This window comes from Notechis scutatus, chromosome 4 (genome assembly GCF_049901735.1).
Source record: "Notechis scutatus isolate UNSWTSFEM ecotype Mainland chromosome 4, rNotScu1.2, whole genome shotgun sequence".
NCBI classification, from domain to species: Eukaryota; Metazoa; Chordata; class Lepidosauria; order Squamata; family Elapidae; genus Notechis; species Notechis scutatus.
Genome location: NC_142012.1, coordinates 169,094,419 through 169,161,683, shown reverse-complemented (window position 1 = coordinate 169,161,683; position 67,265 = coordinate 169,094,419). Strand labels below are relative to the sequence as shown.

At 59.1% G+C, this 67,265-nt stretch overlaps 5 protein-coding genes across 5 annotated transcripts in view; all 5 read left to right on the top strand.

Annotated features, from left to right (window-relative positions):
• LSG1 (large 60S subunit nuclear export GTPase 1) overlaps positions 1–21 on the top strand; it is a 14,726-nt gene extending 14,705 nt beyond the window's left edge. The window contains 1 exon segment of the mRNA XM_087965633.1: positions 1–21. This exon segment is cut by the window's left edge and continues 383 nt beyond it. The gene's annotated coding sequence lies outside the window, so the exon portion shown is untranslated.
• A 10,560-nt stretch (positions 22–10,581) lies between these two features.
• ATP13A3 (ATPase 13A3) lies at positions 10,582–41,827 on the top strand. Its single transcript, XM_087965634.1, is given in 35 exon segments — positions 10,582–10,600; positions 17,051–17,130; positions 19,105–19,278; positions 20,208–20,417; positions 20,653–20,723; positions 20,843–20,923; positions 21,178–21,247; positions 23,551–23,685; positions 25,219–25,291; positions 25,623–25,754; positions 25,847–26,026; positions 27,263–27,420; positions 27,592–27,780; positions 29,097–29,158; positions 29,322–29,472; positions 29,592–29,708; positions 29,884–29,901; positions 29,992–30,103; positions 30,106–30,144; positions 30,257–30,377; positions 31,007–31,131; positions 31,727–31,905; positions 32,862–32,984; positions 33,408–33,487; positions 34,008–34,050; positions 34,133–34,242; positions 34,685–34,781; positions 35,548–35,620; positions 35,975–36,152; positions 37,725–37,906; positions 38,082–38,170; positions 38,269–38,349; positions 38,793–38,847; positions 38,850–38,920; positions 39,413–41,827. Coding segments are annotated over 34 exon segments (3,825 nt in total). The 5' UTR covers positions 10,582–10,600; positions 17,051–17,082; the 3' UTR covers positions 39,611–41,827.
• A 3,879-nt stretch (positions 41,828–45,706) lies between these two features.
• LOC148131033 (uncharacterized) lies at positions 45,707–52,289 on the top strand. The gene is given in 3 exon segments (XM_087965631.1): positions 45,707–45,884; positions 49,982–51,328; positions 51,331–52,289. Coding segments are annotated over 2 exon segments (1,740 nt in total). The 5' UTR covers positions 45,707–45,884; positions 49,982–49,986; the 3' UTR covers positions 51,729–52,289.
• A 1,794-nt stretch (positions 52,290–54,083) lies between these two features.
• CPN2 (carboxypeptidase N subunit 2) lies at positions 54,084–58,558 on the top strand. The gene is given in 8 exon segments (XM_087965632.1): positions 54,084–54,208; positions 56,428–56,590; positions 56,593–56,742; positions 56,745–56,795; positions 56,798–57,161; positions 57,163–57,236; positions 57,239–57,316; positions 57,319–58,558. Coding segments are annotated over 7 exon segments (1,431 nt in total). The 5' UTR covers positions 54,084–54,208; positions 56,428–56,436; the 3' UTR covers positions 57,879–58,558.
• Positions 58,559–59,449: 891 nt separating this feature from the next.
• On the top strand, positions 59,450–66,728 carry LOC113432226 (uncharacterized). The gene is given in 6 exon segments (XM_087962590.1): positions 59,450–61,211; positions 61,214–61,376; positions 61,379–62,286; positions 64,772–64,854; positions 65,120–65,466; positions 65,469–66,728. Coding segments are annotated over 6 exon segments (4,029 nt in total). The 5' UTR covers positions 59,450–59,801; the 3' UTR covers positions 66,587–66,728.
• The last annotated feature ends 537 nt before the right edge of the window (positions 66,729–67,265 follow it).

Genomic DNA, 67,265 nt, shown 5'->3' with positions numbered 1-67,265 from the left:
TATAAATGTCATCAGCTGCCAGGAGTCGCCTCCGATCTGTGATGTAACTTGGCTAAATAAAACAAAGGCAACGCTGAGAGCTGCCTGTCAGCAGAGCCCCCTGCCCAAGCGGCGCCCTCTCCTTTCTCGGTCCTGGGCCGGCCGGTCTCCCCCAGGCCTGGTTCAAGCCCTGCCTTGGTTCTCTCCCCACCCTGGCCTGGCGGGAATTGTGCCGTGGTGGTAGCCGAGCTGGTTGCAGGAGCCGCGAGGAAGAGCTTAGCAGCCCACGAAGCCACCACCCTCACCTAGCCTGCCGTGAGGATCTTGCTGTAAGATGGGGGGCGCTCAAGGGAGGGGAGGGGGCCCGCTGAAGATATTGCCCCAAAGGCACCTGGAAGACCAAATGCTGGACAGGTGGGCCTTGGCCTGATCTAACCAGGCTGCCCTTCGGTTCCCCAAAGGGGGCTGGCTCTGTGGGCCACCCTGCTGGCCCTTGGCCTGGGCTACCCTGGAGCCTGACCGGCACCAAGGCTGCCCATCTTCTGTGCCCAGTTTGGGTGGGTGGGTGGGGGAGCTCTGTCCCCCTCTTGGCCTCCCCTGCAGCTCTTTCCCCCCCTCTCCCACACGGGGGCGCTCTCGCCCTCTGGGAATTTCACTGAGCAACAAGCCTGTTTTCCCCTTAAGGGGAGGGGGGAGGGGAGCAGCCTTGGGACGTCATTGAGAGAACACCCCTCCCCCATGTAAGGTTTTGTTTCTTTTTTCTTTTATGCAGGGAGACATTAATATTTATCTTTATTCCAGCAATGTATAAGGGGGAATGTAACTGAACAAAAAAAAGGTGAAAAATTAGCTGGCAATCAACATTTGTATTCCACCAAAAATTAATGGATGCACGATTCCCTTCTGTGGAAAAACTCCCCTCCCCCCTTTATCTCCCCCTTCGGGCGGAAGCAACCTCAGAGGGTCGGTTTTTTTGTAACTCTGCCTCCTACCCTCTGACATCCAAGTGGGGAGGGGGAGGATTTTCCCCTCGCCCCCATGCAGTGTGTTTTTCGCTGTGCAAAGCTTGAGGTGTTGCACACACAGCCTGTTCCCACTTGGCCCCTGGCCCCTGGGTGGGACTTAGAGGTGGGCTTGACTGGGCCTTCCCCCACTCCCTGCGATTCTTTTTCTCAGCTCTGCCTCGGTGGATCTACTGATACATTGCCAGGCCCCCTTCGTGCTGAGCTCCACTCCCCCAAGAGATGGTCTCCTGCTACCCCTCAGGCATCCCCTGGTGGGACAACGAAGGCTTCATGGCGCCTTCTGGGACGGTGAGCTGCCCAGGTCCTGAGGCCACGAAGCAGTTCCAGACCACAAGGTTCTCTCTCCCCATGTCCGGTTCTTCCGGTGAAGTGGTGACTTTGGCCAAACCTGTCCTCTGGTGCTGTGGCCAGATCACTTTGCCTCGCCTGCCAGCGCATGTGGCCTCGGTGTCCATGAGCAAACATTGGCCTTGCCCGATGCCCTCTCCGGGCAGTAGAGCCTCCTGCCCCCCCTTTGCAGATCTGTGCTGTGTCTTTCTTAAGTAGTGGGGATGAAGTTCTGGGGTCCTTGGAGCCTTCCATTATCCCGCCTTCTGCTCTCGGGCTGAACCGGGCAAAGATGCCGTGCTTTGAAATGCTCACTTGTTGATTCCTTCTGGACAATGGAAGGATAGATGTCCGATTGGCCACCTCTTAAGATCCCTTCCCAAACTCCTAGGCACCCGAGAGCTCTTTTGAAAAGTGTCTTGCTGGCTGTGAGAGGCAGAGCCTGTCTACGGACCAGCCTCACTTCTCTTGCAGCTCAGGAGAATCCCGCTGGACTTGGGCGAGCCCACCCGGTGCCAGGACCCATCCTCTGTGGTGCTGGCAAGGGCCTGCGTGTGCTCCTGCTCAGCCTGGTTGGCCCTGCTTGTCACTCGAAACTGGCAGCAATGGGCCAATTTGATTGCTGTCACTTTCAGCCCAAGAAAAACCAGTGACTGACAGCAAAATTGAGCCTGGAGTCGAAGCTGCTTCGTAAGGTTGGGACGGTTCCCCTGCACGTCACTGAACTGAAACATCCACCGTCTGCAAATGGCCTGGCCTTCCTGATTGGCCGTTTTTGCTGCTTAAAACAGTTCCCACTTGCAGCCATCTTGCCAAGCCTCCCCTCCCCTCTTCTTACCTTTCACTCGCCAACCTCATTAATCGAGTGATAGAATCTTGCAAGTCTGAAAGAACCATTTTCTCCCCCACCCCTTTATAGCCTGATAATGCAGAGAGGGTCCTTCCTAAGTTTCTTCCTCTGACCTTAAGACAACTGGGGGCTCCTGCCCTTCTTTTTCCCAACAGCATTTCTTCCCCCCTTTCCCCAGGCCACCCACACATTCCATTGCAGGGCTGCAACCAGAAACAATAAACTAGGTTACTTAAACTTTGATTTCATTCTGCTGTGGCTTAGCAGGCTGCGCAGGGCTCCCTAGGAGTCGGTTCTAGACCCCGTTTTGCACAAATCCAGCTAGGAAGCTGCTGGAAGAAAAACCGATGCAGGTACCCACACCGCACCTACCACTTGCCTATGGAACTGACCACCTTCTGGCCTCACAGCAATTCCCGAACCAGTAAGGATGATCCGGGACGGCAGTAAAAGCAAAAGCACAAAGGCTTCAACGAACCAAGCTCAGCTAGCCTGCTCTCTTTCTGACCCGCAGAAGCAGCAGCCTTTGAGCATCTCCTCCTCCCCCCCCTCCCCACGCCCCCAAGGCCTATGGCTGAGGAGGGGGCTTTGGATGTTTTTTCCTTGTTTCTTAAACATGCACCCTCTTTTATGTTTTTCTGTCAGCTGCTCTGAGCTACTGATGGCAGATAGCAAGTATCTTTAATTTTATTTTGGAAGCAGCAGACTGCATGGAAGGAATGTACCAGTGGCATCACTGGCTTTTGTGGGGTGGGGAGATCGGAGGTGACCTCGCTGTGCTTATACAGAAAGAGGACAAGGGTGGGGGTGTCTGGCTTCGTTGTGTAATTCAGGCAAATGCTTTTGACTCTGGTCCAGTAAAAGTGTTTTCTGGCAATTCCTCTGGATTCCTTTTGCAGCCCCTCCAGGCCCCCAGAACCACTGGCAAGGGGAGGGGCAGAGCACACTCGGATGCAGCTTCACTGGGCCTGCTCCATTCCTCCCCTTTTCTCCAGGACCCCTGGGGCAGCCCCAGGCCTCCCCCAGCACTGGCTTTGGAGGGGATGCTTCCCTGGCCAAGAAAGAAACCTCCCAGCCAGTGGGCAGCTCTGTCTAGCCTGCTACGGTTCATGGCGGGGGGAGGGTTTCTGGGTGGGACCTTGGAGACTGCAGCTCTCCCGGGTGCCAGAGAAGGGAAAACGGCTCCTGTAGCAGCTGGGCCCACCTCATCAGCCCCACAACTAAAGCCCTATTCCCAGGACCCACCGGCTGCTGCCCCTCCATACTCCCCTCCCCTTGTGTCCCAACTTCTGCCTGGTCCAAGACAGGGGGGGGGCAGCTGAGGACCCAGGACAATGGGAGTCTCTGCATTGGCCTCGGCTCCCCTCCCGATAAGGCCCAGACAACCGGCCCCAGGGAACACCCCTCCCGCTTTCTGCCCTCTGGGGCGGCTGCTCCAGGGCCCGGGGTCACGTCCAGGAGGAAAGCCCTTCGTTTGCCCTGCAGCTTCAGCCCCCGGCAGGTGGGCAGGGGGCGTCCTCGGCCTGGTCGATCAGGGGGCTGCCCGGACGCTCCCCCCCCGCCGAGCCCTGCCGGACCTGCTGGCCGAGGGGCTGAAGAGGCGCCGGCCGGAGGATAAAATCCCCCCAACACACACGGGGGGCACCTTTAATTGGGGCTGCGGGGGTGGAAGGACAGAGCCGAAGGTCCCCTGGACGGGTCGAGGGGGGTCGCTCCCTGGCGGTCTGGAGGGGGCGGGGGAGGCGCTGCGCCGGCTCCGCAATTCCTTCGACGACGCGCGGGGTCGCCCGTGGCCCCCGGGGGCGGGGGCCCCAGCTTTGGGGGCTCGCGGGGGCGGGGCTCCCCGGGGGTGCGGGGCGGCCCCGAGCGCCTCTCCCGCAGAGGCACGTGGTCCCGTCGGGAGGCCCGGCCGGCGCGGCGCATGACGTCACTTCCCGTCGCCGGCGCGGAGGGGCCCGCGGAGGAGCCGGTTGGACGCGTGCAGCCTGGCCGGGAGGGCGGGCGGGCGGCCTCGGCAGGTGAGTCCGGGCGGGGAGCCACGTGGCCGGGCGCGTGGGGCGCCGTCGGGGGAAATCTCTGGCTCGAGACCCTCTGCCCCGCCCGCCCCTCCGGTGGGCCAGGCCGGGTCCCGGGTGGGAAGCGGCGGCGCCGGGGTGAAGTGCGGGCTCCCCTTCGGGCGAGGGAGGCTCCCCTGGGAGTGCGCCTGCTGCCCCGGAGGCCGCTCCAGAGAAGGGGGAGCCGCCCGGGGACCGAGTCCCTCTCTGCCCCCGACAGGCCAGGCGGGAGCCCGGCCGGCAGTTCCGCGGGCGGGAAAGCGGGAGCCTCCCCATCCCCGCGGGGGAAGCCGCCTTTGCTGCCTTCGGGGCTGCCCCCCTTGCCCTACGCCCGTGGCCGGAGCCCCTCCGTAGGACGGGACCGGCCAGCCGAGCCTCTCCCGCTTGGCCCGGCTCCTTGGCCCGGCTGATTCCTCTCCTGGCGAGGCTTGGGGGCGGGCGTGGGTCCTGCCCTCCCCGGCCGGAGGAGGGAAGAACCCCGCAGCCCTAGAGGGCTCCCGCTCCCCCTCGGGCCAAGTTAAGGCCCCGGGTGGTTCAAGGGACGCGCCACCGCCGCTCGGCCTCGCTTCCTGTCCCTGGAGCTCTCACCTGGCCGTGACTTTGAGCACCCATTTATAAAACGGCCGTAATTTAGATGTAACACGCGGGTGTGATTTCATGAGGAAACCAACAGAAGATGCGCTTTATGTTCCTAAAAAGGAGAGGGCGGCTTCGGGATTGGGGGAGTTTTGAAAGCTCCCCCAAGGTGAAAGGGAGGTGGGCCCGATGCAAACCTTCTGCCCCTTTGTGGCTGGGAGAGGCTCTTGGGCAGTGGAAGCACCTTGAGTTTTAGAGGGTCTTCAGGCGTTTGGGCAAAATGGGCCTTTGGAGCAACAGGGGAAGACGAGCCCTTGGTGGTGGTGATGAAATGGGAGGCAGAAACACCTTTGCCAACCATTTCCCTACCATGGATTCCTCAAGGCTTTGGACTTCTAACGTCCTGCCTTCACTGGAAAAGTTGGGATACATTCAGCGATGCCTGAAAAGTCACCCTTGTTGAACTGTATAACATAGTCCAAATATCAGCACAGGAAATGTATAATGACATTTTGCATTATGTCATAAATCCCTTTATGATAAATGTCCTAAAATGTTCTTTTAAAATGGCCAAATTTCAATTCCAAGTGCCGGAAGCATGCATCTTGGGTTTTGGGTGCATTCTCTAAATTAGCCCGTTTGAGGTACCTTGGTTCCAAATGTTTTGCCAAGTTAAAGATTTGAACTTATCAGGCGCAACATGGGCTTTTAAACATTTTTATTAGTGTATAGATATAAAGCAGCTTAATTCCAACCACTGCATTTAGTTTTGTATTTGATGGATACCCAACCAAGAGAAACCTGTACCATCTGTTGATTTCATGTCATTGTTCATCCAAGAACAAGGAGGATTAACACATCTTTTTAAATTACTCTGAATTTCTTTACACAAAAATGCCTGTGTTATATCCTTCCAAAAATCTTTATTGTGGACACCTTACTTTTTATAATACTCTATACAGCCCATTCAGAGTAAAAAAAAAAAAAGCACAAAATAATGAAAATTTCCCCTGTTCTTGTGATATAAGGCAGCATTTTCTTACAAAGCAAAATGTTGAGTCTGCTGAGTTCAGTCCATTCAGAAAATAAAAATTTAACAGCTATGGGGGGCGGGCTTGGCTCTGAAAAGGGCAATGAAATTTTAGATTGGTTGTTTTCATCAGTTTTTATTCCTTTATTTAATATGGCACCAAAAATTTCAGAACTTTTAAAAAAGAAAATAGAGAACTAAAACCCAGCCAAAAAAATCAGAAAGGCTTGCATGTGTTACTTACATTACATAAGACAGTCTTAAGGAGAGAGGCCCCACGGTTGAAGTTACATTTTCAATATTCCCAGAATTTGATTAGAAGAGACAGCAGTAATCTTGGTCAATACAGGCACTAATAAAGGGCCAGATTTGAAAAAACAACAACAACCCTGTCCTTTAACAGCAGGATTAATTCAAGTTCTTTGACTGTTGCTTTAGTCAGAACTCTGATCCTTGGGGATTTCATTTCTGACTCAGGCCTAGAGTTGAGTCTGGCAGCCAGTTAAAATTGCTAACACTGAATTTCTAGGTTGGACCTGAATTATACCTTGTGCTGATGCAAATCCCTATCTTAACTGGGATGCAGGTCAGAATGTCTTGACCCAGCAGATCTGCTCTCCACACCTGCCATGTTACGAAAGAACGTACCACACCGCCAGGTCCTATCATCCAGAGGGAGCCCAATAGCCCTCCTCTCGGGCGTACATTGTACCTTAGCTGTGATGTAAGGCTTTGCTTGTCTGATTTGTTAGCATAAAGGTACCTTTGGCCTTAAGTCTCACTGTCCAAATGAAATACATTTTTTTACAGAAGGCAAAACCCATAATTCTGTAAAGAATGTATTTTTTAGCAATGTAAATATTGCTTTAGTTTGACGGGTGCTAGATACAATGGTCTTCCTTAGGCTTAAACTTTGAAACAAAAGCTTACATTATGCTGCAAATCCCAAGATGGGAAACGATAAAAGAGAGAGCTTTGTTAAAAAGTTGCTGGTATACTTGTAAAATTTCCAGGTATTCATCCAGCGATGATGTCATGCAGATTTCCAAATGGTGTCAAGGGGGCAGCTTGACTTGCCGTTCAGCTGCAGAGTCCTTCTGGCCGCACAGAAGCTCCTCGGAGGGCTGTCCCGTAGTGGGTGCTGATTGGCAGGAGGAAAATCAGGGCCAGGGACGTTTTTTTTAAGGAAGGCGGCCATTGCCTAGCCTCTGCCTTCTTGTCACTTCACGGAGAACACCTCCGAAGAGCGGGCAGGAGGTGACTCTCCTGTCGGCCACTGAGGGAGGAGAAGCTTTAGGCCTGCTGTGCAGTTGCGCAGCCTTTTAGACGCAGGGCACCAGGCCTGCCAGGAGCTGGGACGGCAGCGACACGGCCCGGAGTCCTCATCCATCCATCCCTTCACGGCATTAGCTGCCTTGACTCGGGACTTTTCTGGCGTGGTTTTTGTGCGTTTGTTTTGTGGGGGAATGAAAGCTGCGTTTTCAGTTTTTCTTTGAGCTGAGCGCAAAACAGGCAGCTGGCGAGACGGGTGTGGAGGAGGCCCTTGAACCGAGGGGAGGGCGATGTCAGATTTTGGGAGTCACTCAGTGGGGGGACAGGAGCGGGGTGGCAGGGGGTTGGGCGATGGTTCTCTCGGTCTGGAGGGCTTCATCGCAGGGATGGCTGGGGCTCCTCTAACAAAGCCTCCAGGAACGGGTCGCCTCAGAAATGTTATCGCTCAGAGGATAGCAACAAGGACAGGCAGGGCGGCGGCGGCGGCTGCATGACACAGTTCAGGTATTGTTTAAGCAAAAATACACACTATTTTTAGGTGCCTCCAAGTAGCCCTTGCCAACTTCCTCTGTGATTTCATCTGGCCTCCCAACTCTCTGGTGAGCTGTGGGTCATACGGGCCACTCTGGGAGGCGCCTTTCTGGGAATGCGCCTGGGCGCTCCGGCAGCCACTGCCCCGAGGCCAGCATGCCTGGGGAACAAAGCCCAGAGCGGGGCCTTCCTGGAGCCCTTTCTGCTTTTCTCTGGGGGAGGGGAGGGAGACTCCGCGGGTTCTGAGGGGAGCGGTTTCCCTGGTCCAGTGAGATCCTGGGCCTCTGGGCTAGTGAAGCATGGTGGCCTCGGGGGGTGCAGCTTCACCCTCTGTTCCGAAGAGGTGGAGCCCCAAAGAAAAAATGCACTGTGAGCAAACCATTCTGTGCTTCAGAAACAGGTTGAACGAGCATCAAGTCATTCTGAAACCTGAGGGTTGGTGTGATGCCCCCAGGATGACGCCCCAACACCTGTGCGCTCTAGAAAGGCCCATGCAGCCCTGTGCAGTAGCCCCCCTTCAGAATCCCTTGGTGAGGGCGGCTCTTGTTCCTGCCCAGTGGGGTTCCCCCCCCTCCCCAGCCCCCTCAGAGGTCTGGATTGCCCTAAAGCCCTGGCTCTTCCCTCGGGCACTGAGGCAGCTGCCAGGATAGGCATGGCAGGAATTTTCATCCTGAAGCTGTTGGTGCTTGTTTGTGGTTTGTCTTATTTTGGTTGGAGAGCGATGATTGAGTGGTTGCTTTTCTTGTTGTCAGTGGCTTAAGATTCAGTGGCTCTCTCACTAATGAATGGTTGAATGAATGAATGAATGAATGAATGATGGCATCAGTGAGGGATGCAGTCTGGTGGAATTCTGTGCATGCTTTTCCTTCTGCAATGGCAGCACTTCCAGATTTGTGCATTTGTCACAACTTTTCTCACCAGAAGATGTGAAACGGAAGTTGCGGGGGGTGAGGGGGTGTCTCACCTCCTGTTTCTGGGGCAAGCGGCCCCCTTTGAAGTGCACCTGGTCTCTGTTTCTTCCGGGTAGCAAGTGGTTCCGTGAACCGGGAAATATATGGGTGGGAAGCCTTTCAGGTTTGACTCCTGAGCAGGGGTGTCTTCTGTGCCAGTGTTTCTCGACCTTGGTGACTTTAAGTCATGTGGACTTCAATTCCCAGAATTCCCCAGCCAGCAAAGCTTTGAGTTGAAGTCCATCTGACTTAAAGTCGCCAAGGTTGAAAAAGATACTCTTCGGTGCTCTTCAGCCTGCTAAGAGAGCAGATGAGAGACAACTTGGCTTTGCAGGGATGGCGGAGGGGCCGTCGCCAGGTCTGCAGGCAAACTGCCCTGCTGCTGCTGGGGAGCAGGCAAGACCCCTCCTTCCTGCCGGAGTTTGGCCAGTCTGCCACACGTCCAGTCGAAGCCCAGTTCCCACCAAATTCTCTTTTTGTGCTACGGAAGCTAAAGGTGACCTTACAAACCAGCCTACTTTCCCTGAGAGGCCTGGCTTCAGTTGCATCTGCCTATTTTCTTACCTGGAAATAAGAGTTGGGTAAGCAAGTTCAAAGCCTGCAGATGGAGGATGCCTGGTAAAATAAGAAATAACAGAGTCAGGAACGAGTGGCTGCAAAAGGGAGTGACCGGTGGACGTGGAAGCCAGTTGGAGACAATGAAACGGCCACGTGATTCATTTTGGCTAACAAAAGCGGAGGGGAAATCCACCAAAAACACACCACCTGCTGTGCCAAGGACAGTTCACACATCCCGGCAGTGGAAGCCGCTCGCCCACCAGCTCTGACCCGGGGCTTGGGCAAGGCCAGGTCTTCAAGGCCCTTTCAAAGGCAGCTGTCTGGGGCGCCAGAAAGGCCCGAGGGAGGTGGAGGCTCCCCTGGCAGCCAAGCTTTTCTGAGACCCTCCTCCCCAAAGCCAGAAGATTAAAGAAGAGGGGTGGGAGTGCATGTGGCTGGATGAAGGGATGGAGAGTTACAGCCCAGGTGAGAAACCCTGCACCTCCTCAGACAAGGGGTTGTCTGTCCTTCTTGAAAACTTCCAGGGTTGAAATTGAAGTGAATGCCTCCAACGTTGGGAGTTTTTAAGAAGAAATTGGACAACCAAGGTAAAGGGAGTTGGACTAGAAGACCTCCAAGATCCCTTCCCTTACTCCGTCATTCTGTGAGTGAGCAGGGCTGGCATTGAGCCCTCCCTCCCTCCTCCTTGCGCTCTCGCTCTCTGTGTGCGTGTGTGCAGGTATGTCCTCTGTGTTGGATGCGTTGCACCAGTCACGGGCCCAACCCTCCCTCCCCCTCCCTGTCCCCTGACAACAAGGCCTCCCTCCCGGGCAGCCTCCCAGTCCTGCAAGTGCCGGGTGCCCCCCCCCACCCCCACCCAGTTTTGGGGTCTCGTGCTCGCCCCAGCTCTGAGCACAAAGCCGCCCATTGTGGAAGCAAGGAAGGGTTTGGTCGAGGCCTAATATCCTCCGTGCTTTTAGCCCTGCCGATAACATCAGGGCTCCTGCCCAGACGGCCCTCGGCCCCAAGCGGCCATTTGTGTGCTTTGAATAGAGAGCGCTGCCCCCTCCGCCTGGGGTCTGCCGGCACATCCTCTGGCCCGGCCCCCATTCAAGCCAGCCATTGTTGGGTTTCTTGGTGGTTGCGCTCCAAGGCGAGCTGTGCCAAGAGCTCTCTTGATAAAGGAGTTTAAGCACTTCGGAGACTTTGTTTTCTAAAGGCTCTGACAAAACAGTTCATTGGCAGGACTTCCTCCGAGATAGCAGGGCGGCTATTAAGGTCCAGCTGCAGCGATAAAAGCCGGCCAGGCAGCGGAGGGGATGGAGGGGAGCTCTGGCTGCTGCTGCTGCTGCGGCTGCTGCTGCTGGCACTGAGGGAGCCCGCCCGTCCGCCCGCCTGAGTCTCGCGAACGGCTGGCTGGCCGGCCTTCCCTTCTGAGGCGGTGCCTTTCCAGGCTTTCATCCCTGGGGGTGAGTGAGGCGCCTGAGGCCCAGGAGACGATGGGTGCCTGGCAGCCTGGCTGAAGCAGGAGCCAGAAGGGAGCAGGACGGGCAGGGCCAGCTAAGGTGGCTTGGGGGGGACACGACACTTCACCCACCAGGGTCTCTGTGGATCCTCTCAGCTTTGGCCGCTTGCCCTGCAGGGGAGGGAGGGGTGCCAAAGCTGCAGAAGGCGGGACTTGCTCTGGGTGGGGGTGGGGTGGGGGCCTCGCTTTCGGCTGAAGTTGCTCCTGCAAGGGCAAAGCCATCTTGAGAACCAAGTATCAAACAAGCTCTGTGCCCAGTTATCATTTCTGACGTCTTCCTATCTGGCCATGAGCTTGGTGCCATTTGCCCTTTCGGGGGGCAGAGCCGCCTTTCAACGGAACAGCACGTTGAGAGCCGCAACATCACCACCATCATCTGTTATGATTGATCAACCAGATGTTTAGAGAGGATTTGGCTGCCTTATCCACTTCCTAGCTCTACGCCTGGGCTTTGCTACGAAACTATGTGGCCCGGCTTAGTTTTCGGGGAGGAAATAAGGGGGAAAAATTCTGCCTCTGCCTACCAGCATCCATCTGAATACCACCTGGTTAGCGTCCTGTCAGTGTGTGAGAGAATTGAGGGCTGTTTGGAAACTGAAACAGTATTTGCTGTGAGCAAGGAGACAGCGAGGAGCCTGGGTGTAGCTAAGCTCAACTGTTCTGTACTAAAGCTGCTGTGAAATTGAAACTGAACCTCCTCTCCTCTGCTTGTGTTTTGCATTTGGAAGAGATTTCTTTTCAAGTGAGGAGTAGCATCAGAGCGTGTTAATAATAATAATAATAATAATAGTATAGGAAATACTCTAAATGCTTTGATGGTCATTTAGAGAAATCCTTTCTTAGTGAGGTCCTAGAAGCCAAGAGGAACCTACATGCCAAATTTCAAGTTTGAAGGCTTTATGGTTCTGGAGATTTTGTGATGATGCGTGAGGGCTTTTTCGCTTTTATATGTATAGAAGAAGAAGAAGATAGGATGGTATGAAAGGTATTGTCCCAAAAGGTAAGCCCTTGGGAGCCAAGCTGCTTTTTGCAATTGACTGACAGTGATTTTGTCAATGCCGCCGGTGTTCAAGAGGTGTCTTTCGATTGCACCCAAAGCTTCTATCGTTACTATTGGCATGATCCTTGCTTTCTTGGACTACAGTCATTCCACTTCCATTTGCAGGTCTTTGTAAGTTGGATTTTCTCCAGTTTTTCTGTCCTGTGTCTCCAGGTATTGCAACATCCATTATTCAGATTTTTTTTTTTAATCTGTCTTATCAAAAGTTGTAAAGTGTGGAATGTTCTGTGCCTGGTCTGTGCCTGTAGGTTTGCATTCGAAAGTCCCAGAGCTCTTTAGAGCTGCTTTGTTTTCTATGACTTTCTCTACTTTATGACCCCGCCAGTTCTTGCTTCCAGGCAAATGATATTTCTTGAAGATCGTTGTTGCCATCTTGTCACGCCGTTGCTTGTAGTCGGTTCTTGTGATCTTCTTGTGGCAGCTAATCCAGCGGTCCGCTATTTCTTCACCTTCTTTGCAGAGGCAACATTTGCTGTTTGTGGTGGTCTTCTCTGCCTGGGTTCTCGAGGTCTTCTTGGTCTTGTGCAGCCAGAATTAGCCTCGTCCTCCCACTTTCCTGCTCTTAGCCATTGCCAGGTCTTGTTGGCACCTGCTTTGCCTGCCATTTTTTTTTTAATGTAGTGGCCACATGATACTTTGTCTCCCCGTGTCTCTTTTCTATTCTTTCATTTTGGTCTCTCTTTTCTATTCTTTCATTTTGGTCTCTCGAGTACTCAGGAAGCTTCAGTGCATAGCAATAGCAATAGCACGTAGACTTATACATCGCTTTATGATGCTTTACAGCCTTCTCTAAGCGGTTTACAGAGCCAGCCTCTTGCCCCCAACAATCTGGGTCCTCATTTTACCCACCTCAGAAGCATGGAAGGCCGAGTCAACCTGGAGCCTGGTGAGATTTGACCTGCCAAATTGCAGGCAGCTGGCTGTCAGCAGAAGTAGCCTGCAGTACTGCACTCTAACCACTGCGCCACCGAGGCTCTTTCTCACTGTCCTTCAATGGATAGTCTTCCAATGCCCTTTTCGCTTCTTCAACTGTCCGATGTACTTGGCAATGTTCCCCGCCCATCTGTTTTCCTTGGGAGGTAGAGTCTGTCAACATGGATGGGTGGATTCGTTGTCATTATTTTTCTGATCTTCCTATCCAGGGCCTTCAGTTCTGCTTGAATCCAGCTCACTAGTATGACTGGGATTGCCGAGGTGTTGATTGCCTTGATGCTATTTCCTCCTCTGAGTTTGGACCTTAAGATCCTTTTCACTTTCCCAATGCCTTCACTTCTAACCACCCTCTTGACTGCCCTGTTCTTGACGTTGCCAGTTTGAAGGCTGCCCAGGTGTTTGCAGGGACTGTCTTCATCCAGACTCTTCTTGGTGTTATTTGCAGGGGGCCTCTGGATTCCTTCCGTGTTATTGTCTTCCCCTGTGGAGGCTAAGTGTGGCCCCTTCGCCCAGCACAAACTCCACGGCAGCATCTTCAATATAGCCTCTCATTCCTCCCAGAACAGGTCAGCACTGGGTGGACTCCCCCCCCCCCCCCCCCCCCCGCCAAGGAGACATTCTTAGATCTGCTTGGACAACAGCATGGATTCTGGAAGATGCTTTATTTTGGGGGGTCCAAATCTAAATGGCAGGCTTCTAACTTACTCGGGGTCAGGTCCTAAGTTGGCTTTACTAGTATAGTAAAAAGTGGGTTTTCCCGGATGTTTTAAGAGCTTCTCAGCTTGAGGTGGAGTTTTTTTCCCCATCCAGTGACACCATCTGGGGCTGGGCTTGTGAGGAAAGCGCCCGGTTGGCCTCCTTGGGGGCCGGTTGTCCCTTTGGGGGCAGAGGCCGGCCTCTCCCTTCTGGGGGTCTCCTGCCAGTTTGAATCCCTGGGTCTTATTCTCTCAGGGGGCATCAGTCCCACCTTTACTGTGGGGCTGCCCTCGGCCCCAGTTCTCTCCTGGCCGGCCCTGGAGGAAACGGGGAGGCCGAGGCTGGCTGCTGGTTTCTCAGAGGAGGCCTCCAAAGGCAGCCTAGGCCCTGGAGCAGAGCGCGGGGTGGTGGTGGTGGTGTCGTAGCCCTCCTGCCCTTTGGAGGTCGGGGCCGCCAGCTGGGCACAGAAGGTGCTAGGCGAAATGGGTGTCCTCCCAAGGATAGCAGTTAGTGCGGCCAGGCCAGGCCAGGGCGGGGAAGCCCACCGGGGCGGGAATCACAGGCCAAGCTTTTGGAGTTTACAAGGCCCCCTCCTCTCTCCTGGGCAGAAGGAAGCACCTTGCTGCCTCCCCTTTGCCTCGGAGCGACTGTCGCCCTCGCAGCCCAGCCCTGTGGGCCCTCCCTGTTCCCTGCAGTCGGAGTGAAGTCCAAACCTTCTGGACTCCACCGGCAAGAAAACCCTCCCCCTCCCCCCCAACCTGGATTGATTTGGATTTATCAAAAGGTTTTAAACTAAAAACTGGAGGGGGGGGGAGGGAAAGCAGTTCGTAGGGGCTGACCCCGAAGAAGCAAGTCGGCTGAGTGGTAAGAAAGAAAGGGAGCTCAGACGCCCCACGGGGGAGGGGGGAGGAGGAAGCAGACGCAGGGTCAGTCCAAAGGCCCTCAGGTGCCCTGAATCCACTAACCCTGAAAGTATCAGGAGGAAACTTGAAGTCTGGGCACATCGCTGCCATTACTGAGGCTTGGTGGGATGAAATGCAGGACTGGAATTTGCAGCTAGAAAGATTTATATTGTTCCAAAGAAACAGACCTGACAAAGGAGGAGGCAGAGTAGCAATACAGGTAAGAAATAACTACACCTCTACAGAAACTACATTTCTGAAGGAAAAAAAAAAGATGAAAACCTTCTTGAATACATTTGGATTGACATCATCAAAGGGGAAAACAATGAGTTAGTCATGTGTAAATACTGCAGGCAACCCAACCAGAGGAAATAGATGAACTTTTTACTAATCTGTTAGCTAAAGTGTGCAGGAAACACATTACGGTAATAATGGGGCCTTTATAACCACTATCAACTGGGGGACAAAGTTTGCACCGAGTGGGAGATCAAACACCTTCCTGATGAACCTATCTGACAGCTTAGTCTCTCAAAAGGTAAAGAGGATGACTGGAAGGCCAGTTATACTGGGCTGAATTCTTATTAGCAGAGATAAAATGATAGGTGGACTTGAAGCTGTGGGTGCAGATGGGGGTGAGTGACCAGGTCATATTGGAATTGAATATAATGCGGACATGAACAATGGAACAAAATCAAACTAGCGTCTTGGGCTTTAAGAGGGCTGATTCCAACAAACGGAACGCAACGCAACACAGCGGAACAGAAGAGAATGGACGACAGCTTTCAGGGAGAAAGCAGAACCACCTAATTCATTATTTGTATTTGTCTTTAGACAAAAAGTGGGGGGTGGGGGAGCAGGCCAACCTATCAAGCAATACCATAAAAGACAGAATGGGAATGCAGGCCAAAATAGGCAAGAGAAAGCAAAGGCACAGGTGTAGAAGAGGTGGCACCTGGCTCAACTGTAGTAACTGTGGGAGGGATCTTGGAGTCCTGGTGGGCAGCCCCTTGAGGGCGAGCCAGCCGTGTGCGGCGGCTGCCAAAAAGGCCAACGCAGTTCCAGGCTGCATCAACAGAGGGATAATATCAAGATCAGGGAAACTGACGGTGCTGCTTTATGCTGCTGTGGGGAGGGCAAACCCGAAATACTGCATCCAGTTCTGGCCGGCACAACACAAGGAAGAGGTTGAGGTTCTGGAAAGAGTGCAGAGGAGAGCAAGCAGCAAAGAGGCTTAGAGGGCTGGAGGCTGAAGGGTATGATGAACTGGGAGGTTTTGCCTGTTGAAGAGAAGGGTTAGGGGTGTCTCCCAGCGCTGGAGGGGCTGCCCCAGGGAAGAGGGCTTCCATCCCTGCTCCAAAGCCCCCGGGGGCAGGACTTGAAGCGGCAGGTGGAGGGAGGGGCATTCAAGAGAGGTGCAACCTAGAACCGAGGAGACTTAAGTTTCCTGGCAGAGCGATGAGGCAGTGGAATGGCTTCCCTCCAGAGGCGGGGCTTGCTCCCTCGGTGGAAGTTTTCAAGAGGAAACGGGGCAGCCATTGGACCAGGGCAGGGTAGGGTCTCTTGCCACGGGCAGAGGGCCCCTTCCAACGCTTGCTAGTCTCTCTTTGCCTTCGGGGAAAAGATGGTCCTTTGGCAGGGAGAGGATAGAGCCAAGGTCCACTCAGGGGCCCTGAGAGAAGAAAACCATTGCAACTCTCCCCTCTCCCAAGGCGGGGAAAGCCCGGGGCCTCCGGTGGCTGACGGTGCTGCTGACACCCGGGTCCCAGGGCTTCTTCCTGCACACGGGGAGATCCCCCCCCCCGTTTCGAAACCAAACCAAACCAAACCTCTGCGAGAGGCGTCGGGTATAGCTGGCAATATTACCTTATTTCCTGGTACGGGGAATCCAGGGTGGCAAAAGAACAGGATAAACCCACCTGCCACCCTCCACCCGGGTCTTCAGCAGAGGGACAGAAACCGAGTTGGGGGGCATTTAAGGGGCAGAGAAATGCCCGCGGGGAGGGGGAGGAGTGGCCAGGTGTGGCTCTTCAGGTGGAGCTGCTGCCTTCCATGGTGGACAGGTTTGGTTTCTGTTTACTTCAAGAGGCCCTGACTTCTTGAACAACAGGATTTAGACACGGATAATCCTCCACTGAAGCCGAGTTTCCATCGCTGGGCGAGTTTTGCCTCCATTTCATGATCTCTCTTTGCCACGATTCCAGTGAACCCCTGCAGCTGTTAAGTGAAACATGGGGCGGTTAAGTGAATCCGGCATTGACTTAGCTTGTTGGGAAGCCGGCTGCATGGGGTGTGTGTCTGTCTGTCTGTGTGTGTGTGTGTGTGTGTGTGTGTGTGTGTGTGAGTGAGTGATCCCAGGGCGCTGCAGCCGCCCTACAGCCAAGCGTCCAAACACTGATCCCGTCACTGTGGAGAGGCTGTGACGGTTGTAAGCATGAAAACCGGTCATAAGTCTCTCTTCAGTGCTGTTGTAACTTCGGAGGGTCCCTGGACAAGGGGTTGTAAGTGGAGGTCTACCTGAACCATCTTTTGTAGCCGAAGGGTGACGAGGAGCAAGACCTTCGTATGCTTTTAAGAGCCCCGTAGCTGAGTTCAGCCCAGGAATTTCCTGCGGGCTGTTGCCACAGAGCTGGGTTTCTTCCCCCCCCCCAGGGTGAAAGCTTGTTTCTTCTTAGTAAATGTGCTTTAAAACAGCATTTCCCAACCTTGGCTGGGCAGAGCTGGCTGGGGAATTGTGGGAGTCCAGTGGCCTAGAAGCCCCCCCACTCTTTTAAAAGCCGCTTCCCTTTTCTCTCCCCATCCAAAGGGTTCCCGGGACTGAGCTAAGGATTCAGCATCATGGAAAGTGAAGAAAACGTGCTCCAGGAAGGCGAAGAAGAGGAGCTGGTAATTCCTTCACCCTGATCTCTTTCCCTCCTCTTCCCCACCCCCACCGCATGGCATCACGCACACGCAGCTGCAGAAATAGTTGAGCAGAGATTAAAGGTTTCCTACAGCCATTCTGAGCTGAGCCCACATGTTGACCAAGATCTTGCCCGCCTTCAACGTGCCATCAGCCATGGAAGTTTCCTGGGCAGCTTGGGTCAGTCTCCCTCTCTCTCTCTTTCTATCTCTGTCTCTCTGCCTCTGTCTCTTTCTCTCTCTCTCTTTCTCTCTCTCTCTGTCTCTGTCTGTCTCTGTCTTTCTGTCTCTCTTTCTGTCTCTGTCTCTTTCTCCATCTGTCTCTCTCTCTGTTTCTGTCTCTCTCTCCTCTCTTTGTCTTTCTCTCTCTCTCCCTCTCCCTCTCTCTCTCTCTCTTTCTCTCTCTGTCTCTGTCTGTCTCTGTCTGTATCTGTCTTTCTGTCTCTCTTTCTGTCTCTGTCTCTTTCTCCCTCTCTCTCTCTCTCTCTGTCTCTCCCTGTCTCCCCCCCCCCAAAGGGCAGCTCTCGAAGGGAACCCTGGGAGAAAATGCAGAGGTGGCCTGGTCCCCCTCCTTCCCACAGGGCAGCTCTTCAGGGACAGTGGAGGTGGGGCAAAGTAGCCTTAACTTTTGGGCAACTTTTGATCCCCTGTTGGAGGGGATCCTGCCTGGAAGCCCCACTTACAGAACACTCCGACCAGCCCCTTGGCCAGGTGAGGCTGCCACGGAGACAGGCGTCTGGCTGAACCTCGGTTTAGGAGGGCCAGGGGCCTGTCCCAAGGGCAGGTCCATCCTCCCAGGCAAGGAGCATCACAGAACCAGCCGCTCCAGCTCGCTTCCAAAACGGTGGCCTTGGTACGGAGGGCTGTGATGGCCCTGGAGGGGTGTTGCACGGCAGGCTGACCCCGGAAAGGATGAGGGGGCACCAGGGATGGTGGAGGGGGTATGGGGTGGCCTCAGGGCCTTTCGGAGCCCCAAGGCAGTTCCTGGCCGCCTTCCCAGAGATCCCTGGTGCAGACCTTTTTATTGCCACTTCTGGCTGCCCTGAGTTTCCGTAGCAGAACCAGATCCTGGGATCCTGTAGAGTTCAGTCCTCCCTTGGCTCGTCTCTCATGGACAGAATCTTGGCCGACTGAAGCTATGATACCCCAGGATCTGGTTCTTCCTGTCCATTAGATGCAAGCCAAGGGAGGACTGAACCCTACAGGATCCCAGGATCTGGTTCTTTCTAAGCTGCTCCATCTATCGGGAGAGCTTGTAGGGTGGGGTCATTATCCCTGAACTTCATTCCTCCCCCCCCCCCCGCAGCTTGGGACTCTGCCAAGCCTTCCCCCTCTGCTGCCGCTGCAGGTGCCCCCGCCATCCCCCGCCTGCCACCTTCCTTGCTGCTGCCCCCCCCACGGGGCCCTTCCTGGCCCAGCCCTTGCAGTTGGGGGGAGGGGCTGGGCCGTCTTTGGGACGCTGCTAGGGCTCGTCCTGTCACGGCCCTCTCCTCCTACCCCCCTTCGAATGGGGCCGTGCCCCACAGATCCAAAGGGCCATTGTTAGGCAGCTCATGGCAGACCCCTTCAACGTGGCCCCTTTCAGCCTGGCCCCTCTTTTGGCAGAATTGGGGACGGGACGCCTGCGGGGGGGGGGGAGACGGAGTCTGCGTAGGCCTCCCGCCTTGCCTTTTCCCTGCTCTGCTGATGCCAAAAAGTGGTGGGGATTTTGGGGGTGGGTGGGTAGGTGGACAATAAGAATGAAAACGGTGTTATAAAATGAGAAAAATTGTTTAATAAAAATAATATTAAAAATTTAAAAAGGCCACCGCTCCTGTGCCAGGGCCACTAAAGCCCTTCGGGCTGGTGGCATCCAGTCCAGGAGCAGCTGTGAGCCGCCCCCAGCCAGGAGCCCCCCCTCCCCTTCCCCAGGTGCCCTGCTGGACTGGCCCAGGCTCAGCCTGCTCTCTCTCCGTGCAGAAGATCTACGGGTACAACTTTTGCCGGTGGAAGTTGGTCTTTGTGGCCGGAGGGGTGCTGTGCTCGGGCGGCCTCCTCCTCCTCCTCCTCTACTGGATGCCGGAGTGGCGGGTGAAGGCCAGCTGCCAAAGGGCTTCACTGAGACATTGCCAGGTGGTCCTGCTGAGAACGACCGTAAGCCTGGGCGGCTGTGGCGGCTGTGGCGGGTGGGCTCGGGTTCTGCTCCTCTGGTTCTGGGGTGGTCCTCGACGCCAGCTGGGTTGCTCTCCGGGCCTTCTGCTTCAAGAGCCAGCAGGCAGCTGGACTTGCGTGTCTTTCATCCGCCTTTTGAGGATGTTGTTTTCCTGGCTGAAATGCTGTCAGCGTAGGGCAAAATAATAAGAAAAAGCAGGAAACTTAAAAGAAAATGGAGGTTAGGTTAGGCAACATGCTAGCATCTAAAACTGGGTTAGCAAAAGGCCACGTAAGCTAAGAACAGCTCCAGGCTCCACATGATGCTAAGGCAGCGGCTGGGCTCCCGCCCTGCCGAAGAGCCACTGAGCGACAAGGGAAGCCGGAGATTCATCAGGAAAGAGAAGAGGAGCCGTTGCGTTTTTATGGCTCTGGAAAGCGGCCGCCATTTTGCGTGTCGAGCGACAGGAGGGTTGCGGAGAGGAAATGTGGCCAGGCGGATAACTTGAAACTCAGGAGCTCAGCAAATACCCAGAGGGAGTGAAGAGAATTCAGCTGCAGTGGAGAAGGCAGGAGGGTGAACTTGGGCACGAGCACTTCAGAGTTAGCTCTGGTTTAGGCCTTTGGGAAGTGGGCCTTCGGGTTGGCTCCATTGGGGGACCTTCTGAGGCCAGCGGGGTCCGCTGGCTCCTAGGAAAGGCTCCCTGGGCTGGCCTCCGCTCCCCCCCCCCCGGCTACCGCTTGTCCTGGGTGTCCCCCCTTTGCCGCCTTGGCCCCAGAGAGTCCCCTCTGCATGGCCAGGCGGCTCTGAGGGCAGGAAGGGCGGCCCAAGCAGGTCTCGGAGCAGAGCTGGCAGCTGGACCCGCTTGGTCTCCTGTGATTCCAGGAGCCACAATAGAAGTCCGTTTTTGCCTTTTTTCCTTCCTCCAAAGGACGAATTCCAGAGCTGGTTCTGCGCCAGGGTCCGGAGGGTCTTCTCCCTGGGCCGCCACCCCTTACAGGCCCCCAAAGAGCTGGCCTCGGAGAAGGTGGCCAACGGCTCCAGCGCTCCCCTGTGCGTCCCTCCCTTGGAAGAGAGCGGCGGGGGCAGCAGCAGCAGCAGCGCCTTGGACGGCCTCCCCCAGGACCCACAGCTCCTCCAGGTAGCCAGCACGGCCGGAGCAGCCTGGTGAGGCCCCGTGGCACAAGGGAAGCTTCTGGAAGTCTTCCTCTGTGGGAAACGGGGAGCAAAGCGAAGGGGCGCTTGGCTCTCCTGCGGGGTAAAGTGACCCAGGGAGGCGGGCGTGGGTGGAGGCGTAACGCCACCGCCAATCCTCCACCTGCCTGGCTGAGTCTCCCCCTGAAGCGGCCACCCGGCCTGTGTTTCTTGCCTTCCAGCTGCGCTATTTCACCCACCACAGTGTGAAGTATTTCTGGGACGATGCGGTCCAGAACTTCACTTCCATAAAGTAAGAGACGGACGGGGGGGAGGGGGGAGAGAGATGGATGCCCTGGCGGCACAAGGGCTTCTCCTGACCGACCTACCCGGGCCGGCCTTTCCCACAACCCTCCTCTCTATTTCCTGCAGGGGTTTGGATGACTCCACGACCTGCGCTTCCATCCACCGGGAACACAGCACGGGGCTGACGAAGGAGACGCAGGACTACAGGTGAGCCACTGCAAGGAAGACGGGGGTTTGGGGGAGGGCTCCCCCTCAGCGCCAGCTGCTGCTTCCCTGCCTCCCTCCCCCCACTCGGCTTCCACGCCCACCTGGCCACCCATGGCCTCCCTGCTCCGCCCTCCTTCTCATCTGCCAGCTCTTCCTCCTCCTGGCTGGCCCTCAGTGCTGGGTGGCTGTTGGGTAGCAGCTGACGGCTAAATTTGTACACTTTCCTTTTTTCTCTCTCTCTCTTTTGGATGCAGGAAGATTTTCTATGGACTGAATGAAATCGCGGTCAAAGTGCCTTCCATTTTTAAACTCTTGATTAAAGAGGTGAGCCTTTTGCTGTGGAAGGAGGGGTGGGAACGGGTATTTCTTGGCTGTCTGAGTCTTGAGAAAGAGTTACGGCGCGGGGGAGGGGAGAGACTAGCAATCTCCCAGAACCTTCCCCCTGCATCTCAGGCTGTTGCCTGTGTGGGTTTCTGTGAGGATCAATTGACTGTCTCATAAAGCAGACAGGCAGGGTTGGGTTGTGCACAAGAACACTCCAAACTCTGTGTTGTGGCGTCTTTTCCTGCTACTTTGTCATCTAAAAATGTTCTTGCTCACTAAGCAGAATCTGGTTATTCTGCTTCCAGGATCTTCCTGGGGTGGGAAGAGGCCAGACAAGGACAGAAGGGTTGGGGGAGCAGGGCTGGGCCATCACCCTGGGTGAGCTCTTTGCAGGTTGTGTAGTGCAGGAGTGCCCAGCCGTTAAGGCCTCCGGACATCGGCTCTGTTGGCTGGAGAATTCTGGGAGTGGAAGTCCACAACTCTTAAAGTTGCCAAGATTGGACAGCCCTGCTATAAGGACAAGTAGTGCCCAGCCTTGGCCACTTTGAAGAAGTGTGGACTTCAGCTCCCAGAATTCCCCAGCCAGCATGAATCACTGCTGCAGTGCCTAATTTCTTTTTGCTTTTATTGAATGAATTAAAAAAAGAGAGAGAGAGAAGGAAAAACAACTATAAAGAAAAAAGGAAATTAAATTAAAAATCAAAACTAGAATATATATGCACAAGGGCGTTTCAGTGAAGGTTGTCTGCCTTTCCTTACAATCATCTATAGCTAATCTATTTCAATAACTGATTCAGTCCTAAATTGCTACTAACATCAATACTGCAAGCTATTGACTAGCTGAGGCCCTGCATTTATCTTTCCCGTGCTGGAGAATATTTAAGTAGGACATGCAGAATCCAGTTTCTTTGTCCAGATGCCAGTTTTCACACAATAAGAACGTAGCTCAAAAGGATCTAATATTAAATCTTGTCTCAAATCTTTTGGGGCCCAGAGCATTAAAGTGAAACATTAATCTCACTGCGCCTTCAGCATGTTGTGAACCGGCTAGAGTCGCCCTTAGATTCAGGCAGCATATGGGGTTTAATTAAATGGCTCCTTTCCTCCAGCCTTTTCTACGTAACCACAATGGATTCCAATAAGTCTGAAATATATAGAGGGCCCCCAAGAGGAGTTTCCACTAAGGAGAGTCAGCCACAATTTGGTGCTATAAGATATGCAGAAGGCCTAATTCAAGATGTGGAAAACCAAATTCTCCCCTCTAACGGACATCTGCAAGTATTTAAAAGAGAGTCACCACAGCCGTTTGTGAAATGTTGGAGTAAATGTGAGAAAATACGTTGTAGATATCTGTGTGTGTGTATGTGTTTTGAATTCCAGGCTGGGTCTATAATATTATATGTTTATTTTAAGAATATGAACCTTACTCCAAAGATTAATCTTTAAAACTGCCCTCTATCGTAATTCAGTCAGTTCTCCTTGGGCATGTGATTCACGCTGCAAAATTTCACTCGGCATAAGAAGTGCAAGAAGTAAGTGTATGGTAGAAGGGATTTTTACCTGCTGGTGTCAGGTGCCCCAGGAGACGGGATATCCTGCTTCCCCCCCCCCCCAACTCACTTAGCTTATTGGGGGGGGGGAGACAAGTAATAGGTGCATTTGGTGTATCCCGCATCCCTGCACTGTGGATGGGCAGTTTGACCCGACCGTTTCAATCATGGAGAATTCCCTGTTACCTGTGACTTGTAATAAAACCAGCCTGACCAGTGAAGGCAGCCTCTTCTGCCCTCTGCTTGCGACAAGGGTAGCCTCCCACGTCCATCTAAAGGGGGAAGCCAGTGGCACCTCCCTCCCTCCCTCCCTAGTTATGTGTCCCAGGAGACCAAACGCTGCTCTGAGTTGGCCTCAGCAGAGGCTTCTTTGCCCCAAGGTGGAGCTTGACCTTGGGGTGGAATGGGGCTCAGCTCCAGCCTTCGAAAAGCTGAGGAGCCTCCCGGTGGTGCCTCCTTTCTAAGCTGATGCCTTATGCCAGCCAGTGTGTGTGTGTGTGTGTGTGTGTGTGTGTTTTTTTCCCCAAAGAGGTTGGGGGCCGGTCCTCCAGAGCAGGACTGGTGAGCAGAGCCGCCTTCTTCCCGGGGCTTCCCTGGGCTCCGTTCCCTGTCCTCTCTGGCAGATCAGGAGGACTCTGAAGGTGGTTAACCTTGAGGAGGGAATTCCGCCTTTGGACAACCAGGGGAAGGAGGAGAGGGCGTAACCTAACGCTGGTTTTTGTTTTTCTCTCCCCCCCTCCCCCCCCCCCCCAGGTCCTCAACCCGTTCTACATTTTCCAGCTCTTCAGTGTGATCCTCTGGTGCACGGACGAATATTACTACTATGCAATTGCCATCGTGATCATGTCTCTGATCTCCATCGCCAGCTCTCTGTACAACATCCGGAAGGTGGGGGCTTGCGGGGGGGGGGGCGAAAAGCCCTGCGGGGGGCAAGCAGGCTTGGATTCTTCTTCCACGGCTTCTGTGCATGCTCAGCTGGCTGGGGTTGGTGCCAGGGGCCAGGCGTGGGTTGCTTTTAACTGATGGAGCGAGTTGCTTGGTCAGCTTAGGACACGGGTCCGGAGCAAACACTGGACACATGAAGGGGTTGTGTTAGGGTGCAGACGGAGCCTTTGTGTTCCCAGCGCGTTGGGTTGTCCTGCCCTAAACTGTGGCTTGGATGGGGGTCCGTCCTTGGCCTTCCTTGGATGGCCCGAGAGAGGTCCCAGGCCCTGCCGTCATCCGGCCACCTGCTCTGGGCTGGCCAGAGACATTTCAGAGGCGATACCTGTGGTGCTTAAACACTTTATGAACCATCTTGAATGTTCAACATTTCTGCATAAATGAGTCAGAAACAAATACGTATAGTTCTGGATCACTTTCTTCAATGAATAGATTAACAAATGGAATATTTTTGACTTACTGGATTCGCTTGATCTGGTTTCCGGACTTGTGTGGAGAAGAGAGCGCAGGTCTTATTCAGGCAGAAAGGATGAAAATTCAGAAGGGTTCACAGGCCTTTCAGCACCACTTCAGCTCTGGAGGCGGCTGTGACTTGTGTGGGTCAGCCCCGTTAGCTGCCTCGGCAGAGAATCGGGCGGAAGGACCATGCTGGACCCCTGGGGGCCTTCAGGATGAGGGAGCCTGGGGCGCTTCGCTCACAGCAACCGATCAAACAAATTGCCATAAGGTCAAGAAGCGATTAAGGAGAAAGATGGTGAGCAGGACGAAGCGAAAAGCTTTGGCAAAGGCCCTGAGCTTATTCCTCACCCCTCTTCTGAACCAAGCAGGGGGAGGGGGGGCATTGAGGGGAGCCCCATTCCGGGGGATGGGCACTGCTGTAGAGAATTAATTAAATATTGGTTTCCGAGTGCCTCCTCTAATGCCCCCTCCCCCTTTGTCTGGTGCCTCGAGACATTGCCTGGGGTCTTGGAACTGGTGCCGCATCCTGTTGGGGGGCGGCAGGTGTGGCCTCTCGAGCGAAGCCCAAGGGAGCGTTTTATGCCCCCGGGGGTCCTTTGAAAGGCAGGCCAGGATTCCGGTTTCCAGGGGCTCCTCAGTTCACCCCTGAATTTGGGTTTCGGGAGCAAAGTTGTTTGGAGGCCCCGGCCGGCTGGACCAGGGGACGTGGGGCTGCTCTGCTCTGGCCGGACAGAACCCCTCCTGGGAAGCCTCCCAGCTCTGCTGGGCAGGCGGGCTGGACCCTCAGGAAGCTGGGGGCCAGTTCACAAAGAGCGCAGCAGGGCACCCCAGGAAAGGCCCTCCAGCTCTGCGGGCGTCGTCTGCCTCCGAGGGACCTGTGGCTCCAAGAGAGGGCGATGCCACCCAGAGCAGGCCGGCTGGCTGGCGGGAACTGCTCCCCCTTTGACTTGTGGGGTGGCTGGGATGGCTCGGTCAGGCTTGGGGGGTCTGGCTAGCAACGTTTCCCTCTCCTTCCTTCAGCAATACACGATGCTGCACGACATGGTGGCAGCTCACAGCATCATCCGGGTCTCCATCAGCAGAGCCAGCCACGGTAGGATGGGCCGGGCAGCTTAGCTGGCAGGAAGGGTGAGGGCGAGGGGGCATCTTTGGGGCTCCTGCTTAAGCTCCTCCTGAGGTGCAAGTTGCTGGGGGTGGGGTGAGGGAGCTCCCCAAAGCAGCAGGTGGACGCTTCAGAGCTGGGGCTGGTCTCGGGGCGCAGGGCCGGTCCTTGGCTTCTTGCGGGCAAGTGTGTGCTGGGTTGGCTTCTCCCTCGAGGGACGGTGGCCCTTCCAGGCTGGGGGTCCCTCTGCCAGCCTCAGGCCCCTCCCGGAGTCTTTGCCAGGCTGGGCGTTGCCCATTTTCAACCCTCTCGTGCCCTTCAGGTGTGGAGGAGGTTCTGTCCACGGACCTGGTGCCCGGGGATGTCATTGTGGTCCCGCTTCGGGGGATGATCATGCCCTGCGACGCGGTGCTTCTCAGTGGCACCTGCATCGTCAACGAAAGCATGTTGACGGGTGAGTCGGAGGGGCGCTTGCCCCGTGCCGGGAGCCGGGCCCCAATGCCGTGGGGGCCTGGGCAGTGAGCAAGCTCCTCCTTCCCTCCTCAGGGGAGAGCGTCCCCGTCACCAAGACCAACCTGCCCAACCCGTCCAAGGACTGCCAGGCCCTGGAAGAGGAGGTCTACGACCCAGATGGGCACCGCAGGCACACCCTCTTCTGTGGCACGACCGTCATCCAGACCCGCTTTTACACTGGGGAGCTGGTCAAGGCCGTGGTGGTCAGAACAGGTAGGCCAGCGCTGGGCGGGAAGGAGGGCCCGGGCCGGGGACCCCATGATTCAGGGGCGTCTTTGGGGAAGGCTGCTTCCCCCCGTCTCTCCCCCGCAGCCGCAATACACAGAAGGGAGCTGGGAGGGACCTCGGGGCCTCCTAGTCCAGCCCGCTGCTGAAGCAGGAGACCCTCCACCCCCCCAGACAAGGGGCCGTCCGGCCTCTTCTTCAAAGCCTCCAGGGACGGAGCAGCCACGACTTCTGGAGGGGAGCCCTGGCCCTGGTGGATGGTCCTCCTCCTCCCCCTGTTAGGAAGCTTCCCTTGGTTCCCACCCGTTGCTCCTTCTCCTGCCTTCAGGGGCTTTGGAGAAGACGTTGCCCCCTCTTCTCTGGGGCAGCCCCTCAAACAATCGAATGCTGCTGTCCTGCCGCTCCTAGTCCTTCTGGCCACTCCCAGCCAAGCCCAGATGCTGTTCCTCGTGTTTTAGACTCCAGGCCTTCAACTGTCTCAGTTGCTCTTCTTTCCCCTTTTTCCAGAGTCTCAGTGTGTGTGTGTTTTTTTTTGATGCAGCATTCCAGCCCTGGTTTGCTTTCATTCAGGCTTTATAAAGCGGTACTAACTAATACTTCACCTGATTTTGATCCTGTGCCTCTGCTTATAGCAGCCAAGGGTTGCATTTGCTTCTTTGGCGGCGGCTGCCGCTGCCCACGGCTGGCTCATGTTTAAGGGGTCGTCCCCTATAGGGCTCCAAGGTCCCCCTCACAGTTCCCCTTTCTGAGCCAGGTTTCGCCCGGCCTGTCCTTGTCCCTGTGGCTTTCCCTGCCCAGGTGTGTGTGTGTGTGTGAGAGGCCTTGCTTTCCTCCACACTGGATTTCATTTTGTTGGATGGTCTGTCAAGATCTTTTGGGGCCCGAGCTTGTCTTCCAGCCTGTGCCAGGAGGTCCAGCTCCCTCGGTCCCCGTCCGCTGCTTCACCCACAGCAAGGCTCCCTTGAATGGCTGCCTCTTTGGGGCCAGGACCTTCTCTGCCACAGACTTGCCTGCGGCCAGGTGTCCTCATGGGGGGCTTCTTTACCCCAGAAGATGAGGCCCAATCCCTCCTTTCCCCAGGACTCTCCTCCCCCCCCCCCGCCCTGGGTCACCAGCTTCACCCGCCCGCCTGGGGCTCTGGCTCTTCTAGGTGGGCGGCAGCCTCCAGGCCCCCTGGCAGCTTTCTGACCCCCGCCCCCTTTCTGCTCTTTGGGGATCCTGCAGGCTTCAGCACTTCGAAGGGGCAGCTGGTGCGCTCCATCCTGTACCCAAAGCCCACCGACTTCCAGCTCTACCGCGAGGCCTACCTCTTCCTGCTCTGCCTGGTGGGCGTGGCGGGCATCGGCTTCCTCTACACCATTGTCATCAGCATCCTCCACCAGGTGGGGGGAGCCAGGGCCCCGTGGGTGGCCGGGGAGTGCCCTTACATGGGTGGCGCCTCCTGGGCCGGGCTTGGATGCCCCCCTCCCCCAAGAGGGCCGGGAGGGCCAGCCGGGGCACTTGCCCCTGCTCCGGCAGGGAGGTTGATGCCCACCGCCCCCCCCCCCTTCCAGGTCCCCGCCCGCATCATCATCATCGAGTCCCTGGACATCATCACCATCACGGTCCCCCCGGCTCTCCCAGCCGCCATGACGGCCGGCATTGTCTATGCGCAGCGGCGGCTGAAGAAGATCGGCATCTTCTGCATCAGCCCCCAGAGGATCAACATCTGCGGGCAGCTGAACCTCGTCTGCTTCGACAAGGTCCAGCCTCCCTCCGGCCCCTCCCCTGGGCTGCTGGTGGGGGGAGGGAAACATGCCTCCTGCCTGTCTCTTGCTGTCCCCCGGGGCCCCTGCCGGGAGGAACGGGGGGAGCAGGACCTGACACAGAGCACACACACACCCTCGCACTGCCCCCCCGGCCTGAAGCCTGCTTGGCTCTGAATCCAGTGGGGGTGGGGGGCTGCCGCTTGCATTTTCCCGAGAGTCATCCTGACCCCTCCCAGGTGACAGGCAGGCCTTGAGTTACGCCCTAAGGGAGCCCAGGAATACAGCCCTAAGTCTTGGTGGCCATTAAGCGGGTGCCCGGTTATGACCCTCCTTTGTGGCGGTCAGTAAGTGAACCGTCCTTGTTAGACGGATCTAGGGCACCATTTTCTGCCAGAAACCGGAAGGAAAGGGGAGTTTCCAACCAAAAAGACGCTGGAAATTGGAGTGAGGGGTCTGCCTGCAGGCCTGTTGCTAAGCGCCCAGAGTCCCAGTGTCACGTGACCAAGGTGGGGTTGCGGGGGGGAGGGGTGGGAACTTGGAAGCCCTCGTCACTTGGAGGAGGAGGAGGCCCCCTGTAGGCAGCCCCCCGCAAGCTCTCTCCTTGGCAAACTCCCTCCCTTGTTTGGTTTGGAAAAGGAGCCATTGGGGAAGGGGAGGGGGGTGGAGGAGGAGAGGAAGTCTGCACAGCCAGAGCCGGCAAGGGACCCAGCCACGCCCCACCCAGGCCTCCTTGGTCCCAGGGAGCGATGGGGGGGGAAGCTGGGAGCCCCACCATTCAGCTCTGGGCCTGCCCACCCTCCTCTCTGGCTGGGTCAGCCTTCCTCCCCTTGGGAGCCTCTGCGGGGGCGGGGTGGGTGGGGGGGGGACAGAAGCCCAGAAGGGGAGGTGCCTGAACTGGGGTCTGGCCAAGGCCACTAAGCCAGGTGCCCCCCAGCTCCTCTGGCCCTGCTCACCCTTGGAAGGGAGGCAGGCTGGCCGAGGGGGCCAGGGGCTTCTTCCCCTGCTCGCTTTGCACGGCCTTCCCAGTGGGGCTTCTCTCCTCTTCCAGGGTTGTAGTTGCAACCCTGCCTCTTAGGGATACCCGGGAGGGAGGGAGGGGGAAGCCAGCTTCTCTCCATCCCGCGTGGGCTGGAGTTTCCTGGCCTGGAGGCCGATTGTTTTGGGACGGTTTCCGTGGCTCTTCCCTGGGCCTGGCTTGTCTCGGGCCTTCCTGGCTGTGGCCCCCAGAGGCTGCCAAGCGGCTGGTGAAGCCAGAGGGCAGCCCCGTGGCCTCTACTCCGGCGTAAAGCGCCCTTGTCCCTTCCCCCTAGACCGGGACCCTGACGGAGGACGGCCTGGACCTCTGGGGCATCCAAAGGGTGGAAAGCGCCCGGTGAGTCAGAGGAGAGCCCAACATCCTTGGGGGGGGGGGGGGGGCTGCTGCTCCTCCGCCCAACCTGGCCAGGGCGTGGGGCAGGCAGGGCGGCCCCCTCTTGCGGGTGCCGGGGTGACGCCTGCCCGGGCTCAGCCTGCCCCCCTCTCCCTGCTCCCCTCAGCTTCCAGCTGCCCGAGGAGAGCGCCTGCACGGAGGGCCTGGTGCGGTCGCCCTTCGTGGCCTGCATGGCCACGTGCCATTCCCTCACCAAGATCGAGGGGCTGCTCTCCGGAGACCCGCTGGACCTGAAGATGTTCGAAGCCACCGGATGGGTGAGCCCCTCCCCGCCAGGAGGAGAAGGCGCTGCCGGGGGGGGCCGGTTCCCCCACGGCTTGGGCTCTCCGGGGTCGGTGCTGATGGACCCCTCGGTGGGGGGGGTGTCTCCCTTCAGGTGCTGGAAGAGGCCACAGAGGAGGAGACGGCCCTTCACAACCGGATTATGCCCACCGTTGTCCGGCCGGCTAAGCAGCTTCTTCCGGACTTCAACTCTGGGAACAACAAGGAAATGGTGGGTCCCCTTCCCCGCCCTGTGGCTGGGCTGCTGCCTCTGCCTCCCCCGAGAGCCGCCCCAGCTCCCTGCCGTGGCCTCTTGTGGGGGCCCTCCCGCGTGGCTGCCTCCGCCTCCGGGAGGCTTCCGGCCCAGGCTGCCCTGCAGGAATCCCTCTTCTCTTCTTCCCTTGCAGGAGCTCTTCCAGCTCTCGGTGAGTGGCTCCCCTCCACCCCTCGGCGGCTGTGCCTGCCCTCCGGCCAGCCATCGAGCGGCTCCCTTCACCTGCCCCTTCCTTGACCAGGCCAGCTACGAAATCGGGATCGTGCGCCAGTTCCCCTTCTCTTCCGCCCTTCAGCGGATGTGCGTGGTGGCCCGGATCCTGGGGGAGAAGAAGATGGACGCCTTCGTGAAAGGGGCCCGGAAGTGGTGGCCGGGCTGTGCAAGCCGGCCACCGGTAAGCCCCCACCCTCCCGGGCTCCATCTCCTCTGCCGCCCCCTGCCAGCGGGGAGGGTGGCCGGGGTCCCGCTGGCCTGACCCTCAGCCGCCGGCCTCTCTCCCTCCCCAGTGCCGGCTGACTTTGAGCGGGTGTTGGAGGACTACACCTGGCAGGGCTTCCGGGTGATCGCTCTGGCTCACAGGAAGCTGGAGTCCAAGCTCTCCTGGCACAAGGTGCAGAACGTGGCCCGGTGAGTGGAGGGGGGGGCAGGGGGGGGCTACTCCAGGCACTCCGGGGACGCAGCCCCCCAGGCCCAGGGGGAGCGGCTGCTGGACCCCCAGCGACTTCCTTGGGGCCGCGCCCCACGTCCTGTCCAGGCGCAGGGACCCATCTGAATGCTCTGCCTGGTCGCAGCCTGAAGCCGCCTTCTCTGCTCAGCAGGTCCAGGCTGGGACACCACACACACACACACGCACGCACACACACGCACACACACGCACGCACACACACGAGCCCGAGCAGCCTCTCCTAGAAGCCGGTGCTCTTGGCAGCCTCGTGCCTGGCCCTCCTGGCCCTGGTAGGCGCCCGGCCTTGCCTGGTCCTTGCAGGGGCTCTGTTGAGCGGGGTGTCCAGCAGGGGCTCCCTTCTGCCTGGCAGAGAGGGGCCTTTGCCACACCCCTGCGAGGTGGGCGACCCTCCCTGCCTCCCCGAGGGGCGGCTCCTGCTCCCCCTGGAGCCGCCGGCACCCGAGAGCCTTCCCCGAGGGCCAGTGGGGCCTGCCTGGGTGCCTGGGCCAGATCCAAATCCGGAGCCCCTGCAGTGAAGAGGGGCTGGGATTGGCCCTGGTTCCCATGGTGCCGCCTCTCCTGCCCCTCCTAGAGACGCCATCGAGAGCAGCATGCATTTCCTGGGGCTCATCATCATGCAGAATAAGCTCAAGCCGGAAACGCCTGCCGTGCTGGAGGACTTGCACAAGGCCAACGTCCGCACCGTCATGGTCACAGGTGCGCCAGGGGCCGCCTGCCTCGCTCTTCTCTCTCGCGTGGAGCGTCCCCCTGCCCCGGCTTTGCCCCTGGGGAGGGCGTAGGCAGCGCCAGGGAGCCGCCCGCTTTGGCTCGGGAGACCCCGGCCCAGCCTGCCCCCCCACGCGCTTGTGGCTGAGCTGATCCGGCCTCTCGGGCTGGGATGCGGAGAGAGTCGGAGCCCCTGCGGAGTAGAGGCCCCCGTGGCCCCCGCGGCCCCCTTGCCAGGTTCAGGGCTCCTCCCTGCAAGGAGGACTTGCTTCCTAGGGCCTGGGTCTCCCGCTCTCACTTCCCCCTTTGCTCTCTCACCATCAGCCCTTCAGCCCAGGGTCAGCCCTGGGGTTGGGGGCATCGGAGGCCTTCCGGGCGTTTGCTTGCCCCCTTCGAAGGGCCTCCCGGCACTTTGGAAAGGCCAGGTTGCTCTAAGGGACGGGGCGGGGGGAGTTGGGGTGAGAGAACGTGTGCGTGCGTGTTTATGCACGTGTGTGCGTGTGTGTTTGTGTGTGTGAACTGCTGCTGGAGTGAGAAGGCTGCCAGGGAGCGGCTGAGCCCTGGCCAAGCCCTGTTGGCTTCACAGGCGATAACATGCTGACCGCCATCTCCGTGGCCCGGGACTGTGGCATGATTCTACCTCAGGACAAGGTCATTGTGGCTGAAGCGCTACCTCCCAAGGATGGGCACCCAGCCAGGATCAAGTGGCACCACGCAGATGCCCTCGAGAGGGCTCCCGAGGCCACGCCCACCATCAACTCAGAGGTAAGTGGGGAGGCCCTTCCTGCCTCCCCAGCTTGGCCCCTTAAGTGCCCTCCAAGGGAGAGCCAGCAGGTGGGAAAGCAGCCCCCAACCTGCACTTTCAACTGGGAAGAAAACTGGTCCTGGGGGAAGGAAGGCCTGGCCTCCCTGAAGAAGCTCCTTGGAGGAGAAGGGGGCAAAGGGGCCGTGGAAGAAAACCGTGGGACCTGGGTGACTGCGGGGGGGGGGGTCTCCACATTCGGCCCAAACGAGCCTCGGATCCCCTGGGCCCCCTGGAACCTCCTCCCTCTCTCCTGGGAGGGCTGGGCGGCCGATGGGTCCGCTTGGGGGCAGCCTGTGCAATTCCCCCCTGTGGATGGGGGGGGGCTGGGGGGGCTGCCCTGAGACGGATGCCTGCCTGGGCCGGGAAGGTGTGTGGCTTTTCATACCTCTTCCTTTTTTTTTTTTAAAGCTGGTTACTCCTTGGGATGCCTCTTAATGAGGATTGGCTCAGCACTCTTACTTCCTTCTGGATTTAAATAATATTTTAATCTGTGCAGTTTTAATGTTCTGATATTTTAACTTTTGACTTGTTTTATAAGTTCTAAGCTGCCCAGAATCACTGGATTCTGTGATCGGCGACATACAAACTTACTGAATAAAACAAAGAATTGGTCTCCCTTAGATAGGAAGTCCAATCCGTGCTCAATTTGCAGGGGATTAGTTTGAGACCAGATGTTTAAGCTGCGGCAGTGCTGAGCCAGCGTTTCCCCCGCCTGCCGTCTTTGCCAGGTCCAGGTGGCCGTGGCAGTTTTGTTGACCTTCTACCTCAAACCTCTGCTCAGGGGCGCTGCTGCTTTTAGCAGCTGGGCTCGGCTGTGTTTACTGGAAGTTTAGAGGTGCTGCCCGAAGAATCCCGGGTGGCTCAATTGAAGGGTGTGTGTGTGTGTGTGTGTGTTGTTGCTTCTCTTCTGTTGCAGGATATTCCCATTAAACTGGCCCAGCAGGACTGCAAAGATTCCCACAAAACCAGGTTCCACTTTGCGATGAACGGGAAATCCTTCGCCGTCATCCAGGAGCACTTCCAGGACCTGGTGCCCAAGGTCTGTTGCGGGTCCCGCTCTGCCCCTGGGGCAGCCCCGCGCCCTACGAGCGCCTCCAGGGAGGGGCTGTGCAGCCCTGTGGGGAGGGGCCGCCCTGGCCCCCACGCCTGCATCCCCCCTCCCCCAACAGAGCTTTCCCCACCCTGAAAGAGCCAGAGCCAGAACTTCCTTGGGCCTCCCTGAGGATTTCCCACAAGGGGCCTGGGGGTGGGGGGTCTGGAAAGGCGTCCCCTGCCGCCTCCTGAGAACCACTGCAGGATGAAGGGGTGCAAAATGTTTCCACACACTTGGAGGTTCATTGCCTGGAGGGAAAGAACAAGGCTGCGTTGAACTCCCCCGGGTGCCAAACGCGCGCGCACACACACACACACACACACACACAGGTGCTGAGAGAACCAACTCCCCCCTCCCCTTGCCTTCCAGCTTGTGCTGCATGGCACGGTCTTTGCCCGCATGGCCCCGGACCAAAAGACGCAGCTGGTGGAGGCCCTGCAGAATGTGGAGTAAGTACAAGGTGGCAGCCCCCCAAGAACAGGCAGCACCTCTGGCCTGGGGGAGGGGGTTGGCGGGGGCGGGCTGCTGGGCTCACCCGGCGCGGGAGTGCAGTAGGGGGCCCGGCTGCTGCTGGGGGTCTCGGGGTAAGAAGCAGGGAGGGGTTCCTGGTGCCAGCCTTTTCCTTTGAGCTTTGCTGCCCTGCCAGTTGCGTGCGTGCCCCCCAGCCAGGGGGCTCGTCCTCGGGCTCTGCCTTTTGCTCCCTGATCCCGGCGTGCAGTCCCTTCCCTTGCAAGCACTTCCGGTCCAAGGGATTGGGTGGGAGTGGGACCTCCTGCTGCTTCCCCTGGGGCTGCCCCCGGCCACGGTGGGAGATGGCAGGCCCTGGCTTCCCTCTGCCCTCCTGCCCCTCCGGCCTCTGGGCTCACCTTTCCCGGGGGGCTGCGGAAGGCTGGTCAGGCCCAGGATGACTCTCCTGGGGAATCCCTGGAAGCCCCCGCCCCCGCTCACCCTCCCTGCTGTCTCTTGCAGCTACCACGTGGGGATGTGCGGGGATGGGGCCAACGACTGTGGCGTGAGTATCCCCCTCCTCCCCCTCCCTCCAGCTGCTCAGCTGGGGCCAAAGAGCCCCCCTCGACGCCTCTTCTCCCGGACAGGCTCTGAAGAGGGCCCACGGCGGCATTTCGCTCTCTGAGCTGGAGGCCTCCGTTGCCTCTCCCTTCACCTCCAGGGTGGCCAGCATCGCCTGCGTGCCCAACCTGATCAGGTACAGGGGCCGGGCGCTGCGTAGCCGGAGGGCCCTCCTCCCTGGGGCCGGGGGCGGGCGGCTGGCTGTTCAGGGGCAGGGGGCTGTGCTGAGGTCTGCCGGGAGGGAGGAGAGAAAGGGCGGCCTCTGGCTAAGCCCCTCTGGGCATGGGGGTCAGGCCGGAGCAGCTGGTCTCCTTCCCTGGGAGGGTTGGGGGTCTCCCGTTCCAGGGGGCCACGGAAGCACCCAGGCTGCCTCCCGCTTCGGCCTCCGCCTTGCCAGAGCCGGGACCTTTTCCCAGACGGGCCCGGCCGTTCGGAGTGGGACATGGGGCCTCCCTTGGGGCCCAGATGCCTGCGGGCAAACAGCGGTGGGATCTCCCCGGCCACCCAAGTCCCCCCGAGGAAAAGTGGAGACGGGGAGGGCTTGTGTTGTCTCCATGGCTGCCGCTTTGCCTCTGCAGGGAAGGCCGGGCTGCCCTAATGACGTCCTTCTGCGTGTTCAAATTCATGGCTCTCTATAGCATCATCCAGTACCTGAGCGTGACTCTGCTGTGCTCCGTGAGTCCCTCCTGGGAGGGGCCTTCCTGGCAGGGGGCTTCAGGGGCCGGGGGAGGGGCGGCCCAGGGAACCCGAGTCTGCAGCCAAGCAGGTTGTGGGAGAGCAAGAGAGGAAATTCGGGCCTGGGCTGCAGCAAATAGGAACCCAGAGAGGGAAGCCGCTTGCTTTGCAGGGAGCAGAAAGCTGAGCGGATCCTGTTCCGGGAAGATGGGAATCGGGGGCTTCAGGAGGAGGAGGAGGAGGAGGAGGAAGGGAGCAGGACCCCCCTGTCCCTCTTGGAGAGAGTAGCGGGAAGGGAGGCAGAGGTGGGGAAGGGAAGGGCCCAGACTACCAGCAAAGGTGGATGGGGGAGGACAGAGACCGCTACAAGCCTCCCAGGGGGTTTAGGAGTCCCTCCTTAGCCGAGGGGCTCCAGGAAAGCCTCCCTCAAGGGAGTCGGTCCCTTGGCAGCCCTGAGGGGAAGTCACTGCAGGGCAGAGGGCCGCTGGGGGCACAGAGGCACAGCCCTCCTCACGGGGGGCCTGCCAGCCAAAGCCTCGCCTAGGGCTGGATGAAAGGACCTCTCTCTCGAAAGGACCCCCCGCATCTCAGAAGTGGAAGGCAGGAACCTTCTTCTCCCCTCCAAGGGGCTGCTCTCCCTCCCTGCTCCTCCTGGGGCTTCCGCTGGGGAGAAGGGAGCACCTGAGGCTCAGCCTTGGGGGGAAGGGAAGGAGCTGCCCCACAACTTCCACCCTCCCCCGATGGAGGGGCAAATTCTCTTCTGCAGGTCCAGAGCAACTTGGGAGACTTCCAGTTCCTCTTCATCGACCTGGCCATCATTTTGGTGCTGGTCTTCACCAGTGAGTAGGACAGGCTGGGGCCGCTGGGTTGGGGCTTTGTGCTGGGGGAGCCGGCGGTCTCTCCCCCTCCCCCAGGAGGAGCATCTGGAGCGCTGGATCCCCCCCTGGCTGCAGAGAGATGGGGGTGGGGGCTCTGGGTCCTCCCCTCCTGGCCTGGTGGCTTCCTTGAGGGGCCCGGCCAAAGGCTTTTCTCCTGGGCCCTTTGGCCCTGCAGGGGGGCAGGTGGAGGCCCCCGAGAGGCCCCACCTCACTCTTGGCAACCTCCACTAATTTGCCATTGCAAAGGAGCTCAGCCAGTCTCTTCAGTCCCAAGACTTTGGCTGCCCCCCCTGACTGCCCCTCCTCTCCCTGCAGTGAGCCTGAACCCGGCGTGGAAAGAGCTCGTGGCCCAGCGGCCGCCCTCTGGCCTCATCTCGGGCGCCCTCCTCTGCTCCGTCCTGTCCCAGATCCTCATCTGCCTTGGCTTCCAGGTCCTGGGCTTCCTCTGGGTCAAGCAGCAGCCCTGGTACGAGCCCTGGAGCCCCTCCTCAGAGTAAGTGGCCAGCGCGCTTGAGGTCACCCTGCAGCCCTGGGGACCCGGCCCCCCTCTCCAGCCGGCGGCTTCAGTGGCCGCGACTTTGGGAGGGAGAGCTGCCTGCTGGGATTCAGGCAACCTGCATTCTGAGCCTTCCCCCACCAGGGGGCAGCAGGACATCATTGAAAGTTGAGCGTTTTGCTGACCCCTGCTGGCCGTCGGGACTTCTGCCTGCATGGCTAAGCTGTGGAACTTTCTAGGTCGGCAAGTGGGGGCTTGTTCCTCCCCCCCTTTTCTCAGCATTTCTCTGCTTTGAGTACTGACAAAGCACGGGAGAGGCTCCTTCCCCCCTGCCTCCAACCCCAGTTGCGGAAGAGAGGCGCCTGGTTGGGCCCCCGCAGAAACCAGGGTGCGCTGGCCTACGGCAGGCCTCCACCCGACCCAGCAGGAGCCTGGGTGCCTAGCGCTGAGGCGCTGCTCTTTGGCCAGCCGGAAACCCCCCCGTCCTCCCTCCAGAGACGCGGAGAAGGGCTGCTCCGAAGGGAGGGCCCCGGAGCCTATGAGCCACGCGCCTAAAGGGCTCCGGCCAGTGGGGCGGTGGCTTTGCCCCCAGGAGCTGCAAAGGTGCTTACAGGTGGTCGGCAGGGGTGGCGTTAGAAGGAGGTGCGATCCAGGTGAGACCTCCTGACGGCTGCTGGTCTCGGCAGGGTTCAAGGGCAGCCAAAACCCTCCCCCCAGGTGGGCCCCCAAAATGGGCTTCTCCCCTCTCCCTCCCTTCCCTGCCAGTTTCACCCTCTTCCTCTGGCAGAGGAAGGCCCGGCCTGTGGCGGGAGGGGAGCCGGAGCAGCCTTGGCACACCTTGCTTGTTTATTCAGAGGCAGAGCATTTTGATCCATCGCAGGCTGGGGAGGGTCGGGCCGGTTGGGGGCCTAAGTGTGTTCTCCTTCCCCCCATTGTCCCTTTGGAACGAGGGTCCCTGGGGTTTGGGCAAAAAGGAGGAGTCGAATAGCGCTTTTAGCCGATTTTATCACACGGGGTCAGAACCTGCCCAGAACTGCCCCTCCTCGTTCATCGGAAGCCCTGCAGTGGCCAGGTGGATGCAGCACCACTTAAACGGGGGGAATTGCCTGCCTGGGAGGGGTGGGACGCTTGATGCGGCTTCTCGCTCAGGGAGGCCTCAGCCGAGCCGCTCCAGCATCCGAGGAAAGGAAGCGCAGAGCCTCCCGCCGTTCTTGCTGCTAGCACCGGCTGGGGATCAATCCTGGGCTCTGGTGGGAGGCCGGGTGAAGCCACCCCGCTCCCCTTCCCCTTGACGGGCAGAGGCTGGGAGGGTGAGGTGGAAGGTGGGGCGGGAGAGGGAATTGGCCGGCTGCTTCTGAAGGGCCTTTGGGGGGCAGAGGGGGGAGGGCTGGGTCCCTCCCCCCCCCATGAAGACCAGGCTCCCCTGCTTAGCCTGCAGAAAGCCCGCCTAAGGCCCCTTCAGGGTCTGTGGGACCGCTGAGCCCAGGCCCCGGCCTCCCTGGGCCTGCCGGGCTGAGCTGGAGGCCTCAGGGGGGGCAGAGCCAACCCTCCCTCTCACTTCCCTTCCAGCGCCTGCAACCTCTCAGCCGCGGCCAATGCTTCCCAGCCGGGCAACGTCTCCCACCACGACGAGCACAACATCCGGAACTACGAGAACACCACGCTCTTCTTCATCTCCACCTTCCAGTACCTCATCGTGGCCGTGGTCTTCTCCAAGGGCCGGCCCTTCCGCCAGCCCTGCTACAGGAACTGTACGTGGCCCCCGGAGGAGAGCCACTTGGCCGGGGGCTTGGGGGCCTCGCCAGAGGGGAGCGCTGGCTTGCAAAAGGCACCAGGGCTGGGGGTGGGAGCAGTCAGGGGGTCTTCTGTCCTCCTCCCTCCCTCTCTCTCTGCTGGGAGGCAGCTGACCCCCCCTTCCCTCCCCAGACCTCTTCGTGGTCTCCGTGGTGGCCCTGTACGCCGTGGCCCTGGCTCTCCTGCTGCACCCCGTGGCAGCCATCGAATCCTTCTTGGAGGTAGGAGGGGGGCTCTGGGGGAGGGCTGACGGGGAACTGGGGAGGGGCTTGCTGCCCTGCCCCGGCGTGGCCCTGAGGGGGCTCTGGTTGCTCCACAGCTGGTCTGCGTGCCTCACGCCTGGCGGGTCTCGGTGCTCCTCCTGGTCCTGGCCAACGCCGCAGTGTCCCTGCTGGTGGAGGTAAGTCCGGGAGCCGCTCTGCCTGCCTTCCGGGCCGCTTCCGCGGAGGGGAGGGAGCGCCTGACGGCCCTGCAGGGGGCGAAAGGGGGGTTCCTGCTTCGCCCCCTTTTCTGAGATGGGGGGCTTCTTCACGCCTCGCTGTCGGTGGAATTTAGTTGAGCCCCGGGACTCTTCTGGGGGGCCTCAGGTGCTCCAGACACACACACACACACACACACACACACAGAGTGTTGAGAGCGGAAGGGACTCTCCGTCTGGGCCCCAGATGTGCTGGGCAGGAACGATTGCCCTCTGCATGCGCCTGTCTGCCAGCTCCCCCCTCCTCCCCCCTCCCGCTGTCCTCCTCTGCACTGACTTAATGGCCCCGACTTTGCTCCTCCGGCCCTGGAGCCCCCTCCTGATTGTGCCTTCTCGCTTCTCCTGCTTCTTGGAACCAATCACAGAACTTTCTCCTTGACACGGTCCTTGGGAAGCTCCTCTTCAGCCGAGACAAGCCCGGGAGGACCGCCTAGCTTCCTCTTCCTCCTCCTCCTCCTCCTCCTCTTCCTCCTCCTCCCACCACCCGTCTCAGGTTGGAACTCTGCACATCCCCCCTCTTCAAGCACGGAGCAGCCCCTTCGAGGCGGGGTTGGGGTGGGAGGCTCAGCTGGCGGTGGAGAAGAGCTTGGGCTTCCTGGGGGTGCTTGGCAGGGGCCCCGTTGCCATGGGGAGAGCTGGGCGGGGGGTCTTGGCTTTGCTGCAGTCCCATCCCACCCACCCCCGTCACCCAGAAGCTCTGGGGGCCAGAGAAAGTGGCTGGCAAAGGGGGTGGTGGTGGCGAGGGGTTGGGCTCTCGGTCTCCTCCCCCAGCTTAGAGGGCCTGGAGGCAGGAGCCCCCCTCAGCTCCTGTGCGGGCAGGGGACGGTGCTCGGTCGGCCTGCAGCTAAGTTGGAGCCCCCTGGGGAAAGGGGGTGGAGTGGGGGGGTTTAGGAGGCAGAGGTCCGACTGCTCAGGAAGGGCTGCCCCCCCTTTTCCCCTTGTCTGAGGGGCCAGGGGCCGCTTCCCACCCTCTGTCTCTCCCTAGGAGGGGCTGGACCGTTGCTGTGGGTGTGCCCTGCCAGGGCTGCTGCGCCTGAAGAAGAGGCCGCCCAAGGCCCGCTACGTGCACCTGGCCCAGGAGCTGCTGGTGGACCCAGAGTGGCCACCCAAGGGCCGCACCACCACGGAGGCCCCCGGCCCCTCCTGCCGGAACGGCTCCTGCCAAGGGATCAGCATGACGTAGCGGAGGGGGCCCCCCTGGCACACGCTGGGGCTGCCCACGGCCTGACCTCTCTGCTGCTGACGGGACGGACAGACAGGCTCCCCTCCCCCCCCCCCTCCGGTCGATGCCAGTCTTCCTCCCACCTGCCTCCCTCCTGAGCTGAGCACCTGGAAGGGACGGGCCTGCCTGGCACCCCTGGACACCGGCAAAGGACCCCCTTCCCATCCTCCTCTTCCTCCCACCAGAGCTCTCTGCAGGCGCAGTCGGGCCGCCTTCCGCCCTCGGGACCAGCTCTGGGCTCCTCCCCTCCGGGAGCCCCTGGCCGGCTGCAGCAGGTTGCCTTAACAGGTGGGGGCGCTTGGCACAATCCCTGCTCAGCGCAGCCGTGGCGGCTCCATCGGTGGAGCCGAAGCCTTTCACTGTGGCCGCATCGCTCGGGGCCAGCCTGCCCGAGAGGAAGACCGGAGCAGCGGCACGGAAGGGGCAGCCACTCCCGCTGGACAGTCTTTTGGAGGCCGCCCACGGCCTCCCCCAACGGCAGGTCCTGCTGAGAGGGTGGCTGTGCCGAGACGGCAACTCCTCCACAACGGTGCTACTAGTTGGGGCGCAGCCACGGCCAGGAAAGGCTGCTGGAGAAGCGGCTGCAGTCGGGCCTTGCCCCCCCCTGCCGCGTGCCAAGGAAGGCGGCCCACGCAGCGCTTGCTTCCCCCTTCTGCCTTTGGGGGTCCCCAGTCCCTGAGGAACCAGCCTGCCGAGGCTCGTTCGACCCTGGAGCTGTGCCTGCCCAGCACCTCTCGCTTCAGGGAAGCGGTGGCTGCCGGAGGACGGTGGGGGGACCCTCTCGGGGTTTTCCGAAAAAGGGGCCGCCACGACTGCCAGCTGCACCTTCCCGCTCTCCCCGCCCCTCCCCCTCCCCGGCCAGGCAAAGGAAAGGGGGCTGGTCAGCAGGCCTTGGGGACCCCTGGGGAAGCGCCCGCCCAGAGCCTGCACAGGGTCTTCGGCCTAAAAGCAATATTGTGTTGAAGCCGCCCTGGGGGGCAAGCTGGTCTCCCCTCCGGAAGGGAGGTGATGCATCTTGGATCTGTTCCAAGGACGCTTAAGATTGCGAAGTTGGGTGTTTTTAAATCATTATTTTCTTATACTTCCTTGGAGGCTTGTGAATTCAGGTGAACCCTTTGCTAACTTGGATTCAGAGCGGTTCGTAAATTATTTGAGTCAGACTTACCCCTAAAGCTGTAAGTTAGGATTGTATATATGGCCAATTAAATATTTTATTATTTATGCATATCTCTAAAGGACTTGCTTGCTCAAGGAAAGAGCAACTCTTAAATTATACTTTCTAAAATATCCAGATTTTAAAATAATATATATACACAGACACACACACCTCCATCCCTCAGGGTTATTTTTTTTATTAATGCTTTGATTTCTTCCCAAATAACTAATGACGAGACCGCTGGGTGTCACACGTGGGCAGGACACCCCCCCACCCCTCGGGAGCTGCCTGTGGCCTCAGTGCTCCTGGCAGCTGCTGACTCGGCAGCCCCCACCCACCCACCCACCCACCCACAGGGCGGCCCCCACCCCCCCTGACTCCAGAGTGAATGGGGAGGGGGCAGGAATCCTCTCCCATGTTGGGGTCTTCGTGTTCTGCTGGAAAGATGGCCGCCTCAAAGAGGCCAGGACCCCCACCCAATCCCCTCGGGCAGTGTTTTCAATTGGCCGTTTGAGAAACTGGCTCTTCTCTCCTTCATTTTTATTTATTTTTCCAGTGGAGAAGTGGTTTTCCTTCGCTGGGTGATTTTATCTACTGTAGTATAATATGGCTGCATATCAGTAGTTACGAGGTGAAGAATAATTCTTAATGCTGCAAATGATCTTATTCCCAAAAGCTTTCTTTGATTGTCACAGACTTAAAAGGGCTTCATGTCTTTAGCTTGCAAAGATTAAATTCTAAAATCAAATGTTTGTATATATGATGGAAAAGTTGATTTAAAGGCTCAGATACGATCATTTTAGGGCATAGATATGTCCAATTTTTTAAAAAAAGACTGTATAAATATGCAAACATTTGGATAAATTATGTATTCTCTGCCACCAGCACCTCAGGTCAGGCTTGGCAAGATCCCATCTTAAAATGTTTGAAAAATACTTTTATTTAACAAGTGGCTCCACATAAAAAATTATTTTGCTGGTTTTTATAATGGTACCCAGTTGTAATAAAGACATTTTATGTAATTGTAGTAAACGGCCTTGTAAAATCCCACTACTCTTGGAGCAAATCTGATGAGCGGGCCCTTCCCACGGTCCTGGGCTGCCGTGGCCAGCCACGCTGCCTTCCCACTCTGGCTGCTGCTGCTCTCTGTGGGCCAGGGCATCCCGCAGAGGAAGCAGAGGCCACAGCCCCGGCAAGGGGAGATTCTGCATTGGGGGACCGGATCGTGACACAAAGGGCCCCCTGAGTGGTGGAGTTGCCTCACAGGGTGGAAAATCCAGCCTGGGGGAGGAGGAGATGCAAAGATCCAGCTAAAAAAATGGGTGGGTGGGTGAGGTTTCCACGCACCGGGAAAGCCCTGCCCCCCACTTCCCTCCACTCCGGGTATCTGCAGAGACTCAGGGTGGAGGAGCCTCCAACGTGGAGCACTGGGCACTGCCTGCAAACTGGCACCTTGCAAGGACCAGGTACACCCTGGGGCTGGGCAAACAAGAGGGCAGGAGGAGCAGGAGCTGGCCAGGAGGGGGGGGGGCTTCGGGGCTTCCCTTGGCAAAGGAGATGGTGGCAGTCAGTCAGGAGGCCAGGCAGTCCCTGCTCAGTCCCCTCCCCAGAGATGGGACATCTGCTGTCCAAGAGTCACTGGGTGGTAGCCTTGAGCCACACCCCGTCCCCACCCCTTCAGAAAAGCCACTGGGGAGGACCTGAGCCCCAGCCGGATGGAGCAGGAGCTGCTTTGGAGCAAGGTCCACCCATGCAGGAAGGCCAACGGTTTCCTCTGGGTCAGACTTCCAGGTCTATTCACAGTCCCCCAATTGTTTGGTGCAAAATCTGACGTGACCCAGTTGTGATTCGGGCGGATCTTCCCGAACCTGCGTGGCTGGAAGAGCAGAGGCCGTGAGAGCTTTAAAAAGTTGTAAGGAAACTCAAGTGCTGACGATGATATTGGTTGGTAAGTGAATGTGCATTATTGACATGCAGATCTTTCCATTTGGCTGGGAAGTCAAGAAATCCGCAGCAAATGTTTGGAGAGATTAGATGAGGCAACAAGAAGAATGGATAGGAACCCAAAGTTATCTAGGATTATATAATTGCAGTATATAAAAAGTTATATAGGACAGGCTTCAAAGTTACGTTGAGCAGCAAAAAGGAACAACTGCAAGTCTATAGCTGGATGGCAGGACTCCCGGTGTTTGGGGCGGATTACGTGTCCCGGGGCTGGATGGCCTCGGTGTCATTTCTTCATTTCCTGCCTCCCGATTGGTGAGGTTACTACTTTGAGGCAGGCAGGCAGGCAGGCAGCAGGGCTATGTTCACTTCCACTTGGAGATGCCCAACGGGATGGGGGCGCCTGACTTGAGCAGTCCCAGCTGCCCCCTTCCCTGCTGCTCCCAGCTGGCAACCGGCTGAAAGGGCAGCTACGCCAGAGGCAAAAACCCGGCACAACCCATGCCGAGTCAGGAGGGCCCTTGGGCAGCCGCTCTGAAGAAGAGTCCAGCTTGGTGATGTGGACAGGCACTTCCCCGGTGGTGTCAACGGCAGAGGGGCCTTGGAATCTGGGTGGAGGAAGTGGTGACGTGGAGCTTCCAGAAGGATCCCTGCCTGGAAAGGCTCCATGTGGCTAACGGGGGCGGGATGCTCCAGACCGCAGCAGCAGCAGCAGCGCCTGCCCAGGGAAGGATCCAGTCAAGGAGGACCAAACAGCAGCAGCCCAACCACAGCAGTTTCCCTGCCAGGGAACACATGGCCCAGGATGCTGCCTCCCCAGGGGGGACGGTGCCGGCCACCATCTGTCCCGCTCCAGGGGGAGCCTGCAGGACCCCCAAAGGGAGCTGCTCCAACCCCTCTTCCCTGACAGAGAGGCCCCCTCTGAGCCTGGGGCCTCGGCACCCTCAGAGCGAGCAAAACCCTCCCTGGAGATCCAGCCCTGAGAGCCGTTGGGCGGTGTGGCACAGGATCCAGCCCTCCCCAGAGGTGGTTTCCCAGGGGGGAGGCAGGGGCTCCTGCTCACCCACAGGGCGGCCTTCCTGCTGAGGGGGGGGAGTTGCCTCCTCCGTGGCCCTGCCTGGCTTCTGGGCTCCTGCTGCTGGGCCTGGCCACGGGGAGGCTGCTGCAAACCCTGCTCCAGCAGGACCAGGGCACCAGGCGCTGGCCAGACTGGCACTGTCTGATGCAGGTCAACAGTTACCCAGCACAGCCTTCAAATAACACGGTTGGTTTTGCTGGGGTGCCATCGCACCAGCCCAGCCGATTTGGCCAATTAACTTTTCCAACCAGGAAAGGATTGCTTCCAGACTGCATCCGAAGCGCCATTTGGGGCCTGTGGGAATCTGCTTTCCTTGGAGGAAGGAGGAGGGGCCCTTTTTCCTTTGCCCCCCTTTCCCCCAGAAAAAGAGGATTGTTGGGGTCTCTGCTGTGGCTGGGAGTCACACGAAACTCCCCTTTCCTTCTCAGCCTCTTTAATCCTCTGCCTTTTGCTTTGTTCTCATTTAAAGGAATTTTGAACTCAGCGAGGTCTTTGGGACATCCTGTTGTTGAAGTTGTATGTCATGTTAATGCTGCTTTCATCTCTGGTTTTATGGTGTTGATTTTGACTGGCTGTGTGTGGATTTGGCCGATTACCGCAGGCTCCGTTGAGAGCTATTGGCTGCCGGTGAAGAATCAGGCTTGGAAGTCATTCCTGGGAACTGTGGGGGGCTGTCAGATTTTGAGCTAGCCTCCCCCAACTCTCCCGCTGCAGACTCTGACATGGGAACGGCTGATCCCAGGAGTTTGGTCAGGAAGCTGCCTGTGGACTCTCTGGATGATGAAACGCTGACACTGCAAGCGATCTGCAGCCTGCCCTCCGGAAGAAGCAGGGAAGGGCCTGAAGAAGGCGCCCGTGAAGACGAGGCTCCTTCGGCTGCCTCTTTGCAGGCTCCCCTTTCAAGTGTCACCTTTTCCCCTACAGGACTAGCCCCCCCCCCCCCCATGTGAGGCCTGGAGCATCCCAAGGGATGCTGCCTTACACGGGGGAGAGAGAAGCTCCACTTGGGGGACACTTCGACACCCCTCCTCTTCCTGTGGGGTGGCTTCTGCAGAGCAGAGCACCCAGACAGAGGGGGGCCAGCTGGGGGGGGGCATGGTTGCCTTGTTGGGCTATCCGAAGAGCACAAGGCCTCGGCTGGCTTACCTGGGTCCAGCCGGTGCCCCTGGGAAGCCCCCACTGCACCTGGCACTGAAGCCCTGAGGTCTCTGGATCCAGGAGAGAGAAAGCCGTCCTCAGGGCAGCTGCCATTGCAAGCCCCGCTTTCCTGGGCAGTTCAGATCCCATCCCTGTATTGCCTTTCTACCATGCTATCCTTGGTTGGTATTAACTTTGGATAATGGTGCATCTCCTGAGTATGTGTGAACCAAGCCCCTGCAGGATGCAAACCCAGGAAATGGCTGGTTTCACTCTCCAGGTGATGCCCATGGCTTCCTTGTCCTCCAGTGGGAATGCTGGAAAAGCCCAAAGGGTTAAAACTGCCAGGAAGGAGGGCCAGGGAAGTCTTCAAGGGCAGATTCTCCACGGCAGGAGCTGCAGCCAATGGAAGAGGAACAAAAGGTGGACAGGTTCACACTGAGGCCAGAGAGATCCTACCTTGACTAGATTCAGACTAGATGACCTCTTAAGGACCCTATGACTTTAGGAGGAACTAAGTGGGCAGTCAGGCAGACTCTCCCCACCTGGGTTGCCTGCATTCCCTCCGACTGATGGACAGAGGCACAAGTGAGTCATCTTTGCAACCTTCCTTCCTTCCTTCCTTCCTTCCTTCCTTCCTTCCTTCCTTCCTTCCTTCCTTCCTATCGGTTGTGTGAATTCAAGTCCCAGGTCGGCATTTTAAGAGACCCAGGAGGAGGGAGGAGGAGGGAGGGAGGCTGGCTCTCGGGCGGGTCTCTTTCCCCGCTCCTCCCGCTCCCTGCTCGGTTGCAGCAACCTGTGACGCTTGAGGGGAATCGCTGGTGCTTTAAATACAGGGAGGAGGAAGGCGGAGGGTTGCAGCGGAGCCAAAGCGGGGCAGCCCTCGATACGGAGCCGCCTTTCCTCGGTCTTTTCCCCGGGTAAGTGCCTCCGGTGCCTGTGCAACAACGGCGACCTCTTCCCAGAGCTGGCTGCGGGACGGGACGGGACGGGACGGGACGGTGGTAGGGGAATTCTTCCTTTCGCCTTTCCTTTCCCTTTGAAGACCCGAACTGTTAGACTGCAAACCAGTCGCCAAACGGAGAAAGCGGTTCAAACAATAAGAGCAAAAGTGATCGGAGGCCCCTCTCCGAGTTGATGGGCTCGGGGGTGCGCGTGGGAGGGAGAGGGATGCTAAATCCCTTCTGCGAACGAGACCCCCCAAACCGCTCCTGAAGTGCCGAGGAGGGCGGGACTCGGAGACAAGCCCGTCCCGCACCGCGAACTGCTTCCATATGACCGAGGCGAGGCTGCGGCGTGGCCAGATTCCTTCCTCCGAGAACCGGCGGGGGCTGATGTAGCCCAGCTGCCGCCGCAGGCAATGTTCTGGCTGGGAGGAGGCGCGCACGTCCGGAGCCTGCGGGTCGGGGAGGAAGGGGCAGCCCGGGATTCCTCCCAGAGAGATGCTCTCGAGAGCGCGGCGGGGGTGGGTGGGCGACCTGGAAACGCCCCTCCCTCGGAGCTCTCCGGGAGAGGAGGGGCATGCTGGAGATACCCTGGCCGAGAACACCAGCAGCCGCCGGGGCCTCCCGCCTCCGCCGAATTCCCCTTCCCAGGGAGTGGTTCCCAGATGGGGGCTCTCTCCCCGCGACCCGATTCCGCTCGCGCACACACACAGCGGGGGGTGGGACCCTGCCTCTTCAGAGAGCGCGCTGGCTGAGTTGGCACAACGCGCTCCCTGATCCCGGGCAGACTTCGCAACTGGGTTCGCGCAACAGGCAAGCTTGGTGACTCTTCACTTGGATTCGGGGCCTGCTGTGTGAAACGTGGTTTGGGCCGATTCGGTTTCAAGAGGTTTCTGTGCCCAGAGTGCGGGCGAATTCAGGACCCAGACCAAGAGGTTCCTGCGAATGCCGCCGAAGGACAGCGACCCTGGAGCATCGCGGGCGAAGGCGACGGAGGGCTGCGAGGGCCCAGGAGGGCTACCCCGCCTCTCCTGCCCTTTCGGGCCGGCCGGACATCGCGAGCCGAGCGTCTGCACCAACCGCCGCCCCGAGGACTGCTGCTCTTGCGGCTTGGCTCTGCACTCAGCAGCTCCCATGACCTCACCCGTCGCGAATGCGCTCCCGGCGGCGCTGCTGCTCCGATGCCTCCCCCGTCCGCTTGCCCCCTCCCCGGACTAGCGGCAATCCAAGCTCGGCCTGCTGGGGTGTAATTCGTGGTGGCCGCAAAGGCTTCGCTCAGCGTTTCCAGCGGGAGGCGATTGTAGGCTGGTGGGAGGGGACAGCCTGACGGGGAAGGCGGGCGGGCGCGCCCAGTGCCAGGGGAAGGCCTCTGAGGTGGGGGCTTCGGTCTCCGTCGCCCCCTCTCTTGTTCTGCGCTCCGGGAGGAGGCAGCCAGCGACCCTCTGGAGCCCCCGCCAGAGACCCGCAATGGTCTCTCCGCCCCATTCTTCTGCCAGAGCCACGCATCGCGTGACAAGGACCGACCCTGTCCTAGCAGAGAAGTTTCGGCCAAGCAGCCTGGAGTGACTTAAGGCGGCCACAGAGCTTGGCCGTCTCCCAGGGAGGAAAGGCGATCCCCTCCCTTGCCCAAAGCTCAGGAGCCCCTCCTCTCAGCAGAGAGCAGGATTGGTCTAGAGGATCTCGCGCGCTTCCCTGCTTCTCCTGATGAGTTTTGCATGAATTGGCCGAGCCAGGCCTGCTGGCCAGAAAGGTCTGGTCTGAATTTCCCCCAGCGAGGTGGAGCGACTGGCAGGAATTGAGCCCCCTCTGCCCCCCCTTCCTCTGCTGTGGGCAGCCCGGAATGGGAAGAAATGCTGTGGTTTGGCCAGGCCTCAGAGATCGTGGCTGCCCCCCTCCCAGCCACTTTGCCCCTGGGCCCAAAGCCCGAGACCAAAGGGGCTCTGCGTAGGGCTGGTCAACAGGAAAGTCCGTTGGGGACCAACCACAGGTAGCCCTCTGCTTACAACCGTTTGTTTAGTGACGGAAGCACTGAAAGCGAGGACTTACTACCATTTTTCACACTTACAACTGTTACAGCAACCCCACAATTTGGGCGCTTGGCATCTGGCAAGTTCGTATGTGCCAGGGTCCTGTGATCGCCACTTGCAGCCTTTCCCAGCTGTCTTCTGACGAGCACAGGAATCAAGGCTTGCTTGATGACCAAGTGACTTAAGAACTGCAGTGATTCACGTAACAACCGGGGCAAGAAAGATGGTAAAATGGGCAAAACTCAACAACTGTTTTGCTTAGCAACCCGAAATTTTGGGCTCGATTGTAGTCATAGGACTACCTGCATTCTAAATGGAGAAAGAAAGGTATCTCAGAGATCATCTAGCTCCGCCCCCTCCCTCCGCTTGGAGGGGAGGAAACTTCAACGACATCCCTGATGGATACCCATCCAGCTTCTCTTCTCTGCTGCCCCCCCGCACATGACTTTTTTCCTAGCATGGTACATAGGACTTCACGGTTGTCTTTGCTGAAATTCCTCTTGCTGATTTCTCCTTGTGGTTCCAGGTTGTCTGGTTCCGTCTGAACGTTGAATCCGTCCTCTAACTGTCCCCTCCTCTTGGCGTTGGGTGCAAATCCGGCAATCTGATTTTCTAGCAACCCCCATTTTGCTGTAAAGCGGAAGGTTTCCCTTGTTCAGTCGTATCTGACTCCAGGGGGCGCTGCTCACCTCCGTTTCTTGCCCGAGGAAGCCCCCCGTTGTCCCGGAAGACGCTTTCCGTGATCTTGTCGGCCAGCGTGATTCTATGCCGAGGCGCTCGGGACACTTTGCCTTCCCACAGAAGCGGTACCTATTTATTCGCATCTGCATGCGAGGCGGGCTGGAACTGGGCAAGTCACTCAGTCCTCGGGTCTCGAATCCGAGAGGGCCACTTTCCAGCTCGGTTCTGCTGATGGGCAGTTCCCTGGCTTTGGGTTTTGCAATCGCTGCCCACATGAGCATATTCGGGCCCCGTCTGCCCCCGACCGACCGTGGGTCTTCCAGGCCACGGATGTTCTCCTGCGGCTCCGCCTTCTCATTCTACTCCAGGGTCTTCCATAGTGAGCAGCAGAGAGGTGGGGGATATACAGACAGGAGGGGCCCTTGGAGGCCGAGAGCTCGGAAACTGGGCTAGGATGGGGGGGGGGCAGGGGCGCAGCAGAGCCACACAGGCAACCTTCCCCCTGCACTTTTGCTACCATTTAGCGGCAGTAGAATGGCATGAATAGAATAGACTTTAGAGGATAATTGGGAATGCAGAAAAAGCAATTACTACCCACCTGCCTTCCATGGAGGAGGACCTGCATCCTGCACCCTGAGTCAAAAAGAGGGCTGTGAAAATATCTACACACCCCTCACATCCCGGACATAAACTGGTTCAACTCCTTCCCTCAAAACGGCACTATAGAACACTGCACACCAGAACAACTAGACACAGGGGGAGTTTTCCCCCCCAAGCGCCATCACTCTGCTAAACAAATCATTCCCTCAACACTGTCCAACTATTTACAAAGTCTGCACTACTATTACTATTAATCTTCTCATCACTCCTTATCGCCCCTCCCCTCCCACGTGACTGTATGACTGCAACTTTGTCACTTGTACCCTTACAATTTATATTGACTGTTTCCTAGTATGATTTGATTGCTTATTGTACCCTATGACTATTATTAAGTGTTGTACCTTACGTTGACTCGACGAATGTATCTTTTCTTTTATGTACACTGAGAGCATTTGCAGCAAAGACAAATTTCTTATGTGTCCAATCACACTTGGCCAATAAAGAATTATATTCTATATTCTATTCTAGCAGCTGGGGGGGGGGGCAGCCCGGAAATGGGGGCTGCAAGTGCGATGCCCTGACCCGCTTGGCAAGTTTGCTCAAATTCCCGCGGTTCGCTGGCCAAGACGCCCCCGCCAGATGCCCCACCACCCCGGGAAGGCTCCAGGCTGCCTCTCTGCCAGGAGGGCGTGAGAGGGGAGAGGGTATTCGCTCCGTGCGGGACAGCTCAGAGTCGCGCTCACACCGCTTTCTCTTTCTCCGCAGGTAACATGGCGCTCCGCAGAGTCCTGCTCCTGAGCTTCCTGCCGTCTGTCCTGGTGGGCGGCGGCTGCCCCCGCGGGTGCGCCTGCTCCAGGACTGCCCAGGTGGAGTGCTCGGGCGCCGAGATCACGGAGATGCCCGCGCCGTTGCCCGGCAACGCCATGAGCCTACAGGTGGTCAACACCCGCCTGGCCGTTCTGGGTCCCCTGGCCTTCGGCAACGCCTCGCAGCTGCTCGCCCTGCGGATGGAGAAGAACCTGCTGGAGCGCCTCGCTCCCCGCGCCTTCCGGCCCCTGGCGGCCCTGCGCTACCTGAGCCTGGCCAGCAACCGGCTGCAGGAGCTGCCGCCCGACGTCTTCCGGCCACTGGTCCGGCTGGAGGCGCTGCTGCTGTCGGGGAACCAGCTGCGCCGCATCCAGCCGGCTCACTTCGCCGGGTTGAGCGCGCTCAAGGAGCTCCAGCTGCACGGGAACCGTCTGCAGGCCGTGCCTCCCGGCGCCTTCGACCAGCTGCCCAACCTGGCCCGCCTCAACCTGGCCCGCAACCAGCTGGTGCGCCTGCCGCCCCGCCTCTTCACGCCGCTGGCGCGCCTGCAGGTGCTGCGCCTCTACGAGAACCAGCTGAGCGAGCTAGCGCCCCGCGCCTTCGGCGGCCTGGGCGAGCTGCAGGAACTGGCCCTCTACCAGAACCGTCTCCGCCAGCTCCCCGCAGGCCTCTTCGCCGGCCCGCGCAGACTGCAGAAGCTGCTGCTGTCCGGCAACCTCCTGGAGGCGCTGCCCGAGGGGCTCCTGCTGGGTCTGCCCGAGCTCTCGCGGCTCTCGCTCTTCGGAAACGCCCTGCGCGAGCTGCGCCCGGGCACCTTCGGCCCGATGCCGCAGCTGCGAGAGCTCCGGCTGGCTGACAACCAGCTGGCCTCGCTGCCCGGCCGCGCCCTGGCCAACCTTACCGCGCTGCAGGTCCTGATTCTAAGCAAGAACCGCCTCGGCTCGCTCGCGCCCACCGCCTTCGCCGGCCTCCGGGGCCTCGAGGAGCTCGCCCTGCACTCCAACCGGCTGGCCACGCTGGACGGGGAGCTCTTGCGCGGCCTGGCCTCGTTGAGGAACCTCTCCTTGCACAGCAACCGGCTGGCCGCCTTGCCTGCCCGCCTCTTCCAGGGCACCCCCGGCCTGTGCGCCCTTCAGCTGCAGAACAACTCGCTGGAGGAGCTTCCGGCAGGCCTCTTCGACGGGCTGCCCGAGCTGCGCGACCTCCAACTGCAGGACAACCCCTGGCGTTGCGACCCCGCCCTGCGGTCGCTCCAGCGCTGGTTGCGGGAGAACAGGGCCAGCCTGGGCGGAGAGAGCCGCCACCCCGCTGCGCCGCGCCGCCTTGGCAGCTGGGCCGGTCCCTGCTGGAGCCGGAGGCCAGCACCTTCGGTCCCGGGACCTCCGCACTGCCCGAGGGCTGGGAAACCGTCAGGAGCCGCACGGAGGCCCCTTCCGAGAGCGAGCCGACGCCGGAGACGCTGTCGGCCGGACGCTGGCAGCCGCCGCTAGATAGCGAGCCGGGCAGCGCAGAGATCGCCAACGAGGTCCCGGAAGAGCTCCCTGAAGCGGGGCGAGGGGGAGGCGGGATTTGGGGCCTGACCCGCACCCAGACGGGGGTCGTCGTCACCTGCCTCGTGGTGGGCTCCGCCTTGATCCTGGGGATGGTGCTGGCGGTGGGCGTCTACGGCTCCAGGCGGAAGCGCCCCGTCCGGGCCAAAGCCTAGGTCCGCCATGGGGCTGGCCCGGTTCGCGCCCTTTCCTCCAGCGCTCACGCCTTCAGCCGCTCCACCCCGCCGGCCCCGGCACGGGCTCAGCAGCGGACTTGCGCGCCACAGGCTACTAGCCGACTTTTGCCCCGCGGATCTGCGCCCAGACGGACGCTGGCACTCCTTCGCCCGGCGCTTCTTTGAGGCAGGTTGCGCGCTTTCGACCCAGGGACGCCCAGGGCCGGGTTCGCAGCTAGCAAGGCCTGGCGCTGCCCGGTCCCCACCCGGGAAGTCGGGGGCAGCTCCAGGAACCTTGGAAGAGAGGCCAACCCGGGCCCGCACTTTCTTCACGCAGGCAGGCCGCAAGTCTGGGCTGTTCGAAGGGGCAGAACCCCCTGCAAGCCTTCCCGTCTCCAAAAAGGCGCTTGACTCCTGAAACGTCTATCCCAAGGCCGGCCGGGAAGCGGCTTGAGATACCCCGGGGGTGGCGCGCGCTGGCCTGGCCATTAAGCCCGAGGTGCCCCGCTGCCTTCTCAGGCGAGGATGGCGCTGCAGGCGCATCTGGCATCCCCCGGAGGAGGACCAGAGAAGACTGGTTCCCCAGGAGCGGAGGACGGAAAGGATCCCGGGCGCTGCTACGGCGAACGGGACTGGGACCGGGCGCTCGGATGCGTTGTGCCTTTCTGGGGAGCAGTGCAGACTCGGGCAGATTGGCCAGCTTCCGCCAGTGAGCCCTGAGAGGCAGAGACAGGCCGGACGCGCCTTCTCCGGCGGCCCAGCCTGGCAGCTCCGTCGGCGAAGGTAGCGCCTTCGCGGAACCTTGGTTCGCGGGGGAGGCGGGGGCAGCTCTGGGAGTGAGCAGAAAAGCCTCGTGGACGCGGCTGTGGACGAGCCCGGGCCTATTAAAGCTGCTCTTCTCGCTTCATCTCTCACACACGGACTGCTCTCCTCGGCCTGGCCCCGCGCGTTAAAAGCAGCCCCTTTCCCCAGCCCAGGTGGGGTGTGTGAGGGGGACAAAGGGGCGCAGAAGTCGTCCAAGGAAACGAGAGGAGGAAGTTGGACTGCGGGGGGAGGGGGAGGTGAACGGGATTTCAGATAGCCAGCACCCCCATTTCTCCTCTCCCCTAGGCTATCCAGCACATCATGGTTAAGGCCAGGAGAAACACTTATGCCCCCAACTGTCTCCGCTCCTCCATGGCTGCCAAGCCAGGCTGGGAGTTCAGCCTCAAAGTCAAAGTCTTGGTGGCTACGCTCCCGACCCCCCTCCCCACCCGCCAGACCTGAATCTGAGCTGCGGCTTCACCTGGTTCACACGTCCTGCAACGAGAGAGAGAGAGAGAGAGAGAGAGAGGGGGAGGGAGAGAGAGAGAGGGAGAGAGAGTCAGAGTCAGAGTCAGAGTCAGAGTCAGAGTCAGAGTCTGCGTATCTGTGTTCCTGTGTTGCCAGAGGCAGAAGGGGCTCTTTCCTCTGTAAAGCAGAAGCAGCGGAGGGAGCGATTCACGGACTGGGATGAGCACCAGAACAGCTTACAGACCCCAGGAGATAAAGGGGAGTGTTGAAAGGGGAGGAGGCAGGGCCAGTTACTTCTAAGCTGCTTTAGGTGCCCCCCTGCAGCATCGCCCTTCCCCACTTCCCATTCTCCTTTCCGGCCCTGAGTTGTGTTTGGCCAGGTAAGAGAAGAGGCGCTTCCGACTTCTGAAGCAGAAAGACCACCCCACCCCAAGGCTGCTAGGATGCCTGGCCGCCACCAGGCCCCTGTGGGTCAGGGGAAGGCAGCCAGGGGGTTGCAACCCAGGCGTGCGTGCGTGTGTGTAGAGGATGTCACAGGTGGGGTGAAAGTGGCCAAAGAGCACTCTTCCTCATCCTCCTCCCTTTCATAAGAAGGAGGGATCCTTGCTTGCTGTTTATAGAATTGGACAGGCACAATGGCATTCACACACCGCTTTTAACCTGACTCCACTTCCTTGAAAAAAAATCATGGAAACAAATGCAGGATGTGCAAAGCTACAGGATGAATCCTCTGTGCCAGGCTCACCTATCAGGGCCGCTGCCTGTTCTTGCCCCAACCCTATGGATCCGTATGAACACAGCCAGCGAGCCTCCTCCCCCCCCCCGAAGAACCAGGCCAGGCAGGAGCCCGGAAGTGGGTAGCCCCGCTTTGTGGGCTCCTGATGAATCTGGGGCCTTCTCTCCAGTGAGGGCTGCCCAAAGGCCACGCAGCTGCCCCCAAGGTGCTCAGGTGTGATTGGAGGCCAGCGCCTCTCCCCCTCCCTCCCCCAAGGGGAGGGTCTCTGCTGCTGCAGCTGTTGGCTGAGAGGCCAGTGCCCGCCCTGCTCCCCTCCCAAGGTGGGCAGCCTTTGCCCTGATCTCTGGAAGCAAAGTCCTGCAGCCGCCTCTGCCCAGCGGGTCACTGACTCAGCCACCCTGTTGACCGAGGCTTCTGGTGGAGGCCAGGGAGCCGGGTGGGGGGCTTCCTTGGGCTCCTGGTCGCACGGAAGGTAAGTGCGCATCGGGGGAGCAGGGCCTGGGCTGTGCATTGGGGGGGGGCATTCTCCTCCAACACGCCATGCTGGGCTGGGGAGTGAGGATACTGCTGACACCCCCACCCCCCACCCCCCGCTGAGAAGCGCCAGTCCAGTTTCCAGAATTCTGAGATAAGGAAACGCAGGAAAGTGCCTGGGAAGCTCCCAGAGTCCAGCATTAGCAAAGCCGAAAGGAAAAAGACCCCCACCCCAAGCTGGTCTCCTTTGGACCCTTCAGCCGCGCCCCTTGTGCCTGGCTGTCTCGCTTGGGGGGGGGGAGCGGGATGGACTGCTGCTCCTTGTCCGCCGTTCAGTGCAACTTCCAGTCACCCCCTCCCCAAGTCCTAAGGCCCTGTACGGGATGCAGCCCCCAATCCCCCTGGGCCAGGGATGCCTGGGAAGGGCGGGTGGGAGGGGTCACCCTTGGCTTCCTCTCTGCTGAGTGGGGTGGGGGTGGGGATTTCCCCGAGGGGGCTCTGGCCTGAGGCCCAACCGAAGGAGAAAGAATGCCATTATAAGGGAGGCATCCTGAACACGCTGGGGTTGGAGGGGACTTTAAAGGCCATCTAGACCACTGCCAGCTCTGTGCAGGATCCACCGGTGCTCTCCATCCCCTGAAGTCCCTCTCCTGAGGCCACCTGTCCCACGGACACCTGGCTGGAACCCCCTGAGCTCCTTCCTGGGGCCTTTGAGCCGCTACTTCTGGCTCTCCAGCCATGGGGATTCCCTGCACGGTGGGATGGATCACATTCCCCCCACACACACACCTTGGATGGGCTGAGCACTCCTAGAGCCACGCAGGGCTTGGCCTGTGGTTCTCTCCTCGTCTTGGTAGACTTTCTCCAAGCTGGCACCAGTTGGCTGGTGCCCTTTGCCCAGACTGTGGGGCCCTGAGCTGCACCTGTATTCCAAGCAGCACCTGGCCAGGGCAGAGGGGCCCAAGGGCTCCTCCAGACAGGCTGCTTTGCAAACCCTCCCAGGGTTTGTCCAGCAGCTCTTTCAGTTTGGGAGGCCTGGCGGGGTGGGGGTGGGTGGGGGTGGAGTGAGGACAACTTGCCGAGCTGGCAGTAGCTGATTGGCCGCAGCCAGGGGTCCTATTTCAGCCTTTGGGACCCTCAGACCAGCCCCATTGCTTGGCCCCTTGCCTCTGGAAGATGGGAGAGAAGGGACCTCCCCGCCAGGCACCTCCCTGGGCCCAGCCCCATTGCTCTCGCCTGCTGGGCCTCAGGGCAGCTTCCCTCCGGAGGGTTCCAGCTGATTGGCTGGATTCCCACTGCAGGGAACCTTGTCTGGAGGGGGGGGGGGGCAAAATGGACAGGCAGCCCCTTGCCTGCCTCACCTTTCAGAAGCAACATATTGGGAGCTCCCCGGTGGGTCACACTGGCTGAGGCTGATGCAGCAGAGGTGGCCCTGCAACATCTCATGCCCTTCTCAGCGCTTTGCCTACAATGAGGAGGAGGAGGAGGAGGAGGTTTTATCCCGGGGAGACCAAGCCGGGAGGTGGGCTGGGCTGAGAGAGGGGGACTGGGCCCAAGTCTCCTGGTTCCTAGGCACGTTCACACCACGCCAAACATGCTCAGGTGGCTGCCTTTAAGGGCCACTTGGGAAGGCAACGGGCTGGGCGTCACCCAGCAGTGGTGGGTGGGAGCAGGGGGCCCTCCTGGCGCCCAGAGCCTTCCAGGCGCAGCTTGCGGTGCTGAGACTCGCAACCCCTGCTCGGCTGGCCAACATTGGCCCAACCTGTGGGGCTGGGCTGAGGCGCAGAGGGGCTGCTTTCCTGGAACAGAGCCAGTCCCTGCAATGCCCACCTGCCCGCTTTTATCCGAGTCGCCCCCTTGGCCACTTCTCTGGAAGCTGCTGTAGATGCGGCATTTCCAGGAGACGTCTTTGGACTTTCGCTTCCGGTGTTTCACTCAGGCTGTGGGTGTCTGGGTGACTTTTGCACCCCTGCAAAGCCCCCGAGAGTCCCGTGGGGGAGCGACAGACGGAGTCCATCTGCTGCCACGAGCCGAGGCGCCCCCAGTCCCGGATCTCTCTCCCCACCGCCCTTCTCTGCCCCAGGTCGCCTTACTCCCCTCCCCTGGGCAGCTAAGGAGGGGCTTCTCCGCCTGGGCCCTTGGGAGCTGGGAGGCCAAGGCTGGGCGACGGCAGAGTCCCACCCGTCTGACGGCGGCGCTTCTGCTTTTCCTCCGCAGGCAGAAACGATGCCCGGCCGGCCTGGCCTCCTGCTGCTGCTGGCCTTCTCGGTGCTGGCCCCGTCGGGGAGCGCCGCCTCCGCCCGCCTGTCCTCTTGCCGCTGCTTCGGCGGCGCCACCGTCTTCTGCTCGGGCCGAAACGTTTCGGACGTCCCGGAGGAGCTGCCCCCGAGGCCACCCGGCTGCTCTTCGTGGGCGCCTCGCTGAGCTCCCTTCCCTGCCGCGCCTTCGCCCCGCGCAGCAACGGCAGCAGCGGCGGCCTGCGCCAGCTCGCCTTCCTGGACTGCCCGCTCCGGACGCTCCCGGGCTGCGCCTTGGCGGGCTGCCGCGGCTGCGGGAGTTGGACGTGGCCCTCGCCCAGCTGGACGGCCTCCCCGCGGGGCCCTGCTGGGCTTGGGCCGCCTGAGCAAGCTGGCCGTCCGCTACAGCCGGTTGGAAGCGCTGGAAGAGGGGCTCTTCGACGGCACCCCGGCGCTCCAAGCGCTGCAGCTGCAGGGCAACCGGCTGACGACGCTGCCCCCGCGCCTCTTCCAGCCGCTGCCGGGCCTCCGGGCGCTCTCGCTGGCCCAGAACCGGCTGGCCGAACTGCCTGCCGAGACCTTCCAGCCGCTCCTGCGCCTGCGCGAGCTCCGGCTGAGCGACAACCTGCTGACGCGCCTCCCGCCGCGGCTCTTCCGCCCTCTGGCGGCGCTGCGGGAGCTCTTCCTGGACGGGAACCGGCTGGCCGAGCTGCCCGGGGCTCTTCGCCGGGCTGGGCCGGCTGCGGCGGCTGCACCTGCAGCACAACGCCCTGGGGCGCCTGGAGCCCCCGGCCTCTTGGCGGGGCTGCCCAGCCTGGCTTTCCTGCTGCTGCAGGACAACCAGCTGGCCCGGCTGCCCGCGGGGCTCTTCCGGGGACGCCCCGCCTGGTGGAGCTCTCCCTGGCCCGCAACCGGCTCCGGGAGCTGCCCGCGGGGCTCTTCGGCAACCTCTCGGAGCTGTCTGTCCTCAGCCTCGCCCACAACCGGCTGGGCCGCGTGGCTGCCGGCACCTTCCGGGGCTTGGCCGGGCTGGGCCGGCTGCAGCTATGCCACAACTCCCTGGCCGTCCTCCCCAGGGCGGCCTTCGCCAACCTCAGCAGCCTGGAGGCCTTGGGCCTGGCCCACAACCGGCTGGAGAGCCTGCCCGAGGGGCTCTTCGACGCCAACGAGGCCCTGGTCAGCGTGCTTCTGGAGGGAAACCCCTGGCGCTGCGACTGCCGCCTGGCCCCCCTGGCCGCCTGGCTGAGCTCTCTGGACCACCCGCTCGGCGCCCGGGTCCTCTGCCGGGCCCCCGCCCCCTTGGAGGGCAGGAGTCTCCTGGCTGCCAGGGAGGAGCAGCTCCTCTGCCCCTGCCAACCTGGCAGTGCCCACTGCCGAGGGGATGCTCCGGCCCCCACGGAAGAGACAGGCGCCCTGGACCGGGATGCCTAAGAGGCGGCCGGCACCCTTCAGGGTAGACCTCCCTGCAGTCCCCCCGTCCCCCCCGGGGCAGAGGAGGGCCAGGAGGGGGACGGGTTGGGGACAAACCCCGGCCTGGTGGTCTTCTATTGGACAGCCGGATACGATCTGACAGCGCCCCCTCTGGGCTTGAGAAAGGGGGGGTGGAGGGGCGGCGGCAGAGCGGCAGGCGCGGATCAGGCATCACCGATCCCAAGTGCTGCAAGATCCAAGCCTGGGAGCCCCCAGGAAGCGCCGATCCTGGACCAGCTCCTGCTATGGAGGCAGCCTCGCCCCCGCCAGGCCTCGGTCCTCGGGCTCCTTCCAAAGGCGGATCGCTGGCTTCGGTGCTGGCTGTTGGAGAAGAGCCTGGGGAGGGTCCTGCGCCCCTTTCGGCACCCCCCACAAGGTTGCCTCATTCCTTTGGGACAGCTCTGAAGACCTTTCCCCCTCCCCTCCTCCATTTATAGTTCTTTTTGCTTTCTGCAGATTTCACCCATATTTATATGTTGCTAGGATGGTTGGTGTGATGATGTTTGAGGACTTTGATATTGGTGTGCTGGTTGTGTACCTTTTGCAGGGGCTGAGTGAAACCCGGTCCGGTGTTTAATCCAACCCAAGTGCATGTGACGTGTTTTGCCTAAACCAATAAAGCATTATAGTTCTTACCTGTCTCCCCTCCAAAACTCTCTTCCTTCCCCCAAGCTTGCTAAGGGGCACCCAGGGGCTTCCCAAAGGGCGGTGGGTACAGACAGACCTGCCCTCGGCCTCCCTTACACTGACCATTAGGTCCCTTGGGCCTTTCCCATAATCTGGCCCTGGTCACTGACCCCCCCAAGAGCGACTCTCTATAGTTTGGGCCCACGGAGTAGCTGAGGGCCCCCAACTAGGGAACCCCTTAAGGAAGCGGGAGTCCCTGTTCCTGCCCGTCTCTCCTCCAAGAGTTGCGGGGTGCAGGGAAAAGGTGCTTTTCCAAGAGGCAACTGGACTTTCTGGGTATTTTTAAAGCCATCTGGAGCCTTAAGGACTCTCCAGTGGGATGCAAAGGACCAGCTGCCTGCAAGGAGTATCAATCCTCCCCTTCCGAGCTGAAGAAACTCCTTGGATGAGAAGCGAAACGTCTTCAAAGAAACCCCTGAAAGTCCAGGGGCCTCTTGAAAAAAGCCCCTTGGGGACAAGCAGGACCTGGGGGCTGAGAACCTCCCTGCACACGAGGAGGGCAGGGACTGTGTTGGGGTGCTGGCCCTGCTTCTGGGGAGATGAGGGCGCCCTTGGCTAGGAGGCCTCGCTCTTCCTTCTGCCCAGCCTGGGCAGCTCCTGCTGGCTCAGGGGGTCCTCTGCCCTGCGGAGAGTGGGTGCCAAGGGAGGGACACTCCCTCTGCCCAGCCCCAAGGTGCCCCTCGGGCGGAAGAGCGCAGAGCCACCAGCCGCGTCCCTGGGGCTGCTCAGCACCTCTCGCAGCTTATCAGGCCCAAGCAGAGAGCCAAAGGTGCCTTGGGTTGCACCCAGATCTCCTCCACCCTTCGGAGGCGTCTCTGGAGATAAGGGCCCCCTATCCCTCAGGACAGATTCCCCAGGGAGGGGGGGCGCATTCTCAAGACCTCCTGCTATCCTGGCCAGCAAGGAGTTCCGGGGGCTGCTCAGCAAACAGGTGCGTCCTCTTAAGACCTGTGGGGAGGCCCTGGAGGGGAGGGTGGGCAGCCTGCCTCCCCTTTGCAGGAGGGGCCAAATGCGCCCTTTGGGTCTGGCTGTGGCTGCAGCAGCAGAGCCAGAGGGAGGACGGGGACCAAGAATCTGTCGGAAGGGTTGCATGATTGATTCAAGGGGCCCTAGGAATTAGGACGCTGCATTGCAGAGAGGGGTGGTAGGCGCAGGGGATACTTTGAGAAAGGCTCAGGGCTGTTGCTCTCTTCCAGCATGTGGCTCAGGGCTACCCTCCTCCTCCTCCTCCTCCTCCTCCTCTTCCGGACCGGCCAAGGGAATCAGGGTTGCAGTGGCACCCTGAAGGAGAGCTGCCCCTTTCAAGAGGTCTACACGAGGACCCGAGATATCGCAGAGATCCCCAAGTCAGTAGCTCCCATTATCACGGAAATGTTCTTTGTGGACACCAGCATTGTAGACATTGGACAGGGAGCCTTCGCGAACATGTCTAACCTGGTGAAAATTGTGTTCCTAAACAGCAAGATTAAAAGAGTTGAAGCAGGAGCATTTGAGAACTTGGAGAACTTGGTGGATCTGGAAATCACTGGGGCTGAGTTAGGGGATCTCCCCGTGGGCACCTTCCGGTCCCTGGATCGCTTGCGGAAAGTGAACCTGAGGGACTCCCGGGTGAGAAGGATCGAGAAAGGACTGTTCGAGGGTCTTGGGGATTTGGAAGAGATCTACCTGCATCGGAATGAAATTGCGTCTCTCCCCGGTGGGGTTTTCGATGGGCTCCCTAAACTCTCCTTGTTACATTTGGGGTGGAACCAGATTTCCAACGTCTCACGGGATCTCTTCAAGCACCTGACCCAGTTGAAGACTCTCCGGTTGCAGAATAACCGGGTCGGGAGTCTCGGGGAGGGGACTCTGGACAGCCTGCAGCAGCTGGTGGAGCTCAATCTGGAGAGCAACAGGCTGCAGACTCTCCTGCCCAACTTGCTAAGTCGGCTGGTCAACCTGGAGAAGATTCTTCTGGACAAGAACTCAATTGAGGTTCTCCCCCATGAGACCTTCCTTGGACTGAGAAAAGTGAAGCAGCTGAGAATGGCCTCCAACCACCTGAAAGCCTTCCCGCCCTTGGGGGCCATGCAGCTGCTGGAGGAGCTGGACCTGAGCAGGAATAGGATCTCCTCCCTGGAGAATTTGGCGGGGGCTTCTCTCCCGTCCCTGAAGACCCTCAAGCTCCAGGGAAACCACCTGGAGACCCTCCCCACGGGTCAGTTGGACCACCTGGGAAAGCTCACCTCCCTGTATCTTGGAGACAATCCGTGGAGGTGCGACTGTCACCTTCTCTACCTTCATCAGTGGATGAAGAGGAATGCCAAAAGAATAAAGGATGCCAAGAAGTTGGCCTGCAGAAGCCCAGGAGACCTGGCTGGCAAAGAAGTGGGCTCACTGTCAAGAGACCACCTGGTCTGTTTAACAACCACCCCCACCTTCAAGGCCACCTTCAAGGCCACCTCGTTGCCCACCTCCGCTTCTCCACCTGCCACCCTGGCAAGCAAAAACACCACCGGCACCTCAGCTCAGCCCCCCACGCTACAGAAGGCCACCCCCACCACATCTCAGCCCCCTTCTACGAAAAGCACACAAATTGTGGTTACCAGCAGGTCTACAACCTCCCCACCACGAGCACCCAAACCCCAAATCCCAGCTCTCCCCTCACCCCCCCTCAGAATCCCACCTCAGCCAGGACAAGCCCTGAAGTCACAAGCCATCAAGCCACAACTTCCACAAGTCCTTCAACCACGAACAAAGACACCACAACGGTCTCTGAGATTTCTTCCACAACCCTGAAATAATTTCCACGACTTCTCCAGCCAGAACCAAAGATGCCACAACTGTCACTGAACAGCCTTCCACAACGCTGCAAGCCACAACTTCCACGACTTCCCCAGCCAGAACCAAAGACGCCACAACTGTCACTGAACAGCCTTCCACAACGCTACAAGCCACAACTTCCACGACTTCTCCAGCCACAACCAAAGATGCTACAATTGTCAATGAACTGCCTTCCACAACGCTACAAGCCACAACTTCCACGACTTCTCGAACCACAACTCAAAATGCCACAACTGAAATTTCTTCCATAGGCCACCAGTTCACCTCTTGTACAGATACTCTGACCACAGACGCTGGACCGGGTACCCGAACCAGGGAAACCACTGCGCCCTGGGGCACTCCCACCAAGACACCCCCCACTGCTCTGACTAACATCAGCTCAGCAAGACCCTATGAACCATTTACAGTCCCCAAGAGACCCACCGAAGGCCAGGATCCACCCACTCGCACTCCTGTGACCGCCACGTCACCTGTGTGTAGCTCCAGGCCCTCTGTGCCAGACCCATCCTCCAGGCAAGCGATGACCGTGCCCGGCCCCACAGCCCCCAGGGCGATGCTGGCACAGACGCCCGCTGCAGGCTCAGCCCCGGCACCTCCCTCTGCCCCAGATCTCCCCTTTTGCCCTTCCTCTCCTCTCCCTCCCTTGCCCTGGAGTGTTGGGAGCCCCCTTCCCCTCCCCAACCGGCCTGCCCTCCTGCCACAGCACCAGGCCTGGGGCTTCCTGCTGAGCTCCAACTCCAGGTATTGCCGCGTGTTCCTCCTGCTTCACCTCTCCATGCTCTCTGTGAATCTGTCTTCCAGCTTGGCCCAAGGCCCAGAATGCCCAGAATTGTGTGTGGTTCCCACCCTGAAGCTGTTCTGAAAGGCTGAAATAGAGCAGAATGGAAAACAGAATAAAATAGGACAGAAAATAGAGCAGAATAGAATACTTTATTTGGCCAACTGTTTGGGATAGGAAAGCAGGTGAGTTCTGGGTTGCTTCCTGTAGCTTTTCTGGACACTCATCCTTTGCTCCTCCTCTATTCTGTTTTTTTTTATAACATAAGCACCCAGAGATATTGGGAGTGTATTTGCTATGTAAAGTAAGATAGAAAGAAAGAAAGAAAGAAAGAAAGAAAGAAAGAAAGAAAGAAAGAAAGAAAGAAAGAAAGAAAGAAAGAAAGAAATAGATAGAGAGATAGATGATAGAAAGATAGAAAGATAGAAAGATAGATAGATAGATAGATAAGATATAGATAAGATAGATATAGGTAGGTAGGTAGGAAGGTAGGAAGGTAGAGAGGTAAAACTAATCTCCGAGCAGGCCGGGGGCTCCTTGCAGAGCCTGCCTAGCGCTGGAGAAGCAGCCTGAAACGTCTTCCGGGGGCCACTTTCCCCTCCAGTGCCAAGGAGCGGAACGACGGCAGAGCCCAGGACTTCTTGGGCAGAAACTTGGCCGGGAGAAGCTGCCTCCTGGGGAGGAAAAGGCACGGCCAGCCCAGCCCAAGGAAGGCCGTCGGCCCTGGTTCGAAGCCAGCTCAGGAAGCCGCGGCGGGACAAGTGGCGGAGGGCAGTCGGGGTGAGCGGGACCGGGGAGGAGGGCGTGAAAGGAGGGAGCCCGGCAAATTCCGCTTCACTGCCCCGTCTTCAAGGCGGGAGGCGGACCTGAGCTCGGGCGCTCCCCTTCCAGCCTACCCTTTGGAATTCGGCGCTGCGACCCGCCGCCCGGCGAGCCTTGGCCCCCACGGAAGAGACAGGCACCCTGGACCGGGATGCCTGAGAGGCGGCCGGCACCCTTCAGGGTAGACCTCCCTGCAGTCCCCCCGTCCACCCCCCCGGGGCAGAGGAGGGCCAGGAGGGGGACGGGTTGGGGGACAAACCCCGGCCTGGTGGTCTTCTACTGGACAGCCGGATACGATCTGACAGCGCCCCCTCTGGGCTTGAGAAAGGGGGGGTGGAGGGGCGGCGGCAGAGCGGCAGGCGCGGATCAGGCATCACCGATCCCAAGTGCTGCAAGATCCAAGCCTGGGAGCCCCCAGGAAGCGCCGATCCTGGACCAGCTCCTGCTATGGAGGCAGCCTCGCCCCCGCCAGGCCTCGGTCCTCGGGCTCCTTCCAAAGGCGGATCGCTGGCTTCGGTGCTGGCTGTTGGAGAAGAGCCTGGGGGAGGGTCCTGCGCCCCTTTCGGCACCCCCCCCACAAGGTTGCCTCATTCCTTTTGGGACAGCTCTGAAGACCTTTCTCCCTCCCCCTCCTCCATTTATAGTTCTTTTTGCTTTCTGCAGATTTCACCCATATTTATATGTTGCTAGGATGGTTGGTGTGATGATGTTTGAGGACTTTGATATTGGTGTGCTGGTTGTGTACCTTTTGCAGGGGCTGAGTGAAACCCGGTCCGGTGTTTAATCCAACCCAAGTGCATGTGACGTGTTTTGCCTAAACCAATAAAGCATTATAGTTCTTACCTGTCTCCCCTCCAAAACTCTCTTCCTTCCCCCAAGCTTGCTAAGGGGCACCCAGGGGCTTCCCAAAGGGCGGTGGGTACAGACAGACCTGCCCTCGGCCTCCCTTACACTGACCATTAGGTCCCTTGGGCCTTTCCCATAATCTGGCCCTGGTCACTGACCCCCCCAAGAGCGACTCTCTATAGTTTGGGCCCACGGAGTAGCTGAGGGCCCCCAACTAGGGAACCCCTTAAGGAAGCGGGAGTCCCTGTTCCTGCCCGTCTCTCCTCCAAGAGTTGCGGGGTGCAGGGAAAAGGTGCTTTTCCAAGAGGCAACTGGACTTTCTGGGTATTTTTAAAGCCATCTGGAGCCTTAAGGACTCTCCAGTGGGATGCAAAGGACCAGCTGCCTGCAAGGAGTATCAATCCTCCCCTTCCGAGCTGAAGAAACTCCTTGGATGAGAAGCGAAACGTCTTCAAAGAAACCCCTGAAAGTCCAGGGGCCTCTTGAAAAAAAGCCCCTTGGGGACAAGCAGGACCTGGGGGGCTGAGAACCTCCCTGCACACGAGGAGGGCAGGGACTGTGTTGGGGTGCTGGCCCTGCTTCTGGGGAGATGAGGGCGCCCTTGGCTAGGAGGCCTCGCTCTTCCTTCTGCCCAGCCTGGGCAGCTCCTGCTGGCTCAGGGGGTCCTCTGCCCTGCGGAGAGTGGGTGCCAAGGGAGGGACACTCCCTCTGCCCAGCCCCAAGGTGCCCCTCGGGCGGAAGAGCGCAGAGCCACCAGCCGCGTCCCTGGGGCTGCTCAGCACCTCTCGCAGCTTATCAGGCCCAAGCAGAGAGCCAAAGGTGCCTTGGGTTGCACCCAGATCTCCTCCACCCTTCGGAGGCGTCTCTGGAGATAAGGGCCCCCTATCCCTCAGGACAGATTCCCCAGGGAGGGGGGGCGCATTCTCAAGACCTCCTGCTATCCTGGCCAGCAAGGAGTTCCGGGGGCTGCTCAGCAAACAGGTGCGTCCTCTTAAGACCTGTGGGGAGGCCCTGGAGGGGAGGGTGGGCAGCCTGCCTCCCCTTTGCAGGAGGGGCCAAATGCGCCCTTTGGGTCTGGCTGTGGCTGCAGCAGCAGAGCCAGAGGGAGGACGGGGACCAAGAATCTGTCGGAAGGGTTGCATGATTGATTCAAGGGGCCCTAGGAATTAGGACGCTGCATTGCAGAGAGGGGTGGTAGGCGCAGGGGATACTTTGAGAAAGGCTCAGGGCTGTTGCTCTCTTCCAGCATGTGGCTCAGGGCTACCCTCCTCCTCCTCCTCCTCCTCTTCCGGACCGGCCAAGGGAATCAGGGTTGCAGTGGCACCCTGAAGGAGAGCTGCCCCTTTCAAGAGGTCTACACGAGGACCCGAGATATCGCAGAGATCCCCAAGTCAGTAGCTCCCATTATCACGGAAATGTTCTTTGTGGACACCAGCATTGTAGACATTGGACAGGGAGCCTTCGCGAACATGTCTAACCTGGTGAAAATTGTGTTCCTAAACAGCAAGATTAAAAGAGTTGAAGCAGGAGCATTTGAGAACTTGGAGAACTTGGTGGATCTGGAAATCACTGGGGCTGAGTTAGGGGATCTCCCGTGGGCACCTTCCGGTCCCTGGATCGCTTGCGGAAAGTGAACCTGAGGGACTCCCGGGTGAGAAGGATCGAGAAAGGACTGTTCGAGGGTCTTGGGGATTTGGAAGAGATCTACCTGCATCGGAATGAAATTGCGTCTCTCCCCGGTGGGGTTTTCGATGGGCTCCCTAAACTCTCCTTGTTACATTTGGGGTGGAACCAGATTTCCAACGTCTCACGGGATCTCTTCAAGCACCTGACCCAGTTGAAGACTCTCCGGTTGCAGAATAACCGGGTCGGGAGTCTCGGGGAGGGGACTCTGGACAGCCTGCAGCAGCTGGTGGAGCTCAATCTGGAGAGCAACAGGCTGCAGACTCTCCTGCCCAACTTGCTAAGTCGGCTGGTCAACCTGGAGAAGATTCTTCTGGACAAGAACTCAATTGAGGTTCTCCCCCATGAGACCTTCCTTGGACTGAGAAAAGTGAAGCAGCTGAAAATGGCCTCCAACCACCTGAAAGCCTTCCCGCCCTTGGGGGCCATGCAGCTGCTGGAGGAGCTGGACCTGAGCAGGAATAGGATCTCCTCCCTGGAGAATTTGGCGGGGGCTTCTCTCCCGTCCCTGAAGACCCTCAAGCTCCAGGGAAACCACCTGGAGACCCTCCCCACAGGTCAGTTGGACCACCTGGGAAAGCTCACCTCCCTGTATCTTGGAGACAATCCGTGGAGGTGCGACTGTCACCTTCTCTACCTTCATCAGTGGATGAAGAGGAATGCCAAAAGAATAAAGGATGCCAAGAAGTTGGCCTGCAGAAGCCCAGGAGACCTGGCTGGCAAAGAAGTGGGCTCACTGTCAAGAGACCACCTGGTCTGTTTAACAACCACCCCCACCTTCAAGGCCACCCCATTGCCCACCTCCGCTTCTCCACCTGCCACCCTGGCAAGCAGAAACACCACCGGCACCTCAGCTCAGCCCCCCACGCTGCAGAAGGCCACCCCCACCACATCTCAGCCCCCTCCTACGAAAAGCACACAAATCGCGGTTACCAGCAGGCCTACATCCCCCCCACGAGCACCCAAACCCCAAATCCCAGATCTCCCCTCACCCCCCTCAGAGTCCCACCTCAGCCAGGACAAGCCCTGAAGTCACAAGCCATCAAGCCACAACTTCCGCAAGTCCTTCAACCACAAACAAAGACACCACAACGGTCTCTGAGATTTCTTCCACAACCCCTGAAATAATTTCCACGACTTCTCCATCCAGAACCAAAGACGCCACAATTGTCACTGAACAGCCTTCCACAACGCTACAAGCCACAACTTCCACGACTTCCCCAGCCACAACCAAAGAAGCCACAATTGTCACTGAACAGCCTTCCACAACGCTACAAGCCTCAACTTCCACGACTTCTCCAGCCACAACCAAAGATGCCACAATTGTCACTGAACTGCCTTCCACAACGCTGCAAGCCACAACTTCCACGACTTCTCCAGCCAGAACCAAAGATGCCACAATTGTCACTGAACAGCCTTCCACAACGCTACAAGCCTCAACTTCCACGACTACTCCAGCCAGAACCAAAGACGCCACAACTGTCACTGAACAGCCTTCCACAACGCTACAAGCCACAACTTCCACGACTTCTCCAGCCACAACCAAAGATGCCACAATTGTCAATGAACTGCCTTCCACAACGCTGCAAGCCACAACTTCCACGACTTCTCCAGCCACAACTCAAAATGCCACAACTGAAATTTCTTCCATAGGCCACCAGTTCACCTCTTGTACAGATACTCTGACCACAGACGCTGGACCGGGTACC